This window comes from Rhincodon typus, chromosome 28 (assembly GCF_021869965.1).
Source record: "Rhincodon typus isolate 14 chromosome 28, sRhiTyp1.1, whole genome shotgun sequence".
NCBI lineage: Eukaryota > Metazoa > Chordata > Chondrichthyes > Orectolobiformes > Rhincodontidae > Rhincodon > Rhincodon typus.
In genome coordinates, this window is record NC_063359.1 from 36954821 (window position 1) to 37014341 (window position 59521).

The following is a 59521-nucleotide window of genomic DNA, read 5'->3' on the forward strand; positions in this document are numbered from 1 at the left end:
GGGGGGGCCGGGGCCGGGAGAGGGGGGAGGGGGGTAGTGGCGGTTACCTGTGAAGTTGAGCTCCACCCACCGGGCCTCGCAGCACTCCTGGAACCTGCAGTACAACGTGGGGAAGGTGCTAAGGAGGCCGGTCAGGGCGGTGGCCACCCCGACAGCAATACCCATACTGATGGGCTCCACAGCCGCCACGAAAGGCCCAGACAGCAGCAAAAGGACAAACACGGCCCGAGACACCAGCTTCATCCTTCCCTCCAACCCGGCCACTGGCCGCCAACCGCTGCCGGATACCCACCAACCTCACATCCGCCCCGCTGGCCAATCAGCCTCCCGCCCCGCTCAAGCGACGGGTGCCATCTTTGTGCGGGGCGAGGGTTTGCAACCCTCCCAATCGTATCCAAATCACTCACATTCCTCCACTATCATAATAAAACCTTTATTAAAACAAAATCCTGATCAGAAAATGGGGACAGGTGATTGGCAGCATAATTCCATAGGAACTTTCAAAAGGGATTCAAAAATCTTTCAAAAGGGCAGAGATTTAAATTGATAGATTAAATTTAAGCCCTCATTTTCTGAAGATGGGTCTAGGCCTGAAACGTCAGCTTTCCTGCTCCTGTGATGCTGCTTGGCCTGCTGTGTTCATCCAGCTCCACACCTTGTTATCTCAGATTTAAATTGATTTGCAAAAGAGGCAAGTTTTAATGGTCTGAGACAAGAACTTTCAAAAGTTGATTGGAACAGACTGTTCACAGGTAAAGGAACAACTGACGAGTGGGAGGCTTTCAAATGTGTTAACAACAGTTCAGAGGCATTACGTTCCTCTTAGAGTGAAAGGTAAGGAATTGAATTGAATCATTTATTGTCACATGATTCAATGTAAAAATACAGCAAAAGGTGTGTACCTTCATCATACATACATGGCGCGATTCGCATTAACTTAGAATAAGATAAGAAAAAAAAACTTAAGAGAGTTCAACTTTTCTTTCCACTGCCGCAATCCCACTCAGGGCTTTCCAGCCCTTGCCATGCTTCCGCCAGAGTCCTGGGTTGGTAAGATCAGGGAACTGCGGATGAATAATCCCGGGTTGGTAAAATCAGGAAACTATGGATGAATAAAGATATTGGGCTTCTAATCAAGAATAAAAAACGAATTATATATTAGATTTAGACAACTGGGATCAAATTAATCTCTTGAAAAGTATAAAGAGTGTAGGGAAATTCTAAAGAGGGAGATCAGGAAGGCAAAGGTGGGTTATGAGATAGCCTTGGCAGATAAAGTTAAGAATAATCCAGAGATTCTACCAGTACATTAAGAACAAAGGAGCAACTAGAGAGACAGGGCCCGTTAAAGATCAATGAGGTCATCTTTGTGTTGAACCACAGGGGATGGGAGAGATCATAAATGAATATTTCGCATCTGTTTTTAATGTGGAGAAAGAAGGAAATGGAGGCTAGGGAGCGCGGGAAAATAACTCTTAATGTTTTGAAAACAGTTCACATTGCATAAGAGGAAGTGCTGGAAGTCTTAGAAAGCATAAAGGTAGATAAATTTCCAGGACCTGATCAAGTGTATCCCAGGAGGTTGTGGGAAGTTAGGGAGGAAGTTGCGGGGCACCTAGCAGAAATATTTATGTCATTTAAACCACAGATGAGGTGCTGGAGGGTGGCTAATGTTGTGCCTTTATTTAAGAAAGACTATAACGAGAAGCCTGGAACTGTCGACCCGTGAGTCTGACATCGGTGATGGGTAAGTTTTTAAGAGGTGATACTGAAAGATAGGATTTACACGCATTTAAAGTGGCAAGGAATAATTAGGGATAGTCAACATGGTTTTGTGCGAGGGAAATCGTGCCTCACAAACTTGAGTTTTTTGAGCAAGTAACTAAAATGATTGATGAGGGCAGAACAGTAGATGTTGGTTACTTGGACTTTAGTAAAGCCTTTGATAAAGTTTCGCATGGTAGTCTAATTAGTAAAGTTAGATCACCTGGGATTCAGTGTGAGCTAGCAAATTGGATGCAAAAATTGGCTTTACGGTAGGAAACAGAGGGTGGTTGTGAAGAGTTATTTTTGCGGACTGGATGCCTGTGGACCAGCAGTGTTCCACAGGGATTGGTACTAGGTCCACTTTGGTTTATCATTTACAAACATGTTTTGGATGAGAATATAGGAGGCACGGTTTGTAAGTGTGTGGATGACACCAAAATTGGTGGTGTAGTGGACAGTGAAGAAGGTTATCTAAGATTACAAAGAGATCTTGATCAATTGGATCAATGGGCTGAGCAGTGGCAATTAGAGTTTAATTTGAATAAATACAAGACATTGTGTTTTGGTAAAACAAACAAGGACAGGACTTATGCAATTAATCATAGGGCCCTGGGTAGTGTTGTAAAACAGAGATCTGAGGGATCAGGTACATAATTCTTTGAAATTTGTATCACAGGTAGACAGGCTGATTAAGTAGGCATTTAGCATGCTTTCCTTCATTGCTCAGACCTTTGAGTATATGAAGGGACATCATGTTGAGGAGGCTTCTTTTGGAGTACTGTGTGCAGTTCTGGTCATCCGGTTATAGGAAGGATACTATTAAACTGGAGAGGGTTCAGAGAAGATTTGCCAGGATGTTGCTGGGAATAGAGGGTTTGAGTTTTAAAAAAAAAGTAGACTGGGACCTTTTCCACTGGAATGTGGGCAGTTGAGGGATGACCTTACAGATGTTTGTAAGAGGGGCAGAGATAAGGTGAAAAGCAAAGGTCTTTTCCCTAAGGTGGGGGTGTTCAAAACTAGGGGGCACATTTTTAAGGTGAGAGGAAAAAGATTTAAAAAGGAGATGAGGGGCAATTTTCTTTTACACAGATTGGTTAGTGTGTGGAATGAACTGCCAGATTAAGTGGTAGATGCAGGCACAGTTACAACATTTATAAGACATTTGGATAAATACACGAATAGGAAGCTTTGGAGGGATATGGTCTGAATGAAGGCAGGTGGGACTAGTTTCGTTTGGGAACATGATCAGCATGGACTAGTTGGATTGAAGGGTCTGCTTCCATGCTGTATGACTCTAAGCAAGGATGGTAAATGTGGGGGGAAAAAAAACATTTTCAGGCTGCTAGTAGATACTGTATGGAATGCACTGTCTGGAAGTGTGATGGAGCAGGTTGAGATGAGGCATTCAAGAGAACATTGGATGACTATTCAGATAAAAATAACATGCAAGGGTATGGGGTAAAAATATGAGGTTGGCACTAGATATGCCAAGGTATCATTAATGATGCTCATTTCAAAAGCTGGTGCAGGCACTATGACCCAAATGGCCAGCCCCTCCCTGCTTAGACTCTGAATTGAATAAGTCCTCTAAATTTTCCCTCATTAACTTTGTAGTTATTCATTGCCTTTTTAAAATACATATTCTGTTCATTCTGCCATTCAACGGTGTGTTATATGCTTTTTTCCCCCCTTAAGTTTGAAATTAACTTTAATTTTTTTTTTAAAAGACAATTATAGATGACAGGTCCTCCCCTCAGAATTTTTCTCATTGCAATGTGTCTGTTCTGCACTATCCCATTAAATGTCTGTTACTGCATCTCTATTGTTGCACCCTTTAAATCGAATCTGGCAGTTAATTTTAGACAGTGGAGGTAAGGGAGATGTGGGAGTTGTTATGTGGCATCATGGTAATGTCACTGGATTTGAAGTCCTGAGGATTTGGCTAATGTCTAGTTGGAGGGAGTGGAGAATCATGGTTTAAAAGCTAGCTTCAGTGATGGCATTTGTCAGTTTCTGGTATAAAAACCCTATCTGGTTCACTCCACCATCCCAACTTGATCTGGTCTAAAAGCGATTCCACGGTATAGCAATGTGGTTCGTTCTTAACTGCTATGGTCTGACAATTCAAAGGCAAGTGAGAAGTACGAGGGGTGGAGATTAAGGGCGGCACTGCTGCCTCACAGCACCAGGGACCCAGGTTCGATTCTAGCCTCGGGCGACTGTCTGTGTAGAGTCATACAGCAAGGAAACAGACCCTTCGGTCCAACCAGTCCATTACAAACATAAAGCCAAACTAAACTAGTCGCACCTGCCTGCTCTTGGCCCATATCCCTCCAAACCTTTCCTATGCATGTACTTATCCAAAATGTCTTTTAAACATGGTAATTTTACCCACATTCACCACTTCCTCAGGAAGTTCATTCCACATGCAAATCACCCTCTGTATAAAAAAAAAAATTTACCCATCATGTCTTTTTTAAATTTCTCCCTCTCACCTTAAAAATGTGCCCATTAGTCTCGAAAACCCCCATCCTTGGGAAAAGACAACAACCATTCACTATCTATACCCCTCATTGTTTATAAACTTCGATCAGGTCAAGTTTGTATGTTCTCCATGTCTACACGGGTTTCCTTCAGGTGTTCCAGTTTCTGCCCACAGTCCAAAGATGTGTAAATTAGGTGGATTGGCTGTGCTAAATTGTAGTGTCCAGGCAAGATGGATTAGGCATGGGAAATGCAGGGTTACTGGGATAGGGTAGGGGGACAGGTCTGGATGGGATGCCCTTCTGAGAGGTGGTGTGAACTTGAGAGGCTGAATGGCCTGCTTCCACCCCGTAGGGATACTATGACAACAAACTGAAGAGAGAAATACAAAAGCCACAGGATTTTGGGGCTGGAGTAGCAGAAGAGTGGAATTAATTCATTAGCCCTACCAAGAAACAAGCACGGGCCAAATGGGCTCCTTCTGTGCTATCTCATTCTGTAGAGGATGGTTACCTGGGCAGCTGGTTTGCAATACAGAGTGACTCCAGCAGCATGGGATCGATTCCCACACCAGCTGAGGTTACAGTGAAGGACTAAACAAAGAACTGCAGATGCTGGAAATCAGAAACAAAATCAGAAATTGCCGGAAAGAATCAGCTCTGGCAGCATCTGTGGAGAGAAAGCAGAGTTAACGTTTTAGGTCCAGTGACCCCTGACTTCAGAACTCATTGTAGCTAGCAAAAGGGAGTGGGGAGGAATAAAGGATAGGTGAAGACATAGACCACAGAAAAGGAACAACAGCTGGACAAAGGAATGCGTAAAGGGCAGCCTGGGAGAATCACTAGCTGCTAATGGGGACCGTGACAATGGGCTGTTTGTGGTAGCCTTGTGATGACAAGGCCTGGGTTGTGGTAAGGACATTGAAGGTGGTGCCTCAGGCCCTAAAATTACTCAAGTCAATAGAGTCCTGAAGGCTGCAGGGTCCTCAAGCAGAAAATGAAATGCTGTCCTTCCAGCTTGTGCTGAAGTACTGCAGCAAGCCAGAGACACGTGTTGGCCAGGGAACATGGCAGCGTGGTAAAGTGACAGGCAACTGGAAGCTCAGGGTCATTTTTGCAGACATAATGTACATGTCCGCAAAGCAGTCACCCAGTCTGTGTTTCGTTTCCCTAGTGTAGAGGAGGCCACATTGTGACCGGGGAATACAGTAGGCTAGACTGAGACCAGCAATTTCTGTTTCTGTTTACAATGAAGGACTCTTGTTCTCAACTTCTCCTCTCAACTGAGGCACAGTGACCCTCAGGTTAAACCACCACCAGTTGTGTGTGTCTCTCTCTCTCTAATAAGAGAGCAGCCTGTGGTTTGGTAGGACTGTGGTGACCTTTACCTGGTATCATTCTACATGATATGATTATGAACTATTCCCTGGATAACATAACCCCCCTTAACGTGTGAAACCAGTGAGAATGGAAAATTGAAAAATGCATTTTCCAACCCCTAAATCTTTCATTAACTGGTGCTCAGCCCGAATGAAGGCCTGACCAGGACGTAGTGATACATTTCTTTGCTTTCCAACAAGAGGTACCTTTTGGGGAAGAAAACCTGCCACCCTTTCCCAGTCTCGACCTTCCAAGTTTGACTGTTTAACCTCGTTGTTAATATAAACATTAAAGGCCAACCATGCCTTCATCCAGAGAAGAAATTTATATTTAAAGGGAAAATTAGATTATGTTCCTAGTCTGAAACACTCCACAATAACTAGAGATTTTTCTAGAATGCATATTAAGGTTACAAAATATTTTCATTTTATTTGAGCTTGAAATATAAGTATTACATGGATGATTCATCCATCCCACCTTGTACTTCTGTAATTTATTTTCACCCCACCATGAATTAGAATTTATCAATACTGGTTTGCCGCACACAAGCAGAACATTTGACCTTTTTGTGTTAGCTCCTTGATGGAGGAATCAAAAAGAATCCAATAGCTTCTTCTCACCCCTTGCTCTGTATTTTCTTCTGCTTGAAATACTGACATTTTTCTTCAAATATGTACCAGTTTCTGCATGACTACATAGAAACTATGAACAGGAGGAAGCCATTTGAACCTGCTCCGCCATTCAGTTTCAGAAGTCACATGACACCAGGTTATAGTCCAGAAGGTTTATTTAAAATCACAGGCTTTTGAAGCACTGCTCCCTCACCTGATGGAGTAGCACTTTGAAAACTTGTGATTTTTAAACAAATCTGATGGATGATAACCTGGTGTCATGTGATTTTTGACTTTGCCCCCTCTAGTCAAACACTGGCATCTCCACAACATGGCCATTCAACATGATCACAGCTAATCCTCTATTTCAACACCATACTTTCTCTTCATACTCCTTGACGCATTTAGTATTGAAAAAAATGTAAATCTTTCCTCAATATACTCAAGTGACAGCCTCCACAGATTTCTCTGGTGGCGAATTCCACAGGTTGACCAGTATCCCAATGTGAAATGGTTCCTCATCTTGACCTAAATGACTAACCTTCTTGAGACCGTGACCCCTGCTTCTACAATCCCAACCAGGAGAAACATCCTCCCTGATTTAGTCTGTCCAGCCTGGTTATTTTATACGTTTTAATCAGATTCCCCCTCATTCTTCTAAACTCTAGTAAATGCAGGCCCAATCAAACCAATCTCTCTCACAGGACAGTCCTGTCATTCACAGTGTCAGTCTAGCCAACCTTGCCCACATTCCATCTATGGCTAGTATATCCTCTCTTAGGTAGGGAGAACAAAACCGCACAATACTCCATGTGCGGTCTTACCAGGGCTCTGTGTAACTGCAGTTAGACATACCAACTTATGAACTCATCCTCTTGCAAGAAATACCCCATGCCTTTCTAAATACTTCGTGCATCTGCCCGTTTATTTTACAAAGTATCCCATGTTCCAAAAATCATCGAGAAAAGGAACTTCTCCTAAATCTTTCTCCTCCACCTTCATAATAACTTTAAAATTGATTAACATTACTCACTGCTTCCCCAATGCAAATTATACCAAAAAGCAGCACAATCTGAAAGTACTTGGGGATAATGATAAATAGGGAAACAATTCCTGAATGAGTTATAAAATGCAGCAAATAAAACTCAAGAGCAGCCAGAATAGCATTGCATTGCTGTTCAACTTCAAAAATAAAACTAGTTAAAAATTTCATAAATTTCAAAGTTATAAAAAAAAGTACTTAACAATGGTAAAGCCAGAATCAAAAGTGTTACTCATTCTGAAATATAATCGAAGAAATAAACTTCTAGGTTAGTCCAATAAACTTCCCACATTACATGTAATGTGTCAGATCAAATGTTCCCATTTACATGGTGATAAGAAATGTGCAAACATGAACTTTCCTCCAAAAAGCAGTGGATTTTTCATTCCCTGTACCTGTTTATTTCAGTGTCATCATTCCACATCCCAATTAAACACATTTTAGTGAAATTACACCACAACTAATTTATTGCAGAAACGTGCAAAAAAAATTATTTAAATAGTGATCATTGGAGAAGATTCACTCTCTCCTTGGAACTATTTCCCATCATTCAATGTAATTTGAACAAACTCATTAGTGCAAAATTGCTGTGGACTCAAAGCCACCGGAATCTAGACTACGGTTGCCAAAATTCATTTCAGAATATTTATAAGGCAAGAGACAGTGACCACAACAATTACAAATGCAAAAGTGAGCCAGATGGACAGGGAGAGACAGAACAAGAAAAGTACATTGAGAGACAGACATATAGAAAAACAGAGACAGAGAGATGGGGAGAAAGACAGAATTTATCCCATTGATATGGACTAAATTTAGGGGGAGGCGATGGCCTAGTGATATTATCGCTGGACTGTTATTCCAGAGACCAGACAACATTCTGGGGACCTGGTTCCACGGCAGATGGCAGAATTTTAATTCAGTAAATATCTGGAAATAAAGAATCTAACGATGACTGTGAATCTATGGTCGATTGTCAGAAAAACCCATCTGGTTCACTAATACCCTTTAGGGAAGGAAACTGCCATCCTGACCTACATGTGACTCCAGACCCACAGCAAAGTGGTTGATTCAACTGCCCTCTGGGCAATTAGGGATGGGCAAAAAATGCTGCCTAGCTAGTGATGCCCTCATCCTGTGAATGAATAAAGAAAAAAAAATTAGACTTGAGATTCAACTGTGAAAGACAAGCACATTGCCCCAATGCAGAAGATAACCCAATGCACAGAAACGGTTCCTAAAAGTCTGAATAAAACATCATTCCCATACAACATTAAAACATGACCATCACTTAGCTGTTATTTGCTGAATATCTCTGTGCTGTCTGTTCCACAGTCTAGCACAGTTAGCTATTAAAGTATCTTTTCAAAAGAATTACACACTGTTTCAGTGTATGATCAAAGAGCATAAATGAGTTTTCGTTGCAGACTTGGCATGTTGCTATAATTATTAATTTTCACTTCCTCTTAAGTACTTAAAATACAGGCTAGTTTTTGGCTAGCAACCCTGATGTTTCGTTCAATCAAATGTCAAGTGCAAAGGCTCACTGTTTATACAAATATATGAAAATGCACAAATAACTGGCTTCAATTTTGTGGTCTTATTTGTCAGAGACAGAATGTTTCACACACAAAACGTTCAAAACTTCGAAAACCTCCAGGATCAAGTCTTTCATTTATGTAAACATTAAAAGTGTTCAGCCTGGAATTCTCCAAATAAAAAGGGATTCCATCATTACTGTTCTTCACCATGATGCATCATAGGGATTTTTAAAAAACGGAGTATTCTACAATTCTGAATTTGCGGTTGTCCAATAATTCACCTTTGCAGCCACGGTTTTGCAGCCCTTGACTGAAAAGATTCTTTGGTCCTTTGGAAAGTATACCATCTCTTCCGCCACTTTGGTGGCCACTTGGTCAACATCTTCAAAATGCATCGAGTACAATTCAGCTTTTGCACACAACACAATGTGCTTGTACTCCAGCGGCAGAAAAGGAACAAAATAATCTATTAGGTTTTTGTCAATGAGGTGGGTGTGCCAGAATCCACCTGTAGAAAGATAAAGCAAAGCAAAAATATGAATCTCAGTCACATTCGTAAAATGCATAGGTGTTCAGATTCCTTTTATCATAAAACTTTGTTTATTTTGGCATTATCCTGGATTAAAAAATGTTAGAACCACAGAATCCCCACTGTGTGGAAGCAGGCCATTCAGCCCATCGAGTCCACATCTGCAGTGACTTTTTTTAAAAAAAGAATTCATCCAGCATCTTTCATCAGATGTCCCAAAGAACTATACAGCCAATGAACTTTTTTTTTTAAGTAAGTGTGGACACTCTTGTAATGCAGTAAATCCAACAACCAATTTGAGCACAGCAAGCTCCCGTAAACAATGTGATAATTACACTGCCACCTCTTTTTATTGATACTGCTGCAGGAATAAATATTACCCGATACCTGCTTTTCTTTGAAACAAAGACACTAGGACCTTTAACTTTCACCCATGGGAGCAGACTGGACCAGTATTTCACAACTCACCTATATAATAGCACCTCTGGCAATGCTTCTCTCCCCGAGTATTGCACTGGGAGAATCAATTTGAAAAATCTCAATCTCCTGACTCACGAATGAATATGCTACCTGCCAAGGCACAGTTGGTAGCAAATGGCAAATATACGCAGTGAAACATAGATTAAAAATTGTTAAGTGTTGAAAATCATGCCATTCACATTCAATTGCTGTCCTCTGGTTTTTAAACCCTTCCACCAATGGGAACAGCTTCCCTCGAAGTAGTCTGACTCAATCCCTCCAGACTTGAACACTTATGAACCTTCTCTATGTAGTAGTCACAGTTTCTCAAAAAAAACCCCACATTAAATCCTGAAATCTTTCTTATAAATCTGTTTGTCTCCCTTTTTAAAGCCTTCCCGTCTTTTCTCAAGTGTGATGACTAGAACCGGATACAATACTCATTTGAGGCCAAATCAGTGAAGCTCAGCTTGGCCATTATAGTATTTCTCAGCATTTTCTAGATTTGCAATTTATTTATTCCATGGGATCCACTAACCTCAGTGTTTAACAGTCTGCTCAATCTGCAACCAAAAATAGAACAAGGGACCTGAAGCTCTTATTGTATAACCCAGGAGACTGTTCAGTTCGTCGTACCTATGTCATGTCTTCAAAACTATCCAGTCCTGCTCTTTCCCCATAGCCCTCAAAGTATACAACCATTATTTTTGTGAAAATCATTTGAAGAGAAGATAAAGCAGGTTTACAGGTAAAGGGTGAAGCCTAAATAGGTCATTCAATTGTGTTTTTAAGATTTCTGAAATGGACAAAATTTTAAATCTTCAGTCAGTTAGATAAGTATATTTAAACCTGGAAACCTAGTATTCAGACCTTTCGTTCACATTATGAGGGACGGCTTTTTGCTTTTATATTCAGAAAAGAGAAATATGGAAAGGCAGCACTAGAATTTGGATCAACTGGAGAGAATCATTTGAGTCACTGGAAGATTTAATTGGAGGGAAATGCTGCAGTTCCATCATAGCATGGAGAGATGGAACTACTTCCACTGAAGCTCAACACTGAAAATAATTTCGAAGGGGCACTGCTGGGTTGGTGATTCAGCAATATACTTTGTCTCCATGATGCTAAGTCACTATCTGCCCTCCATAAGATGTAGGGGCAAAAGCAGGCTATTTGGCCCATTTAGTCTGCTCTGCCATTCAATGAGATCACGCTGATTTGATAATCCTCAACTTCACTTTACTGCCTTATCCGCCATAACTCTGATCCCCTTAAACATTAGAAATCTGTCCATATGAGCCTGCAGTATGCTTAACAATACAGCCTTGACAGCTCTTTGTAGTAAAGAATTCCACAGATTCACTACCCTCAGGGAAAACCTCATCCGTCTTAAATGGAGTTCTCCATTCATCCCTTTCCATTCCCAGTTCAAATAAATGCTGAACCAAGACTTACTCTTTTTGTTGTTGTAGACTTCTAAGGACAGACTATTCTCCAAGTCTGTCCGTTGAATATCTTCCCTTTTCATCCCACGCTGCCAGAAATCTAGCACAACATCATTTATCTTTTCACCACCGGCATTGCTATTCACAAAGAAAGCAGAGACAGATTACTTTACCTCAGTTCATTTCTATTAACGTTCGTTTCAGGATTCATGATGTGGAGGTGCCGGTATTGGACTGGGGTGGACAAGATCAGAAGTCAGATGACACCAGGTTATAGTCCAACAGTGTTCACCTGACGAAGGAGCAGCGCTCCGAAAGCTTATGATTTCAAAGAAACCTGCTGGGCTATAACCTGGAGACATGAGACTTCTGACATCATTTCAGGAGTATGAGCAAGAGTAAAAGGTCAAAGACTTTAAGTGATTAGCAGAAGAACTAGAGGAGAAATGGTGGGGTTTCTTCAATACATCAGCTATAGCTTAGGTAGTCAACATTCAAACTCAGACAAGAGTTTCAATTCAAGTCCTACTCCATGAACTTAGCAGGAAAATTAAGATCAACAGTATCAGAGGATCCATCTTTCCCACGAGTTGTTAAACTGATTGCCTCTGAAGAGTTTGCTATGCATGTCGTCACACTGACCCGGTGTTCTATTTTTGTGTTCTTGATTGAGGGATATTGTTACCAAAGATAACTCCTGCATCATTATTTGAAATATTGCCATGGGATCTTTTACATCAACTTCAAAGGCCAGATAGGCCCTCAATCTGATGCCCATCCGAAAGAGGATATTGGAGCATCAGACTTGATGTTACAGTGTTGAAGTTGGTATATAAATGCAAGTTGCTGCTGTTAGAAATCCTTCCTGATTTTCATTTCCTTGGGATAGATGTATAATAGGCAGCTGATCTGATGTTTCCCACATTATGCTATTGCTCAAAGTCAACATTATTTTCCCAGTGACCCCCACCACTCTAACAATTCAGGCATGTCCATATATTGTGCCCTACAAGAGATCCTGAATGGTCTTAACAGGGGTGAACCTGGGAAGGATGTATCCCTTTGAACTAAGGGACATGCTTTTAAAATTAGGAGTTGCCCTTTCAGGACATAGATGAGGAGAACTTTTTGTCCCCCTTAGTTTCAAAGATCACATAACGCTCTGTCTGTCTCAGAAGGCGGCAGAGGTAGGGTCATTAAATAGTTATAGAGGGGGATAGATTCTTGTCAAACAGGAGAATCACATGTTATTGTGGTAGCTGGCAATGTGGAATTTGAAATACTAATAGATTAGTCATTATCTTCTCAATTCGAGAGGCCAAACGGTTTATTTATGCTCCTGTTTTGTCTGTTCGTATATATGTGCAGGGTAAGGAATGGAAAGAGGTAAGCTCACTGGCTACATCACATGGGACGCATCCATCAGGCAACTCTAATCCATTTCCTGATTGCTGTGCATGATGCTAAGGAATTGAGGGGCGTGCTGCCTGGCTGTGACACAGGAGAAAGAAAAAAAAAGCCATCGTGCCTTAAAAGTGCAACATACCCAAAGACCAGCTCATACTTGCCTCAGGAAGATGAACATCGCCTTTCGATAAACCACTCCATCAAGGTGGCTGTAGTATTCCAAAAATGGTTTAATGGAATCAATGAGCTCAGGGTTCATTTTGTCCATCTCATCAAAAATAAACAGGGACCGCTTACACAGGCTAACATTCCCGCGAATCCATTCCTGCAACTGTTGCTAAATTAATTTAAAATAGAAAATAAAATTTAAAAGTGAATGTTTGAATCTAGTAAAAGCCAGACACGTTATTCTTTGAGTATCAGTTCTATTGACAGCATCATTCTTGGTAGCTCCACATCTTCAAATACTTCTTTTAAAAGTTCATGATTATTCGCAATCCAGATAAAAGGTGTAAAATTTTAATTTCAACTCATGAGATTCTTCCATGGAAACGCACGTGGAAAGTTGAACTTAATATTTATGCGGGGATAAATAAAACCACTGCTTAAAGTGGGCCACATCACCAAACATTACCAACACTTCAACGTGGCTGCTTATAAAGGCACATCCTTAGCCAGATTGGAGATAATTGGTCAATCATCCCGCAAATCACAGACTGCTTAGTGACTGACATTTTTTAAAACACAAATGTTCTATCTTCTACTCTACCTTCCCTTAAGAAAACACCCCATTCACAGTTTTGCCCATGTTTGCAGTAGTTTATACAGACTCTTTTCTAAATAGACTCTGTGGACTGACTACTGCAGCATGTTGCTTAAAGTCTGTTTTGCTCAGTAAACAATTTACTTTGATACAAGTTACACTCCCTGTTCTGAACCCTGCCAAATGTCCTGCCCTAACTCAGTTCGTTGGCTGACACGTTGGGTGCTATTAAGAGATTCAACCCCAACGTGAAAGCTCCTCTCTCTAGGCATAAATAACCACTTCCCCCAAAATTTACCTAAACACCAGGCCAAACACACGCTTCAATCTGACAGCATATTATACTTGAACCAAGAAATCTGGATGCTTCAACAAGTTATTTTTCCCACAACTAGTAGGATGAGGCAACATCATAAAGTATGAATGGCAATGGCAAGCTACACTTTGGTAAAGTGCTGGGAATGTATGCATACACATTCACAGATAATAGATAGTACAATTGTTTCATAAAATGAGAATATACTTCAATGAATTACCTAAAGTCTTGTCACCGTAACGGAGCCATATATGACACAGAAGAATGTCAATCAGCCCATCTAGTCCATGCTGGCTCTCTGTGGAGCAACCCAGATATTCAATTCCACACTATCTTGTAGCTCTACCAGTTTATCATCTCTGGGTGCATATTCGACTTCCTTTCGAAACCTGTCATCATCTCGACTTCCACCACCCTCAGGGACAGCATGTTCCAGTTCATGACCACTTGCTGCGTAAAGTGTTCTTCCTCACATCTCTCGTTTGAAATCTTAAAACCATCTCCTCTAGTCCTTGGACCATTAGCCAATGGGAACAGTTTTTCTTTGTCTACCTTTTCCAATCTGTCATCACCTTGTACACCTCCATCAAATCTCCTTTAATCTACTTTGTTCCAGCATTTCTCCTAACGTTATAGTTAAAATCCCCAGCCCTAGAATGATTCTGGTGTGTTCCATTAGAAGGAATTAACACACTGTATAACAAATTGTATTTGATAGACAAGGAGGCCAAAGATTATGGAGGGGATAGACAGAAAAGTGGAGCACAAACAAATCAACCATGATATTTTGAACAGTGGAGCAGGTTTGAAGTGTCAAATGACCTGCTCCTGAGTCCTACCTTCCTCTGTAGAAGAAAACAAAACTGAAAAATGGGGATAGAGAAGTATTCCTCAGAACTGGAAGGTGCTAAGAGTTTTAAACAATTAGAGGTAGGAGAGGCAGTGACAGAATGTATGTTGTCGCTCAAAACGTAGGCATCAGTGCAGCACTATTTGAACTCCACCATTGGCTCAGCAACGAAAAACTTCAATTCAGTATTCTCAGTCTACAGCTCAACTGGATTAAGGTATATCATCAGGTTGGATAGGATATTGGAGAAGGAACCTTACTGTGTCTAACCCAAGCTGTACCTGCTCTAGGAAAATCTGCTCTTATTTTGAATTCTATATAAATGACATGACTATGACAGAGAAAAATAAGCTGATAATTACTATATACTTGCTGGTATGTTGAACATTGGGGAAGTGGTAAGAAGTCACAAATTTATGAACGTATTTACTGTTCATTCCATTTTTGTAAAGACTTTCAGCAATTATTTTACTGACAAAGCTTTTGCCAGTACCAGTCCAGCCATGTAGAGAAAGGGCGAGAGGCTTCCTTGCATCCTTGTTACTCAAGAAACCTTCGATTGCCTTCGGAATCACATCCAATGCAATATGCTGTCCAAACAGCTGTTCCCTCAAAGAGGCTTCTAATCCTATTTCAAACGTCAAACAGAAACACAGATAAATACACATGTAGGACACATGCAATGCACAACTACAGTCTGAGAGAAACAGAACAGCAGATATTCAGGCAAATTTCAGAGAAGAATAAAAGTAATAGGGGTCGTAATGGTAGGGGTTTTCAACTACCCCAACACTAACCAGGTTAGTCATAATGTGAATGTTTAAGGGACCAGTATTCTTAAACGCACCCAGGGCAGCTTTTTAAGACAGTACGTGGAAAGCCCTACAATTGTCATTATTTACCACCCATCAATTTTTGTATTGGTGAGAACTTTGACTTTATGCCCATTTTTATCTTTTTCCATAACAATCTGGAGTCTAACAAAATTATGACCGCTGTCTGCAAAGTGCTCACTCACTGATTCTTCAATCACTTGCCCAGCTTTGTTATCTAAAATTAAGTCCAGGATTACCGTCTCCCTTGTAGGGCTTTCCACGTACTGGCTTAAAAAGCTGTCCTGGTGCATTTTAAGAATACTGCTCCCTTTAAACTTTCACACTATGACTAACCCAGTTAACGTTGGGGAAGTTGAATCACTCAAGAGCTGATTGAATGGTGCAGTAGGACCTAATATTGCTCCTAAGTCCTATGTTTCTATGCTTTTTGTGGGATAAATATCGACTAGGACACCAGGATAAAGGCTGGTGCCATTTTCCCTGGAGCTTCGGAGGCTGAGGGGTGACCTTATCGGGGTTTATGAGGTCATGAGGGACATGGATAGGGCAAATAGCCAAGGTCTTTTGGACCCCTGTACCCTGGGAAAAAGTAAAGGGCATAGGTTTAAGCTGAGAGGGAAAAGATTTTTTTAGCAGCAGAGGGAGAGGCGACAGCGAGGACCAGGGGGCTGCCGGGAATATATTTGGGCAGCGGCTGCCAGGGTGCCAGGACATCTCTGACCGGCTTGAAAGGATACTGGAGCAGGAGGGGGAGGATCCAGTTGTTGTGGTCCACGTTGGGACTAACAACACAGGCAAGGCTAGGATGGAGGACCTGTTTGGGGATTATCAAGCACTAGGAACGAAATTAAGGAACAGGTCCTCAAGGGTCATAATCTCTGGATTACTGCCCGAGCCACGTGCAAATTGGCTTAGGGATAAGAAAATTAGGGAAGTAAACACGTGGCTAAGGGAGTGGTGTGGGAAAGAGGGGTTCCATTTCATGGGGCATTGGCATCAGTTTTGGAACCGGAGGGATCTGTACCAATGGGACGGTCTCCACCTGAACCGACCTGGAACCAGTGTTCTTGCAAAAAGGATAAATAGGGTGGTCACTAGGACTTTAAACTAATGAGTTGGGGGGGGGGGGGGGGGGAAGGGAAAGGAAAGGGAAGGGAAGGGAAAACGACAGGGAGTATGATGGTAAATAAAAAGGTAAGCAGCAGGTTAGCATGTGTGCAGGAGGGTTTAAGTTCAAGGCAGACTATGAAAGAAGCAAAAAGGAAGGATAACTCAGGAGATATTATTAGAGATGTTGGAAATCATGAAGGTAAGAAAGCTGGCATAAAGGCACATTCGTAACAAGGTTGATGAGTTAACGGCACAAATCATCGTGAATGAATATGATTTGGTAGCCATTACGGAGACATGGTTACAGGATGGTCACGACTGGGAGTTAAATATCCAAAGGTACCAGACTATTCGGAAGGACAGACAGGAAGGTAAGGGAGGTGGTGTAGCTCTGATATTCAAGGACGCCATCAGGGCGGTGCTGAGAGATGATATAGGTTCTATGGAGAATGAGGTTGAATCCATTTGGGTGGAAATTAGAAATTCTAAGAGGAAAAAGTCACTGATAGGCGTAGTCTATAGGCCACCAAATATTAACATCACATTGGGGCGGGCAATAAACAAAGAAATAACTAATGCCTGTAAAAATGGTACGGCAGTTATCATGGGGGATTTTAACCTACACGTAGATTGGTCGAACCAGCTCGGTCAGCGTAGCCTTGAGGAGGAGTTCGTTGAGTGTATCCGTGATAGTTTTCTTGAACAGTATGTAATGGAACCGACGAGGGAGCAAGCTATCCTAGATCTGGTCCTGTGTAATGAGACAGGAATAATTAATGACCTCATAGTTAGGGATCCTCTTGGAAGGAGTGATCACAGTATGGTTGAATTTAGATTACAGATGGAGAGTGTGAAGATAAAATCCAATACCAGGGTCCTGTGCTTGAACAAGGGGAACTACAATAGAATGAGGGAGGACTTGGCTAAAGTAGACTGGAAACAAAGATTTTATGGTGGGACGGTTGACGAGCAGTGGAGGACTTTCAAAGCAATCTTTCAAAGTGCTCAGCAAAAGTATATTCCAATGAAAAGGAAGGACTGTAAGAAAAGGGGTAATCTGCCATGGGTGTCTAAAGAAATAAGGGAGGCTATCAAATTGAAGGAGAAGGCATACAAAGTGGCCAAAAACAGCATGAAGCGAGAAGATTGGGAAAACTTTAAAGGTCAACAGAAAGCCACAAAAAGAGCTATAAAGAAAAGTAAGATAAAACATGAGAAAAAACTAGCACAGAATATAAAGACAGATAGCAAAAGTTTCTATAAATATATAAAACGAAAAAGAGTGGCTAAAGTAAACGTTGGCCCTTTAGAGGATGAGAAGGGGAATTTAGTTATGGGATATGATGAAATGGCTGAGGCATTGAACAGGTATTTTGTATCGGTCTTCACAGTGGAGGACACTAATAACGTGCCAGTAATTGACAAAGAGAGGAAGGTAGGTGAGGACCTGGAAACAATCATTATTACGGAAGAGGTAGTGTTGGGCAAGCTAATGGAGCTAAGGATTGATAAGTCTCCTGGCCCTGATGGAATGCATCCCACGGTACTAAGAGAGATGGCGGGAGAAATAGCAGGTGCATTTGGTGGTAATTTTCCAAAATTCGCTGGACTCTGGGGCAGTCCCAGCAGATTAGAAAACAGCAAATGTGACGCACTGTTTAAAAAGGGAAGTAGACAAAAGGTGGGGAATTATAGACTGGTTAGCTTAACCTCTGTGGTGGGGGAAGATGCTTGAGTCTATTATCAAGGAAGAAATAGCAAGGCATCTTGATAGAAATTGTCCTGTTGGGCAGACGCAGCATGGGCTCATGAAGGGCAGGTCATGCTTGACAAATCTTTTGGAATTCTATGAAGACATTACGAGCGAGGTGGACAATGGGGACCCAGTGGATATGGTGTACCTAGATTTCCAAAAGGCCTTCGACAAGGTGCTGCACAAGAGGCTACTGCACAAGATAAGGATGCATGGCATTAAGGGTAAATTATTAGCATGGATAGAGGATTGGTTGACTAACAGGAAGCAAAGAGTGGGGATAAATGAGTGCTATTCTAGCTGGCAGTCAGTGACTAGTGGTGTGCCTCAGGGATCGGTGTTGGGACCGCAATTATTTACAATTTATATAGATGATTTGGAGTTGGGGACCACGTGTAGGGTGTCAAAGTTTGCAGATGACACTAAGATGAGTGGCAAAGCAAAGTGTGCATAGGACTGTGAAACTTTGCAGAGGAACATAGATACATTGAGTGAGTGGGCGGGCAAAGGTCTGGCAGATGGAATACAATGTAAATAAATGTGAAGTCATACATTTTGGTAGGAGTAATAGTAAAAAGGATTATTACTTGAATGGTAAAAAGTTGCAGCATGCAGCTATGCAGAGGGACCTGGGTGTCCTTGTGCATGAATCACAGAAGGTAGGTCTGCAGGTACAACAAGTAATTAGGAAGGCAAATGGAATTTTGTCCTTCATTGCTAAAGGGATTGAAATTAAAAGCAGAGAGGTTATGTTGCAGCTATACAAGGTGCTGGTGAGGCCACACCTGGAGTACTGTGTGCAGTTTTGGTCTCCTTACTTGAGAAAGGATATATTGGCACTGGAGGGGGTGCAAAGGAGGTTCACTAGGTTGATTCCAGAGTTGAGGGGGTTGGCTTATGAGGAGAGACTGAGTAGATTGGGATTATATTCATTGGAATTCAAAAGATGGAGGGGGGATCTTATAGAAACATATAAAATTATGAAGGGAATAGATACGATAGAAGTAGCGAGGATGTTTCCACTGGCAGGTGAAGCTAGGACAAGAGGGGACAGCCTCAAGATTAGAGGGAGCAGATTTAGGACTGAATTGAGAAGGAATTTCTTCACCCAGAGGGTTGTTAATCTATGGAATTCCTTGTCCAGTGAAGTAGTTGACACTACTTCAGTAAGTGTTTTTAAAAAAAGGTAGATTTTTTTTGAACAATAAAGGAATTCAGGGATACGGTGAGAACGCGGGTAAATGGATCCGAGTCCACAAAAAGATCAGCCATGATCTTATTGAATGGCGGAGCAGGCTCGAAGGGCCAGATGGCCTACTCCTGCTCCTAGTTCTTATGTTCTTATGACCTAAGGGACAACTTTTTCCACGCAGAGGATGGTGTCTGTATGGAATGAGCTTCTACAAGTAGTGATGGAGGTTAGTACAACTACAACATTTAAAAGGCATCTGAATGGGTACATGATTAGGAAAGGTTTGGAGGGATATGGGCCAAATAATGTCAAATGGCACTACATTAATTTAGGACATCTGTTCAGCATGGACAAGTTGAGCAAAGGGTCTGTTTCCACGCTCTTCGATTCTATGACTCTATAATAGTGTATGGTACCAAATAGCCTCAGCACTGTAGTGTCAGCCTTGATAATTTGTGCTCAAACTCTACAGTGAGATCTCAGAATCTTGACTCAAATGAAACTGAAACCAACTAAGCCACAGCTGACAAACAGAAAGCAAGAAAAACTTCCTTATTCTTCATAAAGCTTCTAAACACAACCTAATAGTGTTTCACCAATGAGATTAATAAAAGGCCAACAAAACAAAATGAAATCATGCAAGGTTTTAAAGTTGAAAGTGTAAGAAAGAAAAATTAAAACATCCAAATGCAGCACCTAGCCGCAACTCACTGAACTTGTATCTAGTTGCAGACCCCGACTCTGCATTTTGCTTCTACCCAATCCCCTCCAACCCTACACCTTGTTTCTTTCATCCCACACACCTCCAATGCTGCACTTCACTTCTACGCTCTGTGACCCTGCCCCTACCCCACAATCCTGCACCCTGCCTCTAACCACCTTCCTGACACTCCATTTTAATTCTATCCTCAACCAATCACCTGGCTTCTACAACCTGATCCTGTGCCTTTCCTTGCTTTGCTTTTACCTCCCTGTCCTTCGATCTTGCTTCTACTCCTGACCATGCATTTTATCTCTACCCCCAACTCTGCACCTTTTACCTGCTGACCCTGTGTCTGCCTCTGACCCCTGCACCTTTTGGCTGCTGACCCTGTGTCTGCCTCTGACCCCTGGCCCTGCACCTTTTACCTGCTGACCCTATGTCTCACTCCCACCCCTGACCCCTTTTATCTTCTGACCTTTGACATCCAGCGGTACCCAGGCCCTGGTGCAACATTCCTGGAAGCGACAGTTGAAATAATAATAAGCCGTAGAGGCCGCCCCCACCAGAAAGGCGGTGGTTGTGAAGAATTCCAGCGCCATAGTCAATCCTGGGGAGAGAAACAGAACAAACAGCAGCAACTCCCACCTCCCAGGCGCCATCGTTGGAAGCTCGCGCGGAAAGGGAAATGGAAACTCGGATATTTCCGCCCCGCCGAATGGCATCAACGTACGTCACAACCGCCCTGCAGGCTGCGCTGTCGTTTGCTCCTATTGGCCGCAGCCTGTGCACGTGGTGTTAGGGGCGGAGCCAGTTTGCAGGTGTGAAGCTGGCCAGGTGACGCCTCCGCCATGTTGTTCTTTACCTTTTGGTGTGACTTGGGCGCTAATGGGAAAACTTAACGTACACTAACAAGGAAGTCATCAGGGATAGGTGAGAACGCGGAGTTGATGATGAATCATAAAAGTCCATACAAATAGGAACTAGAGTAGTCCATTCAGCCCCTTGAGCCTGTCCCACCACTCAATAGGATCATGGCTGATCCAACATTCTTCATGTCTACTTTCCTGCCTTTTCTCCATAACCCTTGATATCCTGAGTGAGTTAGACTCTGTTTCAGCCTTAAGTATACACAAGGACTCTACCCCCCACTGCTCTCTGTGGCAAGGAGTTCCAAAGGCTGTCAACTCTCAGAGAAGAAATTCCTCCTCATCTCAGTCTTAAATTGGCCATTTACTCTGAGACCACATATTCAGGTCCTAGACTGTCCCATGATGGAAAACACCCTGTCTGCATTTACCCTCTCAAGCCCCTTAAGTATCCTATATGTTTCAATGAGATCATCTCTTAATCTTCTAATTTCCTATAAGTAGATTCTCAAAAATTGGTTTAATGTTTCCTCAAGAGACAATGCATCATACTGGGGATCACCCTAGTGAACCTTTTCTGAACTGCCTCCAATTAAATAATAAATTTTCTTCAATTGAGAGACCAAAACTGTTCACAGTACTCTAGATTTAGTCTCACCAGAGCCTTGTACAGTTGCAATAAGACTTCTCTACTTTTACACTCCAACCCTTGAGATAAGTGCCAATATTCCATTAGCCTTCCTGATTACCTGCTGCGCCTATGTGTTAGCTTCTGTGCCTTGTGTACAAGTACCCCAACTACTTTTGGAGCTTTCTGCAGTTTTTCTCCATTTAAGTAATGCTCTTCATATGTTGTCAATCCTTCCCAGAAGAAAAAATAAATAAACCTGGCAAATGACATATGTCAATTTGACTCATCTTGTACACTTCAAAATGGAGGTCCAGTACAACAGTAAATTCATTTCCAACCATTACTGTTCTTTTATCTGGCCTTTTTCCCTCTGGGCTACTTACCGATTGAGGAAAGTTAAGAGTCAATTACTTTATTGTTGGGAGTCCGGAGTAACTGAAGGTAGACCAGGTAAAGATGACAGATTTCCTAACTTAAAGGACAATTGTGAATCATTTTGTGGGATTTTTGAGCAATCGATGATATGTTTATGGACATGATTGCTAAGACTGGATTCAGCAGTTTGCTTAGTAAGCTGGATGGTTAGAGCATGATGCAGATTGATGCCAACATGCATAGTTTCGATCCCCCTCTGGATGTGGTTATTCAGACGACCCTTGCCTCCTCGTCTTGCTTCATGCTTGCAGAGAGGTGACCAAACTGCAAGCTCTGTGTAACGAATTATCCCTCTGCAGTGGAGGGAGGTGTCTTTGGTGAATTAATTACTGAGACTAGTTTTTATTCCATTATTTGTTCCTGGAAATTTCCATGACTAACTCCATGCACCCTTCATTGGTAAACCTCCAGCCCATTCTTGTGTTGGAATGCCTTACATTTCATTGAACATTTTTCCCCATTAAGCAATAATATCTGCGCATTTAGATAAGCTCAAGTTAATCGGGAAGAATCAGCAATAGTTTCACAACACCGAAACTGTGCTTAACCAATTTATAGGATTTCTTTCAAGGAGCTGTGGATGAAAGGGAACTGATAGACGTACTGTACTTGGATTTCCAGAGCTGTTTAGTAAGGTGCGACGTCAAAGGTTATTGCAGAAAAATCAAAGCTCATGGTCTAAGGACTATCAATTAGCCTAGACAGAAGATTGCTTTATGCCAACTAGACAGAGTATGTGTTAAAAGAATCTTTCTCTGATTGACAGGATGTGACCAGTGAAATCCTGCAGGTGTCCGTGCTGGGGCCTCAATGTTTTATAATTTACATCAATGACTTATGATGAGTGGAGTGAAGGCATGAAAGTTACCTTTGCAAACAACACAAAGATTAGTGAGAAGATTTGTGTGAAGGAGACATAAGGAGTTTACATAAGTAATTAAATAGGTTGAGTGAATAGGCAAAAATCTTGTGCATGGGGTGTGATGTAGGAGAATGAGAAGTTCTTCACTTTGGCAGGAAGAATAAAAAAAACCCAGAATATTACTTAAAATATGAATGACTGCAGAATTTTGAGGTGCAGAGGGATTTAAGTGTTCTGGTTCAAGAGTCACGAAGTTTGTAAGCAGGTACAGTATATAATACAGAAGGCTGCTGGGATACTATCCTTTATTATGAGAGGCATTGAGCACAAGTCAGGAGGTTATACTTCAGTTGTACAGGGCATTGGTGAGATCATATCTCAAATACTGTGTGGATTTGGTCTCCTAGTTTAGGGAAGGATGTAAATATGTTGGAGGCGGTTCTGAGGATGTTTATTAGATTGATACTAGGAGTGAGTGGGTTGGGTTGTAAGGAAAGATTGGACGGGCTGGACTTGTTTCCATGGAGTTTAGAAAGTGAATTGTGACTTGATTGAAGTGTAAAAGATACTGGATGGTCTTAGCAAGTTGGATGTGGAAAGTATGTTTCCTCCTCTTGGTCAGCCCAGAACTTGAGGGTGCTGTTTTAAACTTAGTTGACTCTCTTTTTTGGGACAGACATGAGTTTTTTTTCTCTTTGAAGGTTTTGTAATTTTAGAAACATCTGCCTCAGAAGATGGCGGAAGTAAGATTAGTGAATATTCCTAAGGTGAAGGTTGATAGAGTTTTGTTAGTCTTAGTAATCAAAGGTTATGGGACAAGGGGACTGTATGTGGGAAGGTGGGAATGTGGAATTTAAAACACAAACTGATCAGCCATGATCTTACTGAATGGTGGAGCAGGCTCAAAGAGCTGAATGGTCTACTTCTGCTCCTATTTTGTATGCTCCCATCTTAGAGAACTACGGAAAGATAGAATGGTTACAGCATAGAAGAAGGCCATTCACTCCATTGAGCCCATGCGGGTTCTTTTTTAAGAGCAATTTTAGTTGATCCCTCTCCCCATTTCCCCAAATGCAAGTTTTCCTCTTTCAGATCTTTATCCAGTTCCTTTTTGAAAGTTATTATTGAATCTGCTTCCATCAGTCTTTCATGTCCAGATCATGATGACAACTTCTGGGGTCAGTGGTAGTAAAAAGGGAGCATTACATCTCTGCAACGAACAAAATAAGGATGAAAAATGTCCACTTTTTACCAGTGGCTGTGTCCAGCAGGAAGTTGGTATGGCTGTCATCTATGCTCAGAAAAGAAACTTTTAAATTAATTTTATTCACAGAATACTGCTAAGTACAATCGCATTTGCAATTCACAAACAGCAATAAGGTCAATAACCAGAATTTCGTGGTTTAATACAGGTTTGAGGGAGAAATAATGGTCAGATCAGTGCCAGATTGCCCCATTTTTCTTCAAATAGTGCAATCGAATCTTCTATCCTGAGGCCACCTGAGAGAGCAGGTTGGAAAACAGCAGCTCCTACAGTGCAGCAACTCCCTCAGTACTGCAAGGAAATGTCAGCATGGTTAATGTGCTCAATTGTCTGAATTGGGGTTTGAACCCACAACTCTCTGACTCAGAGCCAAAACACTGCTCTTTCTGGTCAGAATCCTATCCATTAGATTGGTTTGAGGGATCTTCAATAAACCTTGATGTTCGTAGATGAAGACACATAGTGCAAAAACCAATCATGCAGCACGAAGCTGACAGTGTGAATCCAGGGAAACAGGAGTTTAATGCCTCATTCGTACAGGTGCATACCTGACTTTCAGGTGAAGGCATCCTGTGAGGGCCAAGTACATCCACACACTGCCATTTCCAAACTAAGAATGCAAGACAACCACTTCCCAAAACTGATGTTCCACTTAAATCTACAAAGCATTTGGTGGAATCAAATAAAACTGTATTAAAATACCCTGAACTAGTCCACTCAGGTTTGTGCTACATGACACAACTCTTAAGTACCAACTCAACCTAAGTCAGGTTAAACTGCGAAGTTTTAGTCATAAACTGTTCATAGACAGAGAAAAATACAGCCCCACTATTTTTCTGTCATGAGCACAAATTCACAAATTGAAATGTCAAATCAATATGTCTGGAAGTTTTCTTTTGGTTCTGAAGAAGAATCATTGGATCTAAACATTAACTCTGTTTTTCTCCCCACAGACGTTGCTGGACCTACTGAGATTCTCCAGCATTTTCTGTATTTATATCAGATTGCCAGCTTCTGTAGTATTTTGCTTTTATGTTAGAATGTTTTTTGGAACCATTAAGCCTACTGTCTCATTTATGTTCAATGCTTCAATTCTCTTTAATCCCAGATTGCTATGTCCTGTGTCCGAGTACCCCTGTCTCCCAAGGATATAGTTATACCTTCTCCTTAAACAACCCAATTGATGATGCATCTATGGCCTTACAGCAGCAATGCAATCCATATTTTCACAACTCTCTACGCAAAGAGATTTTTCTTCTCCTTGGAGTATGTTACAGCAATTAGATATTGCGGTGAAATCATCATTATCCATCGCACTTGGGAATGGCTGTTGCAGGTTATAAAAATATTTACAGCACTGCTTCGTATGGATCTTAGGATGAAAAAAATAAGGTGTAAACTATCTTAAACTTTTCAATGTGCAGTCGGGACCCCAAGTGGTCACGAGTTGAAATTTTGGGATCCAAAGTGCAATGGCTACAGTGGAACTCCAACCAAGTTATAAGAGCTTTGCTTCTTCTCTAACGTGATGTGGAGGTGCCAGTGTTGGACTGGGTTGGGCAAAGTCAGATGTCACATGACACCAGGTTATAGCCCAACAGGTTTATTTGAAATCACAAGCCTTTGGAGCGCTGCTCCTTTGTCAGGTGACTTCACCTGATGAACCTATTGGACTATAACCTGGTGTTGTGCGACTTCTGACTTTGCCCCCTCTAACAGGTCTCTCAAAGCAACCTGCAATTCACTCTCACAGTACTCACTGAGGGGTCTTAACAATTTTCAGATTTTGAAATGGTGTCACAGTGCAAAAAGGTTTGGGGAATACTGATCTTAATCATTTCACTCACATTTCATGCATAATTTACCTTTGCAAGTAAAATAAGTTTCAAGTGCTTGGATTCAACTCTATCTAATGTCACTTGCAAATTACATCTTATTCCAATATCACGATCACTAATTCTTTAAAATGTACAAGATTATGTGTTTAACACCACTCAGGCACTCGTCAATAACCCATTTTTTTTATATAGATGCTGCATTGTATATCCTTTCCTGCACATATCAGAAGCCTAGACGATAAGTAAAGATCTGCGAGAAAAAAATGGAGGTTTTTAAAAGTGTGGACATTAAGACATCTGCTGCAAATTTCACATACTATCCAAAAGGCAAATGAAGAGTTGCTTGAAATGGCAAGAGCAAAAATAACTCTGAAAAGTGACACGCAGAAAAAGATGTCAGTATTTCAGCCATTGTTCATGTCTTTTCCAGGAGGCAAAGTGGTGGCAGCAGAAAGAGGGCTCATCCCAGTTCTGAGGAAGTGTCACTTGACCCGAAACATTAACTCTGATTTCTCTCCACAGTTACTGCCAGATCTGCTGAACTTTTCCAGCAATTTGTGTTTTTGTTCCAGGTCTAGTTGGATAACAGGTGACACAGATGGTGGTTAGATGTGCTACTGTGGATGTATGAGGATGGCACGATACAGACAAACATGTACCATGACACCAGATTACCTAAGTGGCAGAAATGGAGACCAGCAGGAACAACAGTCTAGTCATGGGTAATTCAGTTAAAAGAATCATCCGTGAATAAGTGCATCATCAATCAGTCCCAGGGATTCTGCATACGCCAAGGAGATATGTAAAAGTTTCCTTCTGTAGGTTCTCCAACTTAGAAATACAGGTTCACTTTGGAGGCTACAGTCTTACAGCCTTTTTGTGACAGCAGCTTCTCTTCTGGGTAGTAGACCATACTGCTTGCAATTGTGGTGACAATGCTCTCATTGATCTTTTTACCCCTGGACGCGATTTCCGCTCTCACGCAGGACTCAACATGTTTGAACTCCAGGGGTAGGAAGGGAATGAAATGATCAATCAAGTTGTGTTGGATAAGGTCAGTCTGCCAGAAACCACCTACAAGGGAAATATTTTTATTTTTAAATATTAAATATTTTATTTTTAAATATTAATAATTCTCTTTTTTATGATTTTCAGAATGAAAAAAATTGAGTACTCTCCTTTCAGTGCTAATTTCTCTCCTGCAGACATGACTCTGATGTTCATTGCTCCCCCCCGCCACCAACCCCCAACTCATTATGTTAGTGGTCATTGGCCACTTGAGGCTTGTTAAAAAATTATTTGGTCACTTCCAGGATGTGTGCATCACTGGCTGGGCCAGCGTTTACTGCCCATCCCCAGTTCCTTTTGAAAAGTGGTGTTAGGTTGTCTTCTTGAGCCGCTGGAGTTTGTATTGTGTAGGTACACCCACTGTGCCATTAGGGAGGGGATTTCAGGATTTTGACCCAGCGATACTGAAAGGACTGTGGTATATTTTCAGGTCAGAATGGTGAGTGGCTTGGAGGGATACTTTCAGGTGGTGGTGCTCTATTGCATCTGCCACCCTTGGCCTTCTAGATGGAAGTGGTTGTAGGTCTGGAAGGTGCTGTTGAAGGAGCCTTGATGAATTTATGCAGTACATCTTGTAGATGGTACATACTGCTGCTACTGAGTGTCGATGGTGGAGTGACTAAATGTTTGTGAATGTGGTGCTAGTCAAGCGGGCTGCTTTGTCTTGGATAGTGTCATGCTTCCTCAGTACTGTTGGAGCTGCACTCATCCAAGCAAGTGGAGAGTATTCCATTGCATTCCTGACTTGTGCATTGTGGACAGGCTTTGGGGAGTCAGGGGATGAGTTTTATTCTAAATTCATTCACAGGATGAGGGCGTCGCTGGCTACGCCAGCATTTTTTGTCCATCCCTAATTGCCCAGAGGGCAGTTAAGAGTCAGTCACATTTGCTGTGGGTCTGGAGTCACATGTAGGCCGGACCGGTTAAGGATGGCAGATTTCCTTCCCTAAAGGACATTTGTAAAGGCAAACTTAGGTGGGTTTTTCCTGACATTCAGCAATGGTTTCACGGTCATCATTAGGCCCTAAATTCCAGATCTTCTATTGAATTCAAATGCTACAATCTGCTGTGGTGGGATTTGAACCCAGGTTCCCAGAATATCATTTTGTATTTGGATTAATAGTCTAACAATAATACCACTAGGCCACGGCCTCCCCTTAGATGACCTTAGATAACCCTAGATTCCTAACCTCTGAGCTAGCCTTTTGGCACTTAATGTTAGCAACCTTTCCCATCATTACATATGAGCAGATTCAGAAGGAGTCATAGGTTCATGACCAGAAATAAGAAGCACAAGAGATGTTTTGCCCTTTGGCAAGAGACTAGTCGAGGTCTTGTGATGCATCCCCAACTCTGACCCAAACACTCTGGCTTTCTCCCAACCAGGACTTAATAGCCATGGAAGGTGTTTCATAACACAGTCAAACATGTCCTACAAATCCTTTCAATATGCCTCTGATGGGCAGTGAGAGTGGGAGAGAGTTTCCTGGTGAACCAGAACCATGTGGTTGTTGTAGCACAGCAGCCTCCCTGTGTTAATAAACTCCATGTTCAGGATCTTGCCATGACCAAACATCATGCTTATTCCCAAAGACTACAACGCACACACAAATCAGTTGTAGAGAATCCCTCAATCACCCCAATACAACCCTGATTCTTGTTATCGAACTAGAGATTGAAACCAAGTTTAGATATGACCATTATCGTTCAGCTGGTCATAAGTCAACTTGCTGGATCACAGTAGACTCAAACATTGCACTTATGGCTCACCTGTCATTTAAGTTTCAATACATCCACGAGCACTGGCTGAAAAAAAGGCTTATTTTATAAATTTTACAAGCTTAAGGAAATGATCTTGAAGTGGCTGGCATTTCTCAAAGCTGCTGTGCTTGGCACAGATTTAAAAGTTTAAATATTTTCCAGAGCGCATCTTCCACTGCATTGCTGAACAAGGTGCATCAAAGCTTTCAGCACAGAAGTACAAGATGCTGGCAGACTGAGGCATGGTCAAAACTCTAACAGAGATGGGGAACCTTCACCTGCTAAAGGACAGCAGGATGACAATCAGTTCCTCCAACCTACCATCCAATAATAGCATTGCCCAACTGCAACCTAGCTCCACATTCCCATCTTTGCCCAATATCCTTAATTCCCTTAGCTAACAAGCATCAATCAATCTTAGAGGTAACATTAACAATTTATAATGCAACAAGTGCTATTTGTGGATGAGAATCCAAAACCTTTACCAACCTTTGCACGTAGAAGTGTTTCTTAATTTCACCACAAAAGCCCTGGCTTTCATTGTTGGGCTATGCCTGTTTCTCACAGAATCTCCAACTAGTGGAAATAGAATCTCTGAATCCACCCTTTCCCCTTTAATATTTTGCTAATATTGTTCAAATCTCCCAATGAACTTCTAAATTCCAGGGAAAACAACCTTGGTTTGTCTAATCTGTCTGTGTTGAATTTGATGAAATAACAGCAAAGAGACGATATGGTACTAACTCTTTGAGCCATTTTTGTTAAATGAGTTCTTGAGCACATTGGCTTTAACTTTTTCTTTTTGTGTTCCTTTCAATTTTTAACATAGAATCATTAAATGATTACAGTACAGAAAGCAACCATTCAATCCCTGGTATACACCATGGGTTACACATGCTGGCCTTGCCATCCTTTGAAAATGTAATGGAAAAAATGTTGGTTCTCTTTAAAAGCAACTCAACGTGCCAGTCTTTTCCATGTAGCCATGCAATGTTTTTCTCGTCAGAAAATTATCCACTTCTGTTTTGAAAGCCATGCCTGAATCTGTCTTCATCACAATCTTAGGCAGTGCATTCCAGATCTTAACCATCTGCTAGTTAAAACAAAAGGGTTTTCTCATGTCACCTTTGCATCTTTTGCTAATCATTTTAAAATTGGGTGCCCTCTGCCCTTGACCCTTTGATCAACACAAATAGTTCCTTCCACTCTACGCAACATTCTCATAATTTTGAGTAGCTCTGTTGAATCTCTTCATCTTCTGCAAAGGGTGCAGTCCTAACTTCACCATTCTATTCAATATAACTAAAGTTCCTCATCCATGTGTGATAAACGAATATATTATCATTTTCAGCGTTTGAATTTTTAAAAAATAGAGGCAGATGGACTTTGGTTTGTCATGTGAAAGTAATTTTTAAAAAATGCCAAGAGGTCATTTGGACAGTGAACTAAATATTTCATTGTTAAGAAAGCAAAAGCCTTAAGAAAACTGCATCTTCCCTGTAGTGATAACATATAAAATGTTTATACTGTTGAGTTTACAGGAGAGAAACTGTTCACAAGAGAGAAAGTGGGGAGAATGATATGGAATTATAATTTCTCTGGATTCGAATCAATGTCAAGTGATGGTGTTGGGAAAGAGCTTGAAACTTTGTTTTGCTGGGTGTTCAAACATTTCTGTAACTAGACTCTCTATCTAGTCTTTATTTTCACCATTTTTGCTATAAATTTATGTTGTTAAAGAAACTCTACAGCTTCATGTGCCTTTATTTCAGTGACTGACCACCACATAAACTAAAATAAAAAACAATGTTCTATCAAGCTAGGTTTAATTCTGGGATCTGGAAACATTGTTCACCAGCTGGGATCATAACAATGTAGACAGTTGTTCAAGAATGGAGCTGTGGTGGGGAGGAAATGTGAAACAGGCAAAATATATTTTGCCATTTGCAATTTTTATGCATTACTTTATTCCCCCATTGTGAGTAACGCGTACTTACTGTTGCTGTTGTTGAAGACTGTCGAGGAGAGTTCCTCTTCCAGCTGACTCAGTGTAATGCTCTCCCTTGCCTTTCCATTCATCAAAACATTTAAGGTAAATTCACTTATCTTGTCGCCACCAGTATTGCTTTCAGATTAAAAAAACACAATCAAGTGTCATTGGTCATCCCCAAAAGGAAGACATCACTCCAAAAGGGAATTCAAGAAAGTCAACAAGGAGTAAACATGTGGGACTTGTTACCCCATGGAGTGGTTCAGACAAATAGTGTAGACAAAATTTGGAGGAAGATAGATACGTGTGTCAGAGAAAACTATGCTAATAAGTTTAGATGAGGAAGAATGGGAGGGATGGGAGGAATCTCTTATGGAGTATAAATATTGTCATTGACCAGGACAGGAGGAATCTCTTATGGAGTATAAATACTGTTATTGACCAATTGGGCTGAATGGTTGGTTTCTGTTGTGTAGGATCAACAAAATTCAATGGGTGAATAGCCAAGGTCATCCCCCAAGGGTAGGGGAGTCCAAAACGAGAGTGGATAAGTTTAAAGTGAGAGGGGAAAGATTTAAAAGGGACCTAAGGGGCAACTTTTCCCATGCAGAGGGTGGTGCATGTATGGAATGAGCTGCCAGAGGAAGTGATGGAGGTTGGTACAATTACTACATTTAAAAGGCACCTAGATGGGTACATGAATAGGAAGGATTGAGAGGGATATGGGCCAAATGCTGGCAAATGGGACGAGATTAACTTAGGATATTTGGTTGCCATGGATAAGTTGGACCGAAGCATCTGTTTCTGTGCTGTATAACTCTATAACTTTGGCAGGAAGAGGCACTTTTAAAGTCATTCAGGGTTTCTTCTGCTTCATTGCAAAATGTTTACATTTAATTTCATGGTGGAACCTATTTACAATGGACAATTTTAGCCTAGCTCACAGGGCAGGAATCCAACGGATTGGATGGAATATCAGCTTTACCCCTGCTCAACATTGCTCTCAAGTGACTTCGATAGGAAGTTAAGCCACAGTATAAAACCAGTACTGCACCCAATCCCATTGGTTAGAGTTGGTTGAAAGGTTAGAGAATTGTCCTATGGTGTCACCTTCTCAGAAATATCACAACTCTTCACCCAAGTAAAAGGTTAATAATCACAAGTAGGAACCTTACCCAATTTTTTCCATCCTAATCCTTACCTCAAGAATATGAATATTGCTTTTCGGTAATCTACTTTGTCAACATCACTGCTATAGTCCAGGAAAGGTTTGATTGCATTGATGAGGCCTGGATGCATTTTGTCCATTTCATCAAAGATAAACATTGATCGGGCACAGAGTGAAACATTTCCACGAATCCACATCCGTAAATTATTCTGCAGAATGAAAAAAAGGTGCCCCATCTTAGGATGCCTGCTTCACCTCTACATCTTAAGCAAAAAAAAATCCTCCATTCACTTATTTGATGTCATTAGTTCCTTTAAAAATAAATTTAAATAATTAATAATAATCACTGTTGGGAGAATGCTTTCCTTCTGGTTAGGGAGCTTAGTCTCAGGATGAGGTCAGCCCTTTAGGACTGACATGAAAAATATCACTGGAAGAGTTGTGATCTTTAGAATTTTTGTACTGCACAGCGTGAATTTCTTATTTATTTGTTCACTGCATGTAGGTGTTGCTGGCTGGGCTAGCATTTATCTTTTGAACGCTGGCATGCTAACCATTTCAGAGGGCATTTAAGAGTTAACTACATTGCTGTGGGTTTGGAGTCACATGCAGGCGTGACCAGGTAAGTATAGCAGATTTCCTTCTCTTAAGGTCATTAGTGGACCAGATAGGTTTTCATGACAATGAACGATGGTTATATGGTCGATATTAAACTAACATTTTATTCCAATTTTTTTTACTGAGCTTCAGTTTCACCACCTTCCATGGTAGGATTCAAACCAACATTCCCAGAACACTAATAGTAAAAACAGAAAGTGCTGCAGAAACTCAGCATGTCTGGCAGCATTTGTGAAGATAGAAACAGAGTAAATAAAAAGACTTCCCTTTGGAACCAAAGAAGAGTCATATCAGACTCAAAACATTAACTCTGTTTCTCTCTCCACAGTTGCTGTCAAATTTGCTGGAGTTTCTCCAGCACTTTCTGTTTCAATTTCAAATCTCCAGCATCTGCCTTACTTCACTTTATTCGCCAAAACATTCATCTGAAACTCTGGATTACTAATCTGGTGACATTATCACTGTGCCACTGCCTTCCCACGTTTGTCGTTGAATATATTCAAGGCAGAAAGTCAACAAATTTTTGGACCTGAAGGGAATCAATGGCTATGGAGATGGTCCGAGAAAGTGGAGTTCAGGTTAAAGATCAAGATATAACTAGTGGAGTGCCACAAGTATCATTCCTAGAACCTCAAATATTTACAATCTATGTTGATGACTTGGAGAAGGGAACAGAGAATAACATACACATTTTCTGACAATAGAAAAGTAGGTGAGAGGACTGATTGTGATAAGGACATAAAAGAATCTGGAAAGAGGTTTAGATAGGTTGAGTAAGTGGGCAAAACTTGGCAGATTGAGTTTAATGTAGGCAAGTGTGAAGTCATGCATTTTGTAGGAAGAATCAAAGGCAGACTATTATTTAAGTGGAGAGAAACTCCAGCCTGGGTATAATTATGCATGAAACACAAAAGGTTAGCGTGCAGGTGTAGCAAGTAATTAAGCTATAGGTTTGGAGTTAAAAAAGGAAAATTGTGTTACAACTGTACACGATGTTGGTGAGGCTGAACCTGGACGACCATACAGTTTTTGAGCCCGTATTTCAGAAAGGGTGTATTGACATTGGAGACAGCTTAAAACAGATTGACCAGGCTGATTTTTGCAATGCAGGAGTTCACTTATCATGAAGGGATAAAGAGATTAGGCCTTTATTCATTAGCGTTCAGAAAAATGAGGGATGATCTTATGAAACATGCAAGATTCTGGGGGCGCGTGACAGAATAGATGTTGAGGAGATGTTTCTGCTTGTGGGGATATCTCAAACTAGGGTACACGGATAGAGAATAAGGGGACACTCATTTAAAACTGAATTGCAAAGGAATTTCTTCTCTTAGATGGTAGTGAATGCCTTGAATTCTCTGTCCCAGAGAGTTGTGGAGTCTGGGTCACTGAAATATCAGAGAGTTGAGGACTATGATGAGCTCCACAAAAGAGAAATTTAGGCCTCAGGCAGATAAGCCATGATCTTGACCATGAATGGCAGGGCAGGCTTGAGGGGCTAAACTGTCTACTCCAATTCCTACATCTTGTGACTTTGCTTTTCCTATGTTTAGAGAGCTTTGGAGAGGGAGCTCCAGAATTTTGACCCAACAATAGCGAAGAAACAATTAATCAACAATTAGTGATTGTTCTCGAGGTCCCATGATAAAAGGAAACACAACAAACTTGAGATTAACGCAGCATTATAAACTAAACAGAAATCAGGATTTTGATGTACCCATGTGTTAATAATACTACACATTTATTATTAAATTCTTATTATCAATAATAATAATGCAGGGATTACCTGATACTGGTCAATGAACTGAACATGAGGAAAATGGAGAGTTGACACAAATACATGGATGTACGCGCTGTATAATCCTTTTCTATAAAGGTTCTGGGCTACTAGACGACTAATAAAGTTCTTGCCAGTGCCGCTGTTACCATGTAGAGATATGGTCAGGGGTTTCTTGGGATCAGGGTTACTTAAAGAACCTTTAAGTGCTTTGATGATCACTTCGCTTGCGATGTGCTGTCCAAACAGTTTGTCTGTGAAATCCTTCTCTAAACCTACATTAAAGAGTAGCAAAAAACAGGCACGTTAAAAAAGGAAAAAATTACATTCATATAGCATTTACATGATCCCTGGTTGCCCTGAGTGCATTACAGCCAACAAAGCCATTTTGAAGTAAATGTGCTATTTTAACATAGGCAGCCACTTTGGAAGCAGCAAACTCTCACACGCTGTAATGTGAAACTGTTCTGATCATCTATATTTTTAAGTGCTGTTGATTGGGCGGCACAGTGGCTCATTGGTTAGCACTGCTGCCTCACAGCACCAGGCACTGAGGTTCAATTGCACCTTCGGGCAACTTTCTCCCCATGTCTGCGTAGATTTCCCCCGGGTGCTCCGGTTTCCTCCCACAGTCCAAAGATGCGCAGGTTAGGTGGATTGGCCATGCTAAATTGTCTGTAGCATCCAGGGATGTGCAGGCTGGGTGCATTAGCCACGGGAAGTGCAGGGTTACAGGGATAGGGTAGGGGGTGGGATACTGTTTGGTGGGGACTCGATGAGCCAAATGGCCTGCTTCCACACTGTAGGGGATTCTACGATTGTATAATTAAGGGGTAAGTGGTGTTAGTTGAGGACTCAGGGGAAAGCTCCCCTCTTTACTTCAAAATCATGCCATGGAATGTTTCACGTCCACCTGAGAGGACAAGCTGGCCTTGATTTAATGTCCCGTATTTGCAAGATGGCATCTTTGAGGGCATAGCATCCCCTCAGTACTGCATTTAGGACTTCAGCCTAGATTTCTCTCGCCAGGTTTCTGGAGTCAGATTTCAATCTACATACTGTGCTTCCCAAACTTTTTCCCACTGTGATCCCATTTTGACTTTTGAAATTTTGCATTTATCCCATTATCCCATTTTGCAACCTCTCTGAGAAATGAGAGACCAAGAAGTGCAGTTACAGTCATCGAGTCACAGAGATATACAGCATGAAAACAGATCCTTCGGTCCAACTCGTCCATGCCAACCAGATATCCTAAATTAATTTAGTCCCATTTGCCAGCATTTGGCCCATATCCATCTAAACCGTTCCTATTCATATACGCATCCAGATGCCTTTGAAATGTTATAATTGTACCAGCTTCCACCACTTCCTCTGGCAGCTCATTCCATACACTCACCACCCTCTGCATAAAGAAGTTGCCCCTTAGGTTCCTTTTAAATCTTTCCCCTCTCACCTTAAACCTATGTCCTCTAGTTTTTGACTTCCCCAACCCAAGCAAAAGACCTTGTCTATTTACCCTGTCCATGCCCCTCATGATTTTATAAACCTCTAAAAGGTCACCCCTCAGCCTCTGACGCTCCAGGGAAAAATAGCCCCAGCCTATTCAGCCTCTCCCTATAGCTCAAACCCTCCAACCCTGGCAACATTGTTGTAAATCTTTTCTGAACACTTTCAAGTTTCACAACATCCTTCCTGTAGCAGGGTGACCAGAATTACACATAGTATACCAAAAGTGGCCTAACCAATATCTTGTATTGCCACAACATGACATCATAACTCCTATACTCAATGCACTGTCCAATAAAGGCAAGCACACTTAAATGCCTTCTTCACAATCCTATCTACCTGTGACTCCACTTTCAAGGAACTATGAACCTGCACTCCAAGGTCTCGTGGTTCAGCAACACTCCCCAATTAAGTGTATAAGTCCTGCCCTGATTTGCCTTTCCAAAATGCAGCACCTCACATTTATCTAAATTAAACTCCATCTGCCACTCCTCAGCCCATTGGCCCATCTGATCAAGATCCCACTGTACTGTTACTATGATCTGTCTGAGATGAAGCATTGTTATAACTTGGTCAGAAATCCATGATCACCATTGATACCTTGGAGCTCTTAATCCCAAAATGTCAGCTTATGACCCTACTTCAGGTCCTGACCTCCACTTTGGGAAGCCCTGATCTACAACCATTTGTCTTGAATGTCTAGACTGCTACCAACAGTGCCACAACTTAAACTGTTGCTAATTACATTCCAATGGCTATGGATTAATCCATTGACAACGATCACGCGACATTACAGCTCCTTGAACACAACACTCTCAGCGAGACCATAGTTCGCGTTTTACAAATACCGTTCCCCTATTTGTCAATCACGTCAGTCAATTCACATTACTGCGACATGCATTATAGGAGAACCGCGCCCCCCGCCCCCCACCCCGCCACCTGTATGAAGAAAGACTGGATAGGCTGGTGTTGTTCCTGTATAGAGAGGAGGCTGTGGGGAAATCTGATTGAGATGTACAAAACTGAGAGGTGCCTGGATACAGTGAATGGGAAATACTTGTTTAGCAAAGTAAGAAGATCAGTGAAAAGGGGACATTTAATTTAAAGTGATTGGTAGATTAGTGAGGAGATGAGGTGAAGGTTTTCACCCAGATGGTGGCAGGAGTCTGAAACTCAATGTCTGAAAATTGAGTCAAGGCAGAAACCCTTGGATCTTTCAAAGGTGTCTAGACTTGAACCTGAAGTCCCATAACATCCAAGGAAAAATGCTGGGAAATGCGATTAGGCTGTACGTCTTGTCATTCAGCCTCACAGACAAGATGGGCTAAGTAGCCTCTTTCTGTTCCATAAACATTTTACAATTCTACGAAGAATACACTGGTATTAAACAAAGTACAGTGGGGTCAGCAAACTCAGGCACCTGTTTCTCAGGTAATTCTCAAAGCTTGAATTGTAGCTAGATGTGCCTGATGTAGCAACTTCAAATGTGAATTTTGGTCTGAGGGAAGAGTATATAGATTTGCGTATGTAACAATAGTTGCCTTTAGCACCTTCTGTCACACTTCTAACAAAGTCAAATGTCCCAAGGTGCTTCAGAGGAGTGTAAAATTTGATACCAAAACACAAAGCAGCCAAAGTTGCCAACTCTACAAGCAAATCTGCAGTACATTTAATCATGTTATAATGGAATGCCACTGAGAGATAACACAGCAATCCCAGAGTAAAACATACAGTTAGAAAGCAATTTAAGTCATCAGTACTTAAATACAAAAGATTGACCTTTTACATCCAGTGCTATCCAATTCTTATCACAGTACTCGCAGCTTTTGGAATTAATGTAAACTTTCAGTAGATAACCTGCTATGACACTTATAATAAACAAGAGGACATGCTGGCTTGCCATATCTTGTAGGTTTGCTCCTGCTACGTTCTATTTTCATCTGAATGACTGAAAAACAAATAAGACAGTTTTGAGAAGTTTAGTCACGACCTTAATAAACTTAAGTTTTCTTGGTTCTTGGGATGTGGGCATTACTGGCTTGCCCAGCATTTATTGCCCAGAGGGCAGTTTAGAGCCAATGACATTGCTTTAGAGTCACATGTATACAGGCCAGGTAAGGATGGCAGATCTCCTTCCCTAAAAGATGTTGTGAACCAAATGGATTTTCATGATCAGAAACAAAATCAGAAATTGCTGGAAAAGCTCAGCAATTTCTGTTCTTGTTTCTGATTTACAGTATCCGCAGTCTTTTTGGGTTTTGATGATAATGGGCAATGGTGACATGGGTGCCGTTAGACTTGCTTTTAATTCCAAATTTTTAAAAAGATTGAATTCAAATTTCACCATCTGCCATGCTAGGATTCTAACCCATGACCCTAGAGCATTAGCCTGGGGTCCTGGGTTACTGGTCTAGTGAAATTACCACTATGCCACCACCTCCCAATAGCTTTTATCAGTGTTATCTTCTGTATGTACTATCTATGGTTTGGTGAATGAGACTCATGTCTCAGTCAGAAGTTGTGGATTCAAGTCACACTTCTGCGAGTTGAGTACAAAGTTCTTGACTGATTCTCCTTTGTGGAAAGAAGTATTTCTTAAATTCATTGCTCAGGAAATCAAACTGTCATATTTAGACAACGCTTTCTATTCCTAGACTCCCAAACCAGCGAAAATAATTTGTAATTTGTCTGCTCCCCTCCAAATATTGAAAACATTGATCAAAATCACCCCTTGACCTTTTAAATTCCTGAAAAACACAGACATGTTGTCAAAGCTTTTTTTCCTTGCACTCATCAGGACAGATGCAAGAATACCAAATTTCCAACGGTATAACAACTAATACTGTTTTAAAAATTGCATGCTGATTGGTTCGCAAATGAACTCTGATTGGTTGAGGTTTTGCCAGGTAAGGGAACGCAATAGGGAACACTATCCCTCCGGCTTTCAAAGTGCTGCCCCGTTGTCACGTGAAGTGAAGAAATGCACATGTGCAAAGAATTTATAGGCAGAGAGATCAATGGGCAGAGAGATCAATGGGCATAGAGATCAATGGGCATAGAGATCAAAAGATTATACAAGTGGTGTGTGTGGAGTGTTGAATAATAAGTCTCTGCAGATGATCAAAATTGTCAGGTGGTATGAATAAAGTGTCAACAGCTGAATAGGAAATGGAGCAAATGATCTATAAGCCAATTAATTGAGGCAGAAAGATAATTCCAAAAAATTTAAAATAAGGTGGTGCTGGAGACAAACCAAACAGCTGGAATAACATGCTGAGGGTCTAAACAAAGTAACAAATAATCCAAAACTTACAAACTAATTAAGGTAGAGAGAACATAAGTTATCATGGTGATGGCGTTAAAACAGGATAGTAAGGAAGATTTTACAAATACCGAACAGTACGGTGGGTCAGCATGTAATGCAAACTAATCTGGTCAGTACTTTATGTGGGATCTTGCTTTTTTTATTCAAAGGATGTGGGCATCTCTGACTATGGTAGCATTTACTGCCTATCCCTAGTTGCCCAGAGAGCAGGTAAGCGTCAACCACATTGTTGTAGGTCTGGGGTCATATGTAGGCCAGGACAAGGTAAGGATGGCAGATTTCCTTTCCTAAAGGACATGAGTGAATGAGATGGGGTTTTCCCCTCAACAATTAGTAATGGATTCATGGTCATCATTAGACTCTTAATTCCAGATTGAATTCAGATTCCACCATCTGCCATGGTGGGATTTGAACTCAGGTGTCCAGAACATTCGCCAAATTCCTGAATCAATAGTTTAAGCTATAATATCACTAGGCCTCTCCCCTCCCTATGTGCGCAAGCTGCTTTATAGTCTCCTGTAGGTGATTGTATTTCGAAACTTCCTGGAAGGCGCTATGTAAATGCAAGTCTTCCATCATGCTTATATGCCAAAAGATGGTACTATACATAAAAGTCCATGATACATTTGGACTTTTGTTATAAGAATTCAAAGTGTTACCTTTAATTCTGCTCGTTTCAGGTCTGTCCGCCCTGAGGTTCAGCCTTTTGCAAAGCTCATCTAAAAGATTCGAAGCCGGACAGAGTGAACGAGTTTAACACTTTCTGAATGAACTTTCTCAAACTTCTGGCCCCGCGGTTGGTTCTCATTGCCAGGTCAAAAAACACCCCGAACAAACAAAACTCACTCAGACCCGTGCGATGTCCGCCTGTAAGACGCATTCAGCCATGGCTCTGGAAAGAGAAAACGAAAGTTACATTTCACTTCCTGATCAGCAAACCGGTTGGACTTTCCTCTCACCAGTTTACCCGTGGACAGGGGAGAGAAAAGATCCCAGCTCCCCCCCGCACCCTCACAGTCCTTAACCCCTAACCAAGTCTCTCTCTCATTCCCCATTCTACTATCTTCACATCCTCCCTCATACCCCAACTCTCTCTGCCCAATACACTACCTGTTCACTCCCCCAAGCCCCTTACCCTCCACAACCCCTTAATCCTCTCACCTCTCCATCAACACCTCTTCCAAATCCCAACTCACTTTCAACCCACCCAGTCTCACTACCCTCCACCGCCCCTACTCGCTATTTCCTCATCCATTTGAATCTTTCATCACCCCTCAGCCTCCCAGTTTCCTTAATCCCTCCCCTCATTCCCCTACCTCATCTTCCTCGTTATAGAATCCCTACAGTGTGGAAGCAGGCTGTTCAGCCCATTGGGTCCACACTGACCCTCCAAAGAGCATTCCACCCAGACCCCCCCAACCCTGCATTTCCCATGGCCAATCCACCTAGCCTGCACACCTTTGGACTATGAAACCCAGGCAGGCATGGGGAGAACATGCAAATTCCACACAGACAGTCACCCGAGACTGGTATTGAACCTGGGTCCCTGGTGCTGTGAGGCAGCAGTGCTAACCACTGAGCCACTGAGCCACCATGCCACCCCCATCATTCCACCCTCCACTCCAAATCTAAACATGATGCATTAACCTTAGACAAACTCATGAGAATGCTGATGTAATTCAGCTGGTGTGGCAGCATCTGTGGAGGGAATCTGAAGAACAGACATACCCAACTCAAACTAATAATGTTCTTAACTCTGTTACCTCTTCAAATAAATCAATAAGATCATCGATTCTGACTTCCCCAATGGCAATCTGTGTTAATGAGTCTATTGTGGATATTTCTAATCAACTGGTTCAGAGATGTTACGACACACCTCTAGAGCAGGTGGGACTTGAACCTCTGATCACCTGTCTCTCAACTCCCTGACAAGCTATGGAGTCATAGTTATACAGCACGGAAACAGACCGTTCGGTCCAACCAGTCCATGCTGAACATAATCCGAAACTATACTAGTCCCACTGCCTGCATTTGACCCATATCGCTCCAAACATTTCTTATCCACGTACTTATTCAAACGTCTTTTAAGTGTTGTAACTGTACCCAAATCCACCACTTCTTCTGGAAGTTCATTCCACCCACACAAACCATCCTCTGTGTAAAGAAGTTGCCCCTCATGTCATTTTTTAAATCTTTCTTCTCTCACCTTAAAAATATGCCCCCTAGTCTTGAAATCCCCCAACTTAGGAAAAAGACTTCTGCCATTCACCTTATCTACACCCCTCATGATTTTATAAACCTCTATAAGGTCGCCCCTCAGCCTCCTACGCTCCAATGAAAAATTCGCAGCCTATCCAGCCTCTCCTTATAACTCAAACTCTTTATTCCCAGCAACTGTTCAGCTGTATTTCCCCCCAATTCCAAACTCCAACCCATCCTCCACTCTAAACTCCCCCCAATCACCGTCACCAATCCTACCCCTTCTTTCTATTTCACGTCTCCTGTCTTCTGATCCCTCTCCTCCAACATCCCCCTCTCCTCACCCCCCGACTGTCCTGGGCTTCCTCATGCTAATGCTGCTTGAATTTATGTGTAATAATTGTTGAATTTGAGGTCCAGTTACAAAAAAGGTAAATGCTCTAATTCCTTAAGCCGTGAAATATTCTAACAGCAAACTAGGAAGCAAGGATAACTGGATGGAGGGTTAGGGTGAGTTGAATGACTGTGGTATGACAGATAGGAGATGGTTAAAGTGGGTACTTCTGATGGAATAAAAAGGAGGGGTATTGATGAGATGGAAGGAGTGGAGGCTTAGTGAAATGGTGAAGGTAAAAAGTATTTGTTGGGGAAAAGGATTTGGATGACAACACAAATGATTGGGTAAGAGAGTGGGAAGGGAGTTGCTAATTAAAGTCAAAATGATCATGCAAGCTCGTCCTAAAGCTTATCATCGACTCCTTTCCCTTCCCTGACTCCCCAAAGCCTGTCCCTGATCTACAAGGCACAAGTTAAGAGCGTGAAGGAGCACTCCTCACTTGCCTGGATGAGTGCAGCCCCAACAACATGCAAAAATGTTGACACCATCCAGGACAAAGTAGCCTGCTTCATTGGCACTACATCCACAAGCATCCACTCCCTCCACCACCGATGCTCAGTAGCAGCAGTGTGTATCATCTACAAGATGCACTGCAGAAATTCACCAAAGATCCTCAGACAGCACCTTCCAAACCCACGACCACTTCCATCTAGAAGGACAGCAGATACATGGGAACACCACCCCCTGCAAGTTCCCCCCAAGTCACTCACCATCCTGACTTGGAAGTATATCACTGTTCCCTCACTGTTGCTGGGTCAAAATCCTGGAATTCCCTCCCTAATAGCATTGTGGGTCAACCCACAGTAAGTAGACTGCAGCAGTTCAAAAAGGCAGCTCACCACCACCTTCTCAAGGGGGCAACTAGGGATGGGCAATAAACGTTGGCCAGCCAGCGATGTCCATGTCCCACAAATGAATAAAACAAAAGAGTGACTCCATGCTATAAAGTTCTGTTTCTCATCCATTGAAGCTTTGGTTTCAAGTTCCATTTTTAAAACTAGATAAAACAATTGAAGGGATAGGATCCATGATTGATTGCATACTTATTTCACCAGTTGGTTCCCAAAAATGGGGTTTCAAATTCAAGCTTGCAATCTCTTCAACATTAGCTTCTGCTTATGACTGGATATCAAATCCTTATTGGAGCTTTGGACATTAGGTCAAATACATTCACCAGGATGTTGCACTGAACATCAAAGGTACAGCATCTGCAGTTTGTTATGCCAACAGCTGCCTCTTCCCCAAATCTTCAGATGCTTTTGAACAGCAGTTTATAATATTCAGAGATCCTTCCCAGTGCAGCACCCTTTAAAGGAGGTGTGTGTGTGTGACCGAGAGAGAGAGAGAGGGAGCAGGCCAAGCAATAAAGTGACTCTTTCCAATCAAATTGAAGGATTCTCACTGAGAGAGGCAGAGTTTAAACTGGGAAGTCAGCAGTGCCTTTGTGGGTAATTGTGTCACCTCCTCATACGAGGGTTATGCATTCAATTCCTCTTCAGGCCACATGTAAAACAATTTAGGTTGATGCTCCAGCACTGTGCTGAGTGATGAAGATTTATTATTTGGAAACTGGAGGCTGAATTCTGACAAATTTTGGCCAGATGCTATTTTTGGACAGTGTCGTGCAGGGTTTCCTGCCAAGGCCCATGGCGACTTTCCTCACATAATCTTCTGCTGATCATCTCATTAATAGCACAATTGGACTCCAAAACAACTTTGCTTATTTCTCTGCCACAGAGGATGGTGGATGCTCAGTCGTAGAGCCATACAGCACAGAAACAGACCCTTCAGTCCAACCAGTCCATGCCGAACATAATCCCAAACTGAACCAGTCCCACCTGCCTCCTCCTGGCCCATATCCCTCCAAATTTTGCCTGGTCGTGTATTTATCCAAATGTCTTTTAAGTGCCCACATCTACCACTTCACATTGAGTATAATCAAGGCTGAAATCAATAGATTTGTCAATATTTAAAAATCAAAGGACATCAGGAGATTAGTGCAGTCAAATATTGTTGTAGAAAATCAGCCGTGATCTCACTGAATGAGCCCATTCTGCCATTCAATAAGATCAAGGTTCATCTTTGGTCTCAACTCTACCTTCCTTGCTCTGTAACGTATCCCTTAATTCTCTTAGACCTTGGTAGTCCACCGACCTCTGTTCTGGATATACTTAATGACCAAGATTAGAGCTCTCTGGATTAGAGATTTGCACAGATTAACAACCCTTGCAGTGAAGACATTTCTTCTCTTCTCAGCCTAATTGGCCAATCAGTCATTCTGAGATTGTACCGCATGTTCTAAGTTTGTCAACTGGATGAAGCATTTTTCACCATTTACCTTGTTAATCCCCTAAAGATTTTTTATACTTAAGTTAGATTACTTGCCATTCTTTTCAAGTCTAGACAGTTACATGAATAGGAAAAGTTTAGAGGGATATGGGCCAAACGCAGGCAAATGGGACTAGTTTAGTTTGGGAAGTCTGGTCAGCGTGGACGAGTTGGACCAAAGGGTCTGTTTCTATGAGGTATGACTCTATGAATGGCAGAAAGGGCTAGAATGGTCAAACAGCCTTCTCCTGCATTTACTTCCTATGTTCTTCTGTTCTCAACTCATGACAGAAAGAACTTCCTTGTCAATGCAGCCCTATCATTCTTCTGAAGACACTAGTATATGGCCAGGGAGCAGCAGCCAGAAAAAGTAGGCACAATCTGCTTTGAAAATCATTGCTACTTCAGACACCAGTTTTTGATTGTCAGTTTGTCAATAGAAATCACAAAATGGGACCAGTCCAATAGCTCTGCATCATTCTCTATGGAGCTCCTGACAAAAAAAAACCTACTTGAAAGAAAAATTGTGGGCTTTTCTTTTCTGTTGTTTCATCAAAGACAGCCTGATGAGGTAATGATTTTGAGAAGTATAGGAATGTAGAGGTCTGAGGCGGTGGAAGACTGCTGGCCTGTTCTGTTCGGTTAGCAGGACAATGAACTCCTTTTAACAAATGAGATAAGTGACCCTGCCATCTGTCTTCAGACTTCCTGCAAATGCAGAAGGTCAACAGTTTGTTCTTGTGTGGGAATGATAATCTGGAAGTGGCTCTCCATGATCTGTAACCGAGAGTGAATTTACTTAAACAAGCTATGATTTAATGATGCCCTTTCTTTTTGCTCCACTTTTCTCCTTAGTCCCATATGAGTGAAAGTCATTTTGCATGCACTGTTTGCTTTCTTATGTAGCATCACTAGAGGGCCTCAGACCCTTAACTTTAAACCATTGATCTGTATTTCCTCAGTGATCATGCAGATTACTGTTTTTGTATCATTTGCACAGCATCCCCGTTTTTAGTCTGTGTTTGCTCTTATAATGTTTTTCTGAAGAGATAAGCCGTTGTGCATGTTAAGTTCCACACATCTCTGAGTCACATGGTTCCAGGTTCAAGCTCCACAAAAGTCAATGTCTGACAGTCCAGAGCAAGTGCTGAATTGTTGGCTGTGCCTCTCTCAGGTCAGACTCCAGTCTGGAGTGAATAGAATCGAATCAAATCCCTGCAGTGTGGAAACAGGCCGTTCGGCCCAACAAGTCCACACCAACACTCAGAGCATCCCACCCAGACCCATCCCCCTAATCTACACATCTCTGAACACTATGGGCAATTTAGCATGGCCAATCCACCCTAACCTACACATCTTTGGATTGTGGGAGGAAACTGGAGCACCTGGAGGAAACCCATGCAGAAACGGGAAGAATGTGCAAATTCCACACAGACAGTTGCCCGAGGGTGGAACTGAGCCTGGGTCCCTGGTGCTGTGAGGCAGCAGTGCTAACCACTGAGCCACCGTGCCGTCAATACAATACAATACAATATGAATGTAAGTGATCCCAAGGTCATTATTTCCAGGACGTGGAGGATAATTTCCGCCATTGTACCCATCTCACAATCAACACCATAAAAGGCATTTATCTGGTCAATATTGCATTCTTGTTTGTGGAAGCTTGCAGAGCCTCACATATATTGCTATTTTTCCTACATTACAGCAGGGACTACACTTCAAAAATACTTCATTGCTTCAAAATGTCTGATGGTTAAGGAAATTGCTATAAAAATGCAAATCTTTTAAAATTATTTTCTGTTTAATTAATAGCGTGAAGTTATGAAATGTCCTGAAAAGTTATCAGTCTTACATTTATATAGCCTCAGGGTGTCCCAAAGCACCTTACAGCCAGCAAAATATATTTCTCCTTGTTGCTATTGTAAGAAAAATAGCAGTAGATTTGTCTAAGGCAAGCTTCCACATGTGGTCATATGACAATGACAACAAAACCTGTCTTCACATGATGTTTTTTAAGGGCTAAATGTCACCCAAGTCACTGAAGAAGGTCTTCAAAATAGTGCTGTGGAATATGTTACATGCAACCAAGAGGAGAAACGGTTTAATGTCTCATCCGAAAAACAGTGCAACTCTCCCTCAGTACTGCACTGGAATGGCAACCTGCCTTCTATCTGTATTGGGAATTAAACACACATCCTTAATGCAAAGGCAAGAGCTCTACCCTTCAAGCCATGGCTAGCCAATAAGCAAAGTAAAACTCTTGAAGTTGTAATTTGGAAAGTTTCCAACACCAATACAGACATCAAGGCTAAAAAGAAAATCTACTAAGCAAGCACAATATGTCATAAAGTGCGTGATCACAAAACCATGGCAGCTATAAAACAGTAAGTGTTAGGTAGTGACTCTAACATCCACCAGAATAGAAAGCTGTTTAGCTAAATGTCTGGGAAACTGTTGCCCTTCCTTTAATCTGCTTTGGGGAATGTGACCGATCAATCCTGAAATACCTAATAAGATTATTAATCCATGGTTTGTGCCATTAAGTTGGTCTTCCATAACCTAAAGTGCTTGGTATCATTGGTAGTCTTGGCTAAAGGTTGTAATGCTGATTGGGGATAATACTGACCTGGTATAGCTGCTGAATGCTCTGGAAAATATGGCATGGTTTATAAAGCTTCTAAAGAGAGGTGGTGATGTCATGGTACTGTCGCTGGATCTAGTAATTCAGAATTCCAAGCTAATGTTCTGAGGACATGGGTTTGAATCCTACCATGTCAGATGGTAAAGTTTGAATTTAAAAAAAATCTGGAATTTATAAGTTAGCCTAATGGTGATGATAGCCTTATGACTTGTAACCACTATCAATTGCTGTAAGCCCATGTAGTTCACTGATGTCCTTTAGGGAAGGAAATCTGCCATCCTTGAAATTACATTGGGTCAGGCAGCATCTGTGGAGCGAGAGCAAGCTAACGTTTCGAGTTGAGATGACCCTTCACGGAAACGTTAGCTCGCTCTCGCTCCACTGATGCAGCCTGACCCAATGTGATTTCCAGCATTTGTTGCTTTCAGTACAGATTCCAGCATCTGCAGTAACTTGCTCCTTACCTGGTCTGGTCTACATGTGACTCTAGACACTCAGCAATGTGGTTTACTATTAAGAAACCTCTAGGCAATTAGTGTTGGGCTATAAATGCTGACCTAGCTAGTGATGCCAACATCCAATGAACAAATAAAAAAGAGGACCTGAAAATTTTCCTATGTTCTAAATGGCTCATTGATTTTTGTATGTGTAGGTGTGTGAAAGAAAGTGATGAGGAGCTGGGGTCACTGATGTTGTTGGATAGCAGAAGTAGGTCAAAGCAAAGCTCCTAGGTCCTCATATTGGTCAGCAATGGAAGATCTTTCAATGCGGCTATATCTATAATTGGCGATTGGTTAGCTCAGTTAGTTGGATAACTATTTTTGCTATACAGGGTGATGCCAACAGTCCAGGTTCAATTCCCATCACCAGCTGAGGTTACCATTGAAGGTCCCTCCTTCTCAACCTCTCCCTCAGGTTAAACTATCACCAGTCATCACTCTCTAATGAGAGAGCAGCTCTATGGTCCTCTGGGACAATGGCGACTTTACTTTATCTGTTAAACTCTCCTGTCTGCATGCACTATCAACCCAGAACTATTCTCACCTCACTGATTCTCTCACAATTTGTTTGCCTGCTGTATTCCCACAAAAGAATTCAATGCTGATATTAATAGCAGAAAATGTCTATGTAGATAAGCTAATCACTCGGATTGCACAGGCTCATCAAAAATCTCTCAAAATACTTCCGAGAAAGCTGCTTTGGGAACCATTGCCTTCTAAGCAGTTTTTTGTGTTCTAGCCTAATATGGCTCAGTGTCACTCTTTGTCTTCCTGGTACACTGGTGAAACGCCTCGTGACTTTTAGTTATATTAAAGCCATTATGTAAACCAAGTTATGGTTGTTATTCGAACCTTTTGCTAATGGTGTCTTTGGTGGTCCTCTAGTCCAGATGTTCACATTCTTAATCAGGCTTTGATTCATTGCCCAGTTCTTCAAGACATTTTGACATTTTAGTCCTGACCACAGCTCAATATGCCTGCCAAGCCAGAATCGTAGAATGTTACAGACAGAGACCATTCAGCCCTTCATATCTATTGCTTTTTGAATGGCTTCCTTCTGTTTTATCCAATTGTCTTTTGAAAGCTGCTGTTAAATCACTTTGCACTACACTTTTGTCAGTGCATTCTGATCCTAGCAACTCACTGTGTCAAATTTGTTTTCCTCATGTTGCCTCTGTTTCTTTCACAAATCATTTAAATCTGATCAAACACTTGGAACAACTTCTCTCTGTATTTACACCATCAAAGTCCTTCAAGAGCTTGGACGCCTCCAATCAATTTCTCTTCAACCTTCGCTGATCTAATGAAGACAATCCCAGGCTCTCCAAGCAACTAGAGGCTTTCAGATGTCATTTGAGCAAATTTCCTCTGCAGCCTCTCAAGAGCCTTGCCAAGTTTCTTAAAATGTTCAATTCAAGATATGCAAACAGATGAATTAGGAGCACAGTAGGCTATTTGGTCCTTCATCCTACTCCATCACTCAATCAAATCATGGCTGATTTGTTTGTGTTTCAAATACCACAATGCCATCTACCTCCTGATGACCCTTGACTCCCCCACCTATCGAGAATCTATCCACCTCTGACTTAAAAATATCGAATGGTCACCCCTCCAAACCCTTCTGCAATGTGGTATTCCAAAGTCGCACAACAATCTGAGAGAGACACTTGCCTCTCATCACTGACCTAAAAGAGCAACCTCTGATTCTAAAATACTGCCCTCGTGTTCTGGACTGACACACAAGGGTAAACAATCTTATTAAGTCCCTCTTGTGAAGACCATTGTACCTTGTCAAAACCTTATAAACATCCATCGAATCATCCTTTGGAGTTCTAAACTCTAGTGAAAACTGGCCCAGCCTGTCCAACTATTCCTTAAAACACAACCCACTCATTCTAGGAACCTGTCTATAGATGCACACAAATGGCAAATGTTACAGCAATCAATGTCAAATGTATTTGTCAAGTTAGTGAAATTATTAAATTTAAAAAGATGATAAACTCTAGAAAACACAATGAAGGGGTTCCCCATTAGGCAACAGAGTGGTTTTCTGTGGTCCAAAGTCTCTGCTGTATCAGAAAATATCATAGAAATGAGGCAAAAGACCTTCAATTATGCACTTTGGCTGTTCCATTTTTAGCCATTAAAAGGACATTTTCTTTCATAAATATATTGTTTGCTTCTATAAGATGAGTATCTTAATCATGGCCAGAAAATCTTCTATATAAAACTAAATAATTGTTACAAAATATTTACTCTGGACACTAACAGATGGCAAATACTTAGCTAGATTCAATGCAATATGTTGAGTATATTAAATGCAACTGTAGGGTAGGTATAGAGCCACTTGCAATAGTCAGTATATCATAAAGAAAGCAATTTAGTTTATTTTAAGCATGTTTTTTAACTTGGTCATGCATTACAGAAGCAGCATATGATGGAGGCACGACAAGCCAGGAATCTGTGCTGCAGGATTTAAGTTAACCCAAGACCTACAAGCTAAGGTGTAGGAACCAATGGGCCTTGACAGGCAGACGCTAGAGGGCCATGGAGCTGGGCTTACATTAGTACAAAACCAGGGCTCAAGCTGTAGTGTAGGAGCCTGTGTTGTGCAGTAACTTCAGTGTCCTATGGTACAGGACAAGTCCATTTGATTTAATTTATTGTAGTCACATGTACCTAAGTGCAGTGAAAAGCTTTGTTTTGCGATCTGTGCAGGCAGGTCACACAAACAAGGACATAGAGATCAAAGGGTGTTTAGGCAGAGCGAGGCATACAAGATTATAGCTGCACAGGAGGTGCACAAAGCAAGATCAACATTATTTGATGTTAGAGAGGTCCATCAGGGAAGAAGCTGTTCTTGAACCTGCTTGTGCGTGTCTTTAAGCTTTTGCATCTTCTGCCTGATGGAAGAGGTTGGAAGAGAGCATTACCAGGGTGGGAGGCGTCTTTGGTGATGTTGGCAGCCTTTCCGCAGCAAAGAGACGTGTAAATGGAGTCCATAGATGGGAGGTTGGCTTATGTGATGGTCTGGGCTGTGCACACAACGTTCTGGAGCCAGAAGCCAGCTGGGCCTGTGGTACACAGAAGACCTTAAATCTAGGCTTGTATGCAGGAGCTAGAAGCCAGGAGCCTGTGGCAGAGGAGCTACATGCCAGAGCCTGTTTTGAATCATGAGTTGTTGCAAGGGATCCAATGTGATATTTCCAAGTCAACATAACAGAATGGAGATAATGTTTCAGGTCCGGTGACCTTTCTTCAAAACTTCAGAATTCCGAAGAAGGGTCACTGGACCTGAAACGTTCACTCTACTTTTTCTCCATAGATGAGACCTGCTGAGTTTCTCCAGCAATTTCTGTTTTCGTTTCAGATTTCCAGCATCCGCAGTTCTTTAGAGTTTTATTTGTCATAGAATACAGAACAGAATTAGAACAGAACAGAAAAGGGCAGCACGGTGGCTCAGTGGTTAGCACTGCCACATCACAGTGCCAGGGACCTGGGTTGGATTCCAGCCTTGGGTGACTGTCTGTGTGGAGTTTGCACGTTCCCCCCGTGTCTGTGTGGGTTTCCTTCGGGAGCTCCAGTTTCCTTCCACGGTCCAAAGATGTGTAGGTTAGGTGGATTGACCATGCTAAATTGTCTGTAGCATTCAGGGATGTGCAGGCTAGGTGGGTCAGCTGTGGAAAATGTGGAGTTACGGGGATAGGGTGGGGATGCTCTTTGGAGAGTCAGTGCAGACTCAATGGGCTGAATGGCCTTTTTCTGCATTGAAAGGATTACACTTAGACTGAGTGTAATCCTGTGTTCAGGTTTTAGAAGCTGAACGGAGGTAAAGGGTTCAGGGAAGGAATGGGTGTAGTTTTCCTAAGCTAGCTGTGAAAATATTGGCCCTGGCATTACACACCGCGGGCATTAAAACACACACACACAGTCTTGGCCTCTTTTCATATTAGGAGAATTTTTTTTTACAGTGATGCTTTTATAGTCTTATAGGAAGGGAAGAAAGTTATAATTAAGTGTAATCTCCTGGTCTCCCAAATTACTGTCATAACACAGAACTGTTGAGTAGCTCCTGCAGCAAGCGTCCAAAACTCACAAAGTTTCAAGTCAAACCCGAAACAAGCCTAAGCACGGTACATCTGGCCTGCACTGTAGAAGCAGAAACATTTTGCTCAGTTGCTGAATTAGTTGTGGGACGTATGGAATTTTAGCATGAACGTAAGTAAATGAGAGAGGCTTTGAAGACCGCAAACAAAACTGCTCCTAATTTGACAGTAGCAAGAAAGAATTGCTTTTATATATCACCTTTCACAACCTTAGGACACCCCATAATGCTCGACAGCTAATTAATACCTTTTCGAGCTATGACCACTGTTGTAATGTAGTAAATGCAGCAACCAATTTGCACACAATAAGCTCCTCCAAGCTGACATGAGATAATGAGCAGGTCACAGAGTCATAGAGATGTACAGCACAGAAACAGACCCGTCGGTCCAACTCATCTATACTGACCAGATATCGTAAATCAATCTAGTTCCATTTGCCAGTATTTGGCCTATATCCTCTAGACCCTTCTGATTTATGCACCCATCCAGATGCCTTTTAAATTTTGCAGTTGGGTCATTTGGAATAGTGATGTTCAATGATTGATTTAAAGCCTCGCTTAATGATCTTCAAAGTAGTGCCACAGATTGAATGTGTCCATTTATAAGGATGAGGGATAGGGCCTGGGTTTAATGCCTCATCCTGGGGATGCCAGCCCCAACAGTGCAGCACTCCCTCCGTACTGCACCAGAAATATTTGCCTGGATTATGTGCTCCATCCCTAGATACTGCAGCAGCCCATTCCTGTATGCAGGAAGACCTAGACAACATTCAGGCTTTAGCTGATAGGTGACAAGTAACATTAGTGCCACTCAAGTTCCAGGCAGTTACCATTTCCTTCAAGAGAGAATCAAGCTATCTTCCTTTAATATTCAATGGCCTTATCATGACTGAATCCAGCACCAGCACCTTTATGATGGTGGAATTTATCTGGACCAACCATATATGTGGCTATAAGAGTGGATGAAAAACTGGGAATTCTGTGGTAAGTAACTTGGTTCATGTCTCTCCAAAGCCTGTCCGACATCTACTAGGGACATGTCAGGTGAATGGTGGAGTGCCCACAACCAGCTCAGATGAGTACATCTCCAAAAATACTCAAGAAGCTTGACACAACCAAAGAAAAAGTAGCCCTGCTTAATCAGCACCACATCCACCACCTGGTTTAAGGTGAGAGAGGAAAGATTTAAAAGGGATCTGAAGGCAACTTTTTCAACAGAGGGTGGTGTGTGTATGGAATGAGCTGCCAGAGGAAGTGGTGGAGGCTGGTACAATTACAACATTTAAAAAGCATCTGGATGGGTACATGAATAGGAAGGGTTTAGAGGAATATGGGCCAAATGCTGGCAAATGGGACTATATTAATTTAGGATATCTGGTCGGCATGGATGAGTTGGATCAAAGTGTCTGTTTCCATGCTGTGTAATCCTATGACTCTATAACTCCATCCACCACAGAAACATAGTAGTAGTGTTTACCAATGATGAGATGTACTGCAGCAACTCACCAAGGCTCCTTGTACAGCACCTTTCAAACCCATGAACTCTATCATCTGAAGGGCAAGGGTGGTAGGTGCATGAGGACATCAGCTCTTGTGGGTTCCCCTCCACACCTCCATCCTAACTGAAAATTGCAACTTCATTTCTTCATTGCAATGGGATCGAGATCTTGGAAATCTCTCTCCCTCCATCAGCACCACGGGGTACACCCTGTGGACTGGAGCACTTTAAGAAGGTGTCTCAACACCACATTCACTGGGACATTAGGGATGGACATTGGGTGGTACTCACACCCTGAGGACAAATTTAAAAAATACAATATTGTAAGACTTGAACACACTGCCACTGGAAGTTGGGCCAAAGTCTATTGCACATGGTTTGAAAAGAGTATACAAGACAAGATACATTCATTGGATTTTATAAACCTGTACAAACTAGGATGAATAGAGGATTTGAAGGAAGACCATCTCTTTTGCAAGCAAGCTCATATTTGTATTCATTAAATAGTTTGCTTGTGTGAAACTCTCCCACTGATAGCCCAATGGTGAAGTCATTGTATTACTCACTCATCCCTTTTGTGAATATTTCTCAGACGTATCTTGGTCTAGGGAACTCAGAGCTAATGTATTTAGGCTGTTTGGCTTCATTTTCCTCCTGGAAGAACAGCAGGTAAATGATGTAACTGGGGACTCTGACTTCCTGTTGTGAATCCCAATGAAGATCAGTTCTTACTTCGAAATTTTGTTTTAAAGCAAAAATGACGTCTGGAGGCAATTGGAGCAGTGAGGAGTGGGATGGTGGGGATGGAAACAGGCTTTCAACAAGGAAGCCTTGAATCTGCAGCAGTATCATGGTCCCCACAGAATTGTTCAGAGGAAGCGAAGATTCATGATGACAATTCTGGTGGATTAAATTAACCGAGTGGAGGTATGGGACCTTTCCAAGAAACATTAATAATAAGCAGAAAGAAATCTCTGTGAATCTCTTCAAATTTGAGCTGTTCTCCCCTCTGGGGCTAATGTGATCCCAAATGATATCTATCAGAATCTTTTTAAACCTCCTTCCTCTTCACATCTCCATTGCTAATGCCATCCTCTTTCAATTACCTTCGTGCCTGAATGGTCACTCACAGCCATTAAAGAACTCTTTCTACCTATAAAAATAACTCGGGCAGAAGTCCTGGAAATGCAATTACAGTGGATACATTTAATAAAACGGCGAGCTTGTTTTATTGATATTTCAACTAACAGTCTCTGCTAAGTTCTGAACTGGGCAATTTTGCTGGATGGAGGAAAAACTGTCGGTGGGGAATGTGTTTGAGAAAATATTACCATAACGAGTGAGAGAAGTCTTTCTTGAATCCAGTGTTATTCTATGGCTTGATATGTGGTTGAATTGTAAGAGATTGAATGAGTAAACGCAGGTGATTGTGTATTTATATTGTTGTTGATGGCCACATTCCAGATAAAATGGAGCCAGTTTCCCCCAGAGCCAAAAAGTGCTCCTGAATGGACAGTTAGCCAAACAATTTCTGTATATGCAGCAGCTTTGATTAATTAGGCTGTAGATTTAGCAGGCTACGCTTAATCAAGATGAAATTAATCACTTTGAATCAATGTCTTTTAAAATCTAGAACTGTGATTTATGACGTGGCATTGCCTGACTACTCGAGGTCCTCCAAATATCACAACTTGAACGTTCTGCAAAGAGCCAGGTTTTACTTTTAGGATTAATTTGCACCACCGCTCATGCTGCAGAAATGCTTTTAATGGTTTGGAAGGTTCGAGCTATTGGGAGAGGCTGAAGAAACTGGGTCTACTTTGCCTGGAGTGTCAGACGCTGAGAGATGACCTTATAAAGCCTTAGAAAATCATGAGGGGCATGGATAGGGTGAATAGTCAAGGTCTTTACCCCAGGGTAGGGGGACCAGAACTAGAGGGCATAGGTTGAAGATGAGAGGGGAAAGATTTAAAAGGGACCTAAGCAGCAACTTTTTCACACAGAGGGTATGGAATGAGCTGCCAGAAGAAGTCGTGGAGGCTGGTACAATTACAACATTTAAAATGCATCTGGATGAGGATATGGATATGAAGGGTTTAAGAGGGATACGGGCCAAATGGTGACAAATGGGACTGGATTTATGTAGGATATCTAGTCAGCATAGGTGAGTTGGACCAAAGGGTCTGTTTCCATGCTGTACATCTCTATGACTCTATGAATATCATACCAGAGCAAATTACTTGTGACATTTTGCATTTTTGAAATTTGGTTGATTTTAAACTTTTTGCTTTGCCATCAGAAATGAAAAATTGAGTGTGGGCAGATTCTGGTTGTGTCTGGTTCTGCTTCTGTTCACCATATTTTCATTGTGTTCTCTGGGTCTGAGTAACCTTGGGGTAGGAGCAAGAAACATCCTACCCGTATGTTTGAGAGCTTTTATGATTGGTGGGCAGTGCACCACACTTGTATTTATTATCCTGCATCCATGTTTTATTTGCACAGTGTATTCCATTCCCTTGGAAAGCCCCAAAAAGCTTTGTAGCCAGTCTACTAGGGCAGATGGAAATTTGGAATTTGGACTTTGGAACACGAATGGATCAACCATGATTTTATTAAATGACAGCAGACATGATGGGATGAATGAACTATTTCTGCTCTAATGTAAGGCCATAGTAATGAAATATTGGAGGAAACACAACAATTAATTTGCCTTCTATACTGCCTGCTGCATCTGCATGCTTACCTTCAGCAACTGACGCGCAAAACTTTCACAGTCAATTCTTATGTTCCCACAAGCTTACATTCATACTCTATTTTCACCTTCTTAATCAATCCCTTGGTACTTCTTTCCTGACTCTCAAACCATTCCCAATCTTCAGGACTATTGTTTCTCCTTACCAATCTGTACGCCTCATTTTTTTGCAACGGATGCTATCTCTAACTTCCCTAGTAATCCATGGTTTGGCCACTGTTCTCTTTGAAGACAAGAATAACAGATTTTCCATTTCACCATTTGTTGTTTGAATGTTTGCCATTGCCTAGATATCGTCATGCTTCCTTCCGGCAACTGGTGCACGAGGGAACCCAGGTCTTGTTGAACATTCCCCCTCTTTCAATTTACAGCCATTCAAATAATACCCTGCCTTCCTATTAGGGGAGATGTCAGAGGAAGGTTCTTCACACAGAGAGTGGTGGGTGTGTGGAATGCGCTGCTGGCAGTGGTAGTGGAGTCAGATACTTTAGAGACTTTTAAGTGACTCTTGGATAGGGCACATGGATGATAATAAAATGTAGGGTATGCAGGATAGTTTGATCTTAGTAGTATAATAGGTCAGCACAACATCGTGGGCCAAAGGGCCTATACTGTTCTGTACTGTTCTATGTTCTATTTTTGTTCTACCAAAGTGGACAACACGTTTATCCACATTATTCTGCATCTGCTATGCATTTGCCCACTCAGCCTGTCCAAATCACACAGCAATGTCTCTGCATCATCCTCACAGCTCACTCCAGCCACGTTTGTGTCATCTGCAAATTATGAAATACTACATTTAGTTCCTTCCTCTAAATTATTAACGTATGTTGTGAATCGCTGGGATCGTAGCACCAATCCCTGTGGTACCCCCACTAGTCACTGCCTGCCAATCAGAAAAAAAGACCCATTTATTCCTGCGCTTTGTTTCCTGTCTGCTAACCAGTTTTCAATACACCGCTGCAATCCTATGCACTCTAATTTTAAGCATTAATCCCTTACGTGGGACTTTTGTTGATAGCTTTCTGAAAGTCCAAATTAACAACACCCATTTTCCTCCCTCTCCGATCAACACTAGTTAATCCTCCAGCTGATTTGTCAACCATGACTTCTCTTTTGTAAATCCATGCTGACTGTATCTGATTCTACCACTGTCTTCTAAGTGTTCTGCTATAAAATCCTTGACAATGGATTCGAGCATCTTCCCCACTACTGACGTCAGACTCACTGGTCTATAATTTCCTGTTTTCTCTTTACTTCCCTTTCTAATTAGTGAGGTTACATTAGCTAGCCTCCAATCTGTAGGAACTGTACAGAGTCTAAAGAATCTTGGAAGCTGACCACCAATGTGCCCATTATTTCCAGGGCCACTTCCTTAAGTACCCTGGGGTGTAAATAATCAGGCCCTGGGGATTTATTACCCTTCAATACCTTCTACTTATCCAACATCATTTCTGTACTAATGCAGATTTGCTTCAGTTCCTCCCTCTCACTAAACTCGGAGCTCCCCATCATATTTGGAATGCTATTGGTGTCCTCTTTTCTGAAGACAGAAGCAAAGTATGAATTTAGTTTGTCAGCCGCTTCTTTGTTCCCAATTATAAATGTTCCCCGTTTCTGACTTTAAGGGACCCATATTGGTTTTTACCAATCTTTTTCTCTTAATACTCCCATAGAAACTGTTACTGACAGTTCTTATGTCCCTGCAGGCTTACACTCCAATTCTAATTTCACCTTCTTAATCAATCCATTTGCTGATTCCCAAACTGTTCCCTAACCTCAGGTTTATTGTTAATCCTTGCCAATTTGATTACCTCTTTTTTGCACCTAACGCTATCTCAAACTTCCCTCGTTGGCCATGGTCTGGCCACTGCTCTCTTGCGGCAGACAGGAACAAACAGTTTTTCTCCTTCACCCATTTGCCCTTTGAATGTTTGCCATTGCCTCTCCATTGTCATTCCTTTCAGTAACATTTCCCAATCCATCAGAGCCAACTCACAATAATTAATCACAACTGAAATTAATCACAATAACCTACTTATTACTTGCTATATTAAAAGCCATGATGTGGAGGTGCCAGTGTTGGACTGGGGCATGTGAGCCTTATACTTATCATGTTGTTCCAGTCATAGGTTTGTCTCAAGCACCACCTTATTTTTTAAATTTTCGTAATTATCTCTCTGCCTCATTTAATCAGATCATAGGTCATCGTTTTGCTTGTTATTCAAATGTTGACACTTTACTCAACACCGTCTGACACTTTCGATCACCTGTAGAGATTTATTATTCAACGCTCCACTCACACCATTTGCATGATCTTTTGATCTCCCTGCCTATAAATTCTGTGTTTGTGTGCTTCTCTCTCACTTCATCTGATGAAGGGGCTACACTCCGAAAGCTTGTGATTTCAAATAAACCTGTTGGATTATAACCTGGTGTCATGTGACTTCTGGCAATATTAAATAAAGCTTTCGAGAGGGTCGTGTGAGACAATGGTAGTGTCCCTAACTCTGAGCCAGAAAATTCAGGTTCCAGTTCCATCTGTCTTGGATGTGTGCCATACTGTGTCTGAATTGGTTGATGAAGAATAATTTAAAACTTTTGGAGACATACAATCAAAGCTTGAACAAGACTAATTAAAATTAAACAATTCTTGTTCGTATTCTAAAGCTTATCTTTTAATGCAACCAATTAGCAAGAAAATCTTTCTTTAAAAAAGTTCCTCATAATGCAATCAAACTTCCATATTTCCTCATCTTTCTTTAAACAAAACAAGTAACTTTTTCAATCACAAAGTGCACCCAGCAGAATTTGATAAAACCTTCTAAGATTTTGCCTGTGACACGTGTCAAGCTTCTTTCCCTGGTTTCTATCTCCCTCCCTTTTGAATAAAGGAGTTACATTCACGAACTCCCATTCTACTGAGGCCTTCTCTGAATTGAAGGAGATTTGTAAAATTAAACCCAATGCATCAATTTCTTTTAAGACCCCAGAGTAAAGTCCATCTGGACCCAGGTACTTGTTAGCTCATACTCCAACAATTTATTCAGTATCACTTCTCTAATGGTGTAAGTTTCCTGAGTTCCTCCCTCTCTTCCATTCCCTGATTTATGGCTGCCACTAGGATGTTTCTTGTATATTTTACTGTGAGGATCAATGCAAAATGAATCTTCAGTTTATTTGCCATCTTCTCATTTTCCAGAAATAATTCTCCTGACTCACTTTCATTAATGCTCAAGTTATTAACTCTTCCTTTTAATATCATACAAAGAAGCTCTTCCTGTCTGTTTTTATATTACTGGCTATCTCCTGTACTCAAAATTTTCCTTCCTTATTAATTTTCAGCTTATTCTTTGCTTTCTTTAATCTGTCCAATCTTCTGATCTCCCACTGTCTTTGCGCAATGATACGCTTTTTATTTAAGTTTGTTACTAGCTTTAACTTTTCTAGTTAACCTCAGATGATGCTTCAGCAATGACTTTTCCTCCATCATAAAGTCAGAAGTGGTGATGCTCACTGCTGACTACACAATGTTCAAGATCATTCGTGATTCCTCAGATGCTGAAGCAATCCATGCAATAACATCTGGACAATATCCAGGCTTGGGCTCACAAGTGGCAAGTAACTACTGTGCTGTGCAACTGCAAAGCAATGACCATTTCCAACAGGAGAGAATCTAATCATCCTGGGAGTTACCATTGACCAGAAACTGAACTCGACTAGCCATGTATCAAAGATAGTAGGAACTGCAGATGCTGGAGAATCTGAGATACAAGGTGTAGAGCTGGATGAACACAGCAGGCCAAGC

At 41.6% G+C, this 59521-nt stretch overlaps 2 protein-coding genes and 1 pseudogene across 9 annotated transcripts in view; all 3 read right to left on the reverse strand.

Annotated features, from left to right (window-relative positions):
• The window catches only part of LOC109936442 (torsin-1A-like), a 15911-nt gene extending 15608 nt beyond the window's left edge, over window positions 1-303 (reverse strand). Inside the window, exon 1 of the mRNA XM_020535062.2 lies at window positions 48-303. Coding sequence (XP_020390651.1) covers window positions 48-243 — 196 coding nt within the window. The 5' untranslated portion in view covers window positions 244-303. The remainder of the gene's footprint in view (window positions 1-47) is intronic.
• A 5730-nt stretch (window positions 304-6033) lies between these two features.
• Window positions 6034-21180, reverse strand: LOC109936444 (annotated as a pseudogene).
• A 2720-nt stretch (window positions 21181-23900) lies between these two features.
• LOC109929558 (torsin-1A-like) lies at window positions 23901-40958 on the reverse strand. 8 transcript variants are annotated; one of them, XM_048613465.1, is made up of 7 exons: window positions 40455-40498; window positions 40140-40185; window positions 37748-37916; window positions 34472-34737; window positions 32101-32276; window positions 30907-31034; window positions 24284-27154 (listed from the first exon to the last, which is right to left on the reverse strand). In XM_048613465.1, the coding sequence occupies exons 3-7, from the start codon at window positions 37869-37871 to the stop codon at window positions 26913-26915; spliced, it is 936 nt and encodes a 311-aa protein (XP_048469422.1). In that variant the 5' UTR covers window positions 37872-37916; window positions 40140-40185; window positions 40455-40498; the 3' UTR covers window positions 24284-26912. The 8 variants fall into 8 exon arrangements, with proteins under 8 accessions (XP_048469428.1, XP_048469422.1, XP_048469423.1 ...); XM_048613471.1 differs by lacking the exons at window positions 24284-27154; window positions 40455-40498 and adding an exon at window positions 23901-24188 and having other exon boundaries at window positions 40140-40308; XM_048613466.1 differs by lacking the exons at window positions 37748-37916; window positions 40455-40498 and adding an exon at window positions 40941-40958.
• Between the last annotated feature and the right edge of the window lie 18563 nt (window positions 40959-59521).

Excerpts from the sequence above, each read along its gene's own strand:
- LOC109929558 (XM_048613465.1), bottom strand. The coding sequence starts at position 37,871 with ATGGCAAGCCAGCATGTCCTCTTGTTTATTATAAGTGTCATAGCAGGT. Across the intron at positions 32,277-34,471 it reads AGTTCATTGACCAGTATCAG|AATAATTTACGGATGTGGAT; the intron begins GTAATCCCTGCA and ends TTCATTCTGCAG. Across the intron at positions 31,035-32,100 it reads GCAATATTCATATTCTTGAG|CAATACTGGTGGCGACAAGA; the intron begins GTAAGGATTAGG and ends TTAATCTGAAAG.